General features: G+C 41.6%; 1 protein-coding gene and 1 pseudogene across 2 annotated transcripts in view; one reads left to right on the top strand and one right to left on the bottom strand.

Moving 5' to 3' along the window:
- LOC100430532 (zinc finger protein 705A-like) overlaps nt 1-4,927 on the top strand; it is a 6,337-nt pseudogene extending 1,410 nt beyond the window's left edge. Inside the window, exons 2-5 of the transcript XR_013415783.1 lie at nt 299-425; nt 1,217-1,312; nt 1,843-1,922; nt 2,972-4,927. The product of XR_013415783.1 is annotated as a zinc finger protein 705A-like (transcript). The remainder of the gene's footprint in view (nt 1-298; nt 426-1,216; nt 1,313-1,842; nt 1,923-2,971) is intronic.
- A 39,652-nt stretch (nt 4,928-44,579) lies between these two features.
- LOC144339692 (beta-defensin 109-like) lies at nt 44,580-52,256 on the bottom strand. The gene is made up of 2 exons (XM_077996072.1): nt 52,199-52,256; nt 44,580-44,785 (listed from the first exon to the last, which is right to left on the bottom strand). The coding sequence occupies exons 1-2, from the start codon at nt 52,254-52,256 to the stop codon at nt 44,580-44,582; spliced, it is 264 nt and encodes an 87-aa protein (XP_077852198.1).
- Nucleotides 52,257-72,089: the final 19,833 nt, after the last annotated feature.

The following is a 72,089-nucleotide window of genomic DNA, read 5'->3' as shown; positions in this document are numbered from 1 at the left end:
AAAATTTTATAATCAGTTATGTACAGGTGATTAACACATTACTGAAAAATATCTGGGCTATATTATGCTACATCACATGTGATATTTCTTCATAGTAAAGTTTAATGGATTAAGAGTGGGTATGTTTCTGTGAGTGAATCTGAAAGGCAGATACCAGCTTAGTATTGAGAATGAACTGGCTGGAACCTAAAACACTGAGTGTTCTGCATACCCAGCTCCTACCTATGTCATCTCAGCCTTCTTCCTCTGGACATTATAAGGGATTCTCTGTCTAAACTAAAATGTCTTGATGTTTTAGAACAAAGTGACTTTTGAAGATGTAGCTATTGACTTCACCCAGGAAGAGTGGGCCATGATGGACACATCTAAGAGAAAGCTGTCCAGAGATGTAATGCTGGAAAACGTCAGTCACCTGGTGTCCCTCTGTGAGTCCCTCAACATTCACATACGTATGTAGACACACATTGACTCATTCATTCAGTAAGTGTTGGAACAGCTTCCCCATATCTCACTCTAATCTCTTCTCTGATTCTCTCACAGACCTTAGCTGAAAAAAGTTCGAGCTCTCTAAATCTGTCTGAAAGAAATAACTTTATTTTATTTTATTTTATTTTGTTTTATTTAGTTTGTCACTCAATTAGAATGTAATCTTGACAAGGATTTCATGGTTTCATTGGTACTCAGTCTCTAATACTCAGAACAGACCTGGGAACTTAATGAATATTTTCAATGTATTTAATTAAATATTTTCTAAGTAACTCTTCTGCTTTAGTCGCTATGCTTAGGCTGAGACCAATTAGTGAAAACAATAGCAATATCTTTTCTGTATAGAACACCAATTATTTTTGTAAATCGAATGTTTTTTTTTTTTGTTCTGCACGAGAATAATAATAAACATACTGTGCAGAGATTTAATTAATCTCTTTCTGAAAAGACTGTGTATTATGCATTGTGTCTTGGAACTTAGGCATGGACTCAGCATTGATAGGTCCTGACTGTTTTGAACTTCCTTTTCCTGATGGATCTTTTGTTTGGATTTATTTTCTAGTCTCATGTTGGGTCAGAAAAATCCTGGGGAGTTTTCTGTGTTCTAGGTCTTGTGGCCTGAGCTCATCTTCACTGTTTTTATTCTTCCTTGATAGCCTGCTTTACAGTTGGTGATAATGCACATTTATTGACAGTGAACTCAAAACACATGTACTGTTTCCACTAACAGGGTACTGGATAAGCAAATCCTATATAACTTTGCAGCTGGAGCAAGGAAAAGAGCTCTGGCGGGAAGGAAGAGAATTTCTCTAAGGCCAGAATCTGGGTAAGCAACAGGGTCCTGTGCTCTAATAGGAGGAGGTGCTTTGTCAATGAATAATATCAGTCAAATATTAATTAGCGGTTTTATTAAATGAGTGGTAATTTCTAAAATGTAGGTTAAGTTACTGGAGCAGAATTCCTTAGATGTTATTATCATTTTGTTCATATGTCAGATGCTACTCTTGTGTCCTCTTGCCTTTTCTTTTACTTTCGGGAAAAGGATAATTCATGTACTTGCTGGGGTTAAACTGTCACATGCTGACTCTTTTCCCGATACCCCTGTGAAGACTATCCGTCTATTTACCTGCCTGATATCTCATCTCCATTTTAACTCTTTTCACGTTTTAATTTTAAAACTCTTTTCTAATTGCTGACGCTGTACAATCTGTTTCTTTTATTGAAGAATTTTCTTCATTTGAGACATTTGCCACATCTAAGTGTCAATTTTTGAAAAAAGTAAATGGGCCTTGGGGTTTTTCAAACAATTTTATTACCATAATATCAAAGTAACAATTTATTTTTCAATTATTTCAGACAAGGAAAGTGCCCTTAAGAAAAAACACACAATATCCATGCATCCTATCAGAAAAGACGCATCCACCGGTATGACAATGGTGAGTTTTATAGCTGTGTACACCAGTCATCTAAGTTAAAGATCTGGTAATGAATTAAGTTAGTAAAGACGCACAGTCACCTGAGTGTAATTAGGCTGGCATTAAGTGCTTTCTAAGCAAAAAAAAATTTGATAGTTTGAATTCAGTGAAAAAAGTGACCTGTGTTCTAAACTATAACATGAGATCTTTAAAATAGAACAAGTGCATTTACATTGCTCATGCTCAGACTTTGAAAGATATTGATATCATCACAATTAATGGAATAACTCTGCAGTTGGGATCTTACAAAAGAGAAAGTATCTGTGTCTGCAGATCATGTGTACGCAAGTGTTAATCGAGAAAAATGATGAGACAAGTCTCAATAATTTTAAGAGATTTCTTTGCCAGAGTTAAGGACATGCACCTGGGGGACAGGTGTATACCTTTCTCCAAAGATGATTTTCTCTAAATTTAAAGGGGGAAAGGATGGGATATTGAGAAGTACACAATTTTCATGTAAAAGGTGGGTAGAAAAAAATAGTAATTCATGCATTTTTCTGGCTCAGTGAATCTGGATTTTTTACATAAGATGACATAAACAAATGAGGCAGAGGAATAATGCAGGAGAGCTGCATTTTATATAAGACAATATAGGCAAAATGGGGCAGGGAAACAATCGGATATGCATTTGTGTCTGGTGAACTGGGGATGACTGCGCCTGTAAAGACAAGCTATCAGTTTGCATTGCCATGGTGTAATTTTAACAGCTCATGAGGAATTTCCTTGTGGGCAAAATATGGGGGAGGCGTGTAGCTTTTCATCTTGTAGCCATATTATTTAGGAACCAGAACGGGGAGGCAGGTTTGTGTGACCCTGTTCCCAGCTTGATTTTTCCCTTTGGTTCAATGAGTTTGCGGTGCCAAAATTTAATTTCCTTTCACAAGTAACATTGGAAAGATTTCAACTGGGCTCTACCACTGAATGGTTGGTCTAGGATTCAAAGTTGGTGAAATGAATGTATAGATGTATGTTGGTAAATCATTAAGAGCTTTTAATCTTTGTCCCTAAAGGAGAACTCTCTCATTCTGGAGGATCCCTTTGAATGTAATGATTTGGGAGAAGATTGCACTCACAGTTCCACAATGACTCAGTGTTTGTTAACTCAGAGTGGAAAGAAACCCTATATCAGCAAACAGTGTGGAAAATCCCTCAGTAATCAGTTGTCCCCCAAACCACATAAACAAATTCATACTAAAGGTAAATTATATCAAAGTAATATATGTGAAAAGGCCTATACTAATTTCTTTCACCTTAGACGGCACAAGATGACTCACACTGGAGAGAGGCCATATGCATGTCATCTATGTGGAAAATCCTTCACTCTGTGTTCTCACCTTAGAAGACATGAGAAAACTCACATGGGAGAGAGGCTGTATAAGTGTCATCAGTGTGGGAAAGGCTTTATTCAATCCTTTAACCTTCGAAGACGTGAGAACTCACCTTGGATAAAAGCGTTATGAATGTGATAAAAGTGGGAAAGTCTTTAGTCAAAGCTCTGGCTTTAGAGGACATGCAAGAATTCACACTGAAGAGAAACCACATGCTTGTCTTCTATGTGGGAAAGCCTTTAGTCTATCTTCTGACCTTAGATGATATGACAGAACATGCACTGGAGAAAAGCCCTATGAATGCCATTTATGTGGGAAAGCCTTCAGTCAGTGTACTAATCTTAAATAACATCAGAAAATTCACCCTGGAGAGAAAATTACAAATGTCTTCAGAACATATTCTGACTTTAGACAACATGGTGTTAGGAATGATGAATGTAAGGAATATGGAAGAGACTTCAGCTGTAGTTGTAACATTTAAACATGCCAAAGGACTCACATTTTGAAGAATTACTATAATCAACATGGACGTTACTTCAGTTACCTTTATTCTTCAGTCCACATCAATAAATTCATATGGAAGAGAAATTGTATGACATGTATGTACCAAAGACTTGTTAGTGATCTGATCATAAATGACATGAGAGAGCTGAAACTGTCAACATAATAAACTAAAAGTCTTCAGCAACAGTTTTAATAACTTAAAATATGGGGGACTTTCAGGTAGAGAATCTCTAGCTCTGCGTTCAGTGTGAAAATGTTTTTATGTGCAATTTGTTGTCAAATAACGTAAGAAAACTTTACTTGGATGAACCCTTTATATGTATTTTCTGTGAATAAACATTCAGCCAAGCACTAGGCTTGATGTTCACAAGAAAACACAGTGATAAAATGCTGCTAAAATGGAAAATAAGAGAGGAAATCCTTTATAAGCTAAGTAAGAAGGGAAAGTCTTTCCAAGGGCAATGAATTCTCTTGGAATTCCAAACACTTCTTACTGGAGTAGTTATGCCTTGAAAAATCACGAGAAATCCTTTCTTCACAGAGAAACGCTTGTGGCACATGTGAGATTTCACACTGGTCAAAACACGGTTAGCATCTTGAAAGGAGAAGATTCTTTAGTGGTAATTCATTTCTTAGTTGACGTTAAGTTTCTCACATTGAGGAGCTATCAAACTTGAAAATCACTGTGGAGAAACCTGATAGATTTCTCATCAGAAAAGTGAGTCAAGAAGATGGACCTCTAGAAAAAACTCTTAACACATAGTTTAGCAAAATAATTCAGAAATTTGAGAAAATATCTACTCATAAAAATGCAGCACATAAATGTATAATAGCAAAGTGACCTGGGCATAAATTGAATGCAGAATTATATAAGAAATCTCATTAAACATTTCCAAAAGATCAATACTTACAAATATTCAAAGAATACAATCGGTTGTTGAAAAAACTTAGTGTGTTGGTGAAGTCCTTCTTTCATTTATGCAGCCCTAACAAATCGATTTGTGTCTGCACTCCTTGGCTTATGGGTCGAGATTCTACCCCAACTTCTGAGTCTCCCCAGTCTTCAATGGCTCTTTCCTCACAGCTCACCTCCCTTTACTTCAATGTCCACTGAAACCACTTGTTTCCATCCAACCCTGGAACTGACACATCAGGGATCTTCAGCCCCACTTGCCAGATTTCTCAGTGTGTCATTGCATAGATTTAGCAAGGAAACGGAGGCTGGATCAAAGACACCTAGTATATGCATTTGGGTGTCCCCAGTCCTTGCCTCTGTCTCTGAGTAGTTACCTGGGATCAGAGAATAAGGCAGCCCTGCTCTTCTATTCCTCAGAAATCTCTTGAAATTTTGTCCCTGAAGCCTCTCTAAGTGGAGGTAGCAGTTCATCTCATGACACCCCAGAGTTTACTCAGGTAAGTTCTGAGTTATTACAGAGAGACAGACACAGCTGTGTTCCTGTTACTTCTGTCCAGAAGATAAAACACCAGCACGATAAAACAGCCGAACCTGTCAGCCACCATGCAAGCCTTTCCTATGTTTGATTCAATGTACTTTTCCAAAAGCAAAATGAAAGTTCTCACAGATGGGACCTCCTCTGCCTTGTCCTCAGAATTGGAAAATGTATTGTCCATCATGGAGCCTCAGTACTGAACCTAAAACTCAAGAGAAAACGTTTCCTGAATAATAAGTGGGATGATGACTTGATATTTTGCAAAACAGGCACAATCGTAATACGATAGGCCTTACTAAGGCTAAATAGCCTTATCCATGGTTGAAATTGACAGATCATTACATTAAAAACTCTCCACAAGTGATTGATTTTACTCAGCAGCCAGGGTTTATGTCAAGTGTGAGGATAACGAGCAAGAAATTCGAGCCCTTGGCAAACTGGTTGGAGAGGCAAGGATTGTGTCCAGGTAGAGCTCGCAACATTATTTATTGTTTAATCTATTTAATTAAATACGTAATTTACCCTCAAACTGTGGCTGACATTATATGTAGTCCTGAGCCACATGAAGATGTACTATTCGTGCTGTGAAATTCTACGGGATTTGACAAATGCATGGTAGCAGATCTCCAGCATTAAAGCGTAACACAGAATGCTTCTCTTATTCAAGCTCTTCTTCCCTTCACATAGAGGGAATCAATCGACTTTTGTATACTAACTTTCGAATTTGTTTCTTTATTCCCATCTTCTTTAATTAAAACACAAGATATCGTACTCAATTTCCATTTGATCTTCCAAAAAAAAAGGTACTGAATAATCCATACCTGAATTTCAGTGATTCAGACTCAGGTCCACCGCTAAGCAGTAAAAGCCAAACGTCCTGTGCTGCCACCTCATGGCCGGCAGAGGGCAATGAAACCCATCGTTCCGGCCATGCAAGGCTCATGTGAGGTCTGCTTCCCGCGGCGAGCTGGGTCTCCTGGGACGACCTGAGTTTTCTTTACCCAGGGTGAGGGAGGCGCCGCCGTCCTGGCTTTGGGGCTGGGGCCTCCGGGGAGGTTCCGGGTGGGGGCGTAGAAGAGGCCACTCTTTTTGCAAGGCCCAAGATGGCAGGCCCTGCGCAGACCGCGCTGTTCCGCGCCCTCAGGGCGTCAGTATCCCGTTGGGGCCGGATGCCCCCACTGGGCCCTGAGCTTCCTTGGCCCTGCCCTAGCAGAGCCGCGCTGAGGCTGAGGTGGCGCGGGGGGCACGGGCTCCGCGAGGAACGGCGGCAGCGAGGGCTGGAGGACCCGGGCTCCGGGGCTCCCGGGCTCCCGGGTGTCTGGCCCGGGTGGGACTGACCCCATCCAGGGACTGGGACTCCCGGGTTCTGGTGCGCGTGGATCCTGGGCAGGCTCAGGACCAAGTCCCTCTCCTTCCACCAAGGAGCGCCCAGAGGCCGGCGAGAGCTCCAGGTTCACCTCCTCCTCCTTCAGGTGTTTACTTTTCCTTTATTTCTGTAAGGCCAGAAATTGGCGCCATCCTTCACATCGGTGAATCGGGACCCTAACATCCATTACCTCAGGTTTATTGTTATTGCCATTAACAGTGTTGGTGGCATTATCACTAAGATCATCATTGTTGTTATTGTCATCCATGATTATTAGCAGGTGTGTTCATCATTTCGTCTCACTATGCATTTTTTTTTTTTTTTTTTTTTGGTGATTGGTTTTGTATGACGTTGAATTGAACTTCTCTAATCTTGACTAGTGTTGTCAGATTCCTGAAGAGCATTCCGGAGGACAACTCCTGCCTTTAGTGCAGCCGCAGAATTTCGTGGGCACAGGAGAGCACCTAGAATATTCCCCTTTCATTGCACAGCGGCTTTGGGAAATGGTGGCTGCCTGGCTCTGAGATGAGGTGGAAAAGACCGGACACTGGGGCAAGTGATAACACCTCCACTGGTGTTTTTATGAAGCCAAGTGCACTGTCTCCCACGTAGACTTAGAATAAAATCTGATGGCTCTAAAAGGCCATGTTTGCCCTTCCTGGACTTCCTGGGAGCCTTTAAACCTTGTGTGGTTCCTAGAGTGGCTAAGTTGCCATATCTGTGCCTCGTATGGCAGCACCAGTCTTTTCTGGGCCAACAAGGGCACTTAGAATGTTTCCAGAAGCTCAGGCATGCTGTCTCAGTTCCTCCCTTCTGTTCAATGGCAATTCACTGGGCCCCTGGCTGACATAGAACATCCTGCAAAGGGGTGGGCTTGGGTGACTTCCTGGCCAACCTTTCCAGGCAGTTATCTTTGAAAAACTTGAAGAGACTCACAGAGGCCATTCACTGGTATTTCATGACTGCAAGTGGGGTTTCTGGTTCCTTGAGTTTACTTAGAATATTTGAATGGCGCTGAATGGCCAAGAAACCCTCCCTGGTCTTGGAAGGTGCCAAAAGCTATTACTGGGACTTGGAAGAGTCTTTAAAATTTTTCCAGGTACAGCTGAGAATAGGAAACTTTTCCAGGTCCAGCCCAAGCAGCTCAGGTCGAGTCCTGAAAAACTGGTGGGTATTGGGGGAGCTCATCTTATGAAAGAGCATTTGGTGGCAAAGCTGGGTCTCCAGGACAGCTGTGTGTGTATATGTCTGCAGAGCATGCCTTGTAGTCATCTTTAGTAACTGAACACCATTTGTGAATGGATAAACTATATTCCTTGCTGTACAATAATGAAGAATCCATATTAATGGTAGTAATAAAAATATTGATGAAAATTAACAGGAATGATGATCATCATCATACTAGTACTAGTGGTTATAATACTGATAATAATACTAACCCTATGGGCTTGGGACATACAAGTTTTCCCTAAGTGGATAATAGGCATAAATAGTTGGTGGTGTAGGGTTATTTCAAGTCCCAGAAAGCAAGGATGAACATCTAGAACGAGAAGAAAAGCAATCTGGAGGTTGGCATGTGCACACCTGGGGACTCCTGTGTTAACTTCTGGTGTTTCAGCCTAAGAGGGAATGCTAATATAACCCTGGTCCTGCAACACCATCCTGACCAACACCTACCAGCTTTCAGGAGATAAGATAGCTGGCTGATGGGGCAGGGATCCAGAGAAGGTACGTGTCCAGACCCGTACATGTTGCCCAGTGGCAGAGTTCATGACAAGCAATAAACCCCAGGACAATGTCATTCCCAGCCACCTGGCTGTCATCTGCTCTTTCACGGCCCCTCTCTACTGGTACCTCTAGGCACTGGCATGTCCTCCAGAGGCTGTAGGAGGGCATCATACTCAGTACTCTGCCACCTGCAGGAGGCAAGAAAGATAGAAAGAGCTAAATACCATGGCTTCTGGATTCTTTTTGGTGGGCATGGCATATTTTGCATTTGCTTTAATAATGGTGGAACCCAGTCAGTGGTTTGCAATACAGCTCTGGATGACTCTGAACACCTGTAGAGATTTTGACAATTTCCAGGAGGTCATAAGTTCTTGGAGGACTTTTTCATGAGTTCTTTGACTGAAAAGGTGGTTCAAAGAACTACTGTACTGATTTAGAAAATGTTGCAGAGGCTGGGCGCGGTGGCTCATGCCTGTAATACCAGCACTTTGGGAGGCTGAGGCGGGCAGATCTCGAGGTCAGGAGTTTGAGACCAGCCTGAAACCCCGTCTCTACTAAAAATACAAAAATTAGGTGGGCGTGGTGGCATGCACCTGTAACCCAGCTACTCAGGAGGCTGAGGCGGGAGAATCGCTTGAACCTGGGAGTCGGAGGTTGCAGTGAGCCAAGATTGTGCCACTGGACTCCAGCCTGGGTGACAGTGTGAGACTCTATCGCAAAAAAAAAAAAAAAAAAAAAAAAGAAGAAGAAGAAGAAGAAAAAGAAAATGTTCCAGAGACTCTGGTGAACAGGTGGTCCCTCTCCTGCCACTCCAGGTAAAGGTTTCTTGACCACAAACCTGATTTAGCAGTATCCCTTCATCTTAGGTGGGTAACAGAAAGCCATTCACGACCTATCCAAGCATGGAGGGGGAATTTGACTTAGAAAACTTTTAGGTGGACTAGTTGGTGAAAGAAAGTGCATTCTAGGGCTCACAGGCCTATACATAGAGTTGCTAGCACATAAAGCATATGTATGAATTCTTTCTGAGCCCATGGCAAGACCAGGGTGCACTTCATCCATCTCCTATACTGGTATGAATAGGTACTTGCCCATAGGTACTTGCCCAAAAAATAAAAGAATAACTCAGGAAGCCTATTCTTCTACAGGACACCAGAGTAGGAGTCTTGGGGTTGCTGTGGTATGTATGTTTTAAAGTTGTCTTTTAATCATCTTCAGCAAAAACAGTCTTCAGAACATAAAAAAAAACATTCAACATTGCATAATAACTACCACAAATATATCCATGATAAAGAACTGTACCCACATAATAATAACATTAATAACAATCACAATGGTGATGATATAAATGTCATTTTAATGAAGAGAATAATAAAAAAGCAGATATTTAAGAGCATATTCCTGTAAGCCTGTGACATTGTTCCCATATGAGCCCTCATGTTATTGATTCCAGGGAGAGGCTTGGGGCTGCATCTTGAAATATCTTCTGTGATGGCAAAGAAGAGTGGCAGTAGGGAGAATAATTCTGAGCCACATGAGGGCTTGGGCAAAAGTGAGATGCCTGTGCCACGTGGAAATACATTACAAATGGACTATGGAAAAGGGTCTGGCCAGAGTCCTGCCTGACGCAGGTCATACAAAAGCTTTCAGTAGTTCACCCCAAGAAATGGCTGGTCCAGGCTGTAGATGAGAAGCACTAGGCAGACAGATCCACACCTGCTTCCTGAGTCTCAGAAGTCTGGTGTGCATCGAACATTAAGCCCCCAAGCCTACTGAGACTTCACCTCCTGGCTGGTCTTCTACCATCTGATTCTTGAGCCCCATCACGTAAGTGCCATCTCCATACTGGAATTGCTGACAATGTCTGATGGAGGGTTTCACCCTGGGTACTCAGTACCAGCAATGGATGAAATACCAGAAGGGAGGCTCCAGGGCTTCCATAGAAGACACATTCTAAAGTTGCTTGGGTGATCAAATGGTCATCTCATAGATTTTCAGCAGAACTGCAGCATTTTGTGAATACCTGAGTGAATGCAGAAAGTATCCAGACGCATGGGCATTCTAGGAAGCTCTCTGTGTAAATCAAATACAAGGAATATGTACTTCTGGGCTCAAAAGCTAACTTAGAAAATAAAAAAAGTGAGATGCTGGCAGAAGGCAAATAACCCCACTTCAGTTCCTGAGAGAAAAATGGTTCTGTAACCTCTGAGTTCATTTAGAAAATGTTTGGAGCCTCAGGAAGACCAAATATATCATTCCTGATGTTTCCAGGGCAGATTGGACTCCTTAGGCCTCTGGGATTATTCTAAGTCCTCTCACGTTTCCATGGGAGACTGTAACTCTACTCCTAGAGCTCACACCACCCCCAAGCAAGCTCATTGTTTTCTAAATATTCCAGGGAAGTCCATCCAAGGTATGCCTGTATTGGTGAGTTTCACCTTGGACTGGCAGGAGAACTCTGAGAATGATACATCCTGACTTCACTTGATAAAGGTAGGGGAGCCAAGAAGTCCAGATTTGGAGAGCACTTGAAACACCAGATGGCAGAAGGACAGTAAGGAGGTGAAGTCAGCTATGGAGTTGGAGCTTCATGTTTACTGCATGTAGGATTCTGAGTTCCAGAACTGATGGGCTGGTGGGGATCAGATACATGTCTTTTTTGCAGGGAGCCAAGCCAAACCAGCCATCTGGTTGCACTACTGAAAGCTTTTGTGTGCCCAGTGGTAGGCAAGACACAAGCCAAACTCTCTTCACCTCTGGCTGGTAGTCCTTGACTAGAAAGGTTTGCACACAAGTGGTCCTATTAGCCCATGCTCTCCTGTGGCTTGCTTTCCTTTCACCTCCTGTTTCTCATGTTTGCCGTCATGGAACACATTTCATAGTGAAATTCTTTGACTCTGACTTCAGATTAAACAAGGAGGACCCAATTTGTGAACTTTTCATATATTTAGGAGAATCTCCACATTGATTTTTGTATCCTTATGTTCATATTGTCACCAGTATTAAAATTCTTACTATTTAGGTCATTGCGTTCATTATCATAATTATTAATTATTTTTCATTTATCATTTATTTTTATTGGTTAATTTTTGTGGCAGCTGTTACATAACAATCACTAGAGTTTCTCTATTCATGAAAGATGTCCACGTTAATGGAGGGAACTAGGAGTGTTACTTTACAGGTATGTAAACACAGATAATCTTGGCTGAACTGTGGCTATATTGTCTGGTGTCCCTTTGAAGGTGAAGCCTCTTGTGTTATTCTAAGTGACTTCTGGAGACAGAAACTGTCTCATAATTGCAGGGACGACTTGAGAAGGCATCCTGAGCCTATGCAGAAATGCAGAAACACTTCCATGATCTACGCAACCTATGTGAAGGCCTGAAATCCAAAGCAAAGCTGTCCAACAAAAAGTTTTCCTAGTAACACTAGAGGTCTATCAGTCACTCCTCCTGGTCTGGAAATGCCAGAAATGTCCTCCATGGTCCTTTTGAGAGTCCAGATCTTTTCAAAATCACCTCAGGAGCCACAGAACCACTCCATCTTACCTCAAATTGCAGAATGACTCTTTTTTTGACCAGAGTCTCAAAAATATATTCATTGATAGTTTTGATTCCTGGGAGCCACCATTGCTTGCAAAAGATGTGCCAGAGACTAGACATTTTCTGTCTCCTCACTTGTCTGGGGAAGACTGAAGACTGAAGTTTTTCTGAAACACAGAAATGGGAATCTGACCCTCTGAGCAGCCTCAGGATTTTCTAAGTCTTCCAAGCTGTGTGGAAGTTCTGGTGAGGACCCATTGTACCCCCTGATGGTCTGGAATCACATAGGATGATACGTTTAAACAACTCTAGGTGGAGATACATTTTCTGAGATATTCCAAGGAGGAGGGACACAACTGGACCAGATGTTAAAAGGGCAGCTGAGCATTAAGTGCCTATGTAGTGTTTGCAGCTTAATGTCCCATGCAGAAGGGGACTCTGGGCTCTTGAGTTAGAATTCAGTGTAATTCTGGGGTCCTGCTTTTCTTCCAGGACATCCCACTTCCATCTGGATGTCTGGATGAACTACTGAAAGCCACTGAGTGTCCTGCAGCAGGTGGACTGTGGCCAGAGCCCAAGGATGAAGGGGGCTCCCTCTGTCTGTGACTGTGAAGAGGAAGCCTGAGGTATAGCAGACCCAGGCCCCAGAAGGATGGAAAAAATGAGGTAGGGAGTGAGGGGACCTCAGGAGAAGACTGAGGTCTGCAGAATCCCAGAGTCAAGGAGACAGTGCGGTGTCCTGGTGGTGTCCTTGATGTTCCAAGAGGGGCGATAATCCATCTCCTGAGTAAAAGCTTCATATGGGGTGAGGAGGGGAGAATTAAACAGACAGGAAGCAGGGAAGGCCAAGACAGCGACCAGCCTTAGAGCAATTTTAACCAGAAATGGACACAGACCCTGGACCCCGTCGCGGGGTTGCAGGCCAAGGACTGTCTCTAGGCAATGCATAGCTCCCTTGTCAGGTTAGTGGGAGTAGGGATTGTGACGTCTCAGGTCTGGAGAGTCTGTTCTCCCTCTCCCTATATAATTTTCTTTATTTCACACTTGATATGATTTGTTTTTATTATACTTTGTGTTCTAGGGTACATGTGCACAATGTGTAGGTTTGTTACATATGTATACATGTGCCATGTTGGTGTGCTGCACCCATTAACTCGTCATTTACATTAGGCATATCTCCTAATGCTATCCCTTCCCCCTCCCCCCACCCTACATCAGGCCCCAGTGTGTGATGTTCCCCTTACTGTGTCCAAGTGATCTCATTGTTCAGTTACCACCTATGAGTGAGAACATGCGGTGTTTGGTTTTCTGTTCTTGTGATAGTTTGCTGAGAATGATAGTTTCCAGCTGCATCCATGTCCCTACAAAGGACGCAAACTCATCCTTTTTTATGGCTGCATAGTATTCCATGGTGTATATGTGCCACATTTTCTTAATCCAGTCTGTCACTGATGGACATTTGGGTTGGTTCCAAGTCTTTGCTGTTGTGAATACTGCTGCAGTAAACATACATGTGCATGTGTCTTTATAGCAGCATGATTTATAATCCTTTGGGGATATACCCAGTAATAGGATGGCTGGGTCAAATGGTGTTTCTAGTTCTATATCCTTGAGGAATCGCCACACTGTCTTCCACAGTGGTTGAACTAGTTTACAGTCCCACCAAAAGTGTAAAAGTGTTCCTATTTCTCCACATCCTCTCAAGCACCTGTTGTTTCATGACTTTTTAATGATTGCCATTCTAACTGGTGTGAGATGGTATCTTGTTGTGGTTTTGATTTGCATTTTTCTGATGGCTAGTGATGATGAGCATTTTTTCACATGTCTGTTGGCTGCATAAATGTCTTCTTTTGTGAAGTGTCTGTTCTTATCCTTTGCCCACTTTTGGATGGGGTTGTTTGTTTTTTTCTTGTAAATTTGTTTGAGTTCTTTGTAGGTTCTGGATATTAGCCCTTTGTCAGATGAGTAGATTGCAAAAATTTTCCCCCATTCTGTAGGTTGCCTGTTCACTCTGATGGTAGTTTCTTTTGCTGTGCAGAAGCTCTTTAATTTAATTAGATCCCATTTGTCTATTTTGGCTTTTGTTGCCATTGCTTTTGTTGTTGTAGACATGAAGTCCTTGCCCATGCCTATGTCCTGAATGGTATTGCCTAGGTTTTCTTCTAGGGTTTTTATGGTTTTAGGTTTAACATTTAAGTCTCTAATCCATCTTGAATTAATTTTTGTGTAAGGAGTAAGGAAGGGATCCAGTTTCAGCTTTTTATTTATGGCTAGTCGATTTTCCCAGAAGCATTTATTAAATAGAGAATCCTTTCCCCATTTCTTATTTTTGTCAGGTTTGTCAAAGATCAGATGGTTGTAGATGTGTGGTATTATTTCTGAGGGCTCTGTTCTTTTCCATTGGTCTATAGCTCTGTTTTGGTACCAGTACCATGCTGTTTTGGTTACTGTAGCCTTACTGTATAGTTTGAAGTCAGGTAGCATGATGCCTCCAGCTTTGTTCTTTTGACTTAGGATTGTCTTGACAATGTGGGCTCTTTTTTGGTTCCATATGAACTTTAAAGTAGTTTTTTTTCCAATTCTGTAAAGAAAGTCATTGGTTGCTTAATGCGGATGGCATTGAATCTATAAATTACCTTGTGCAGTATGGCAATTTTCACAATATTGATTCTTCCTGTTCATGAGCATGGAATGTTCTTCCAGTTGTTTGTGTCCTCTTTTATTTCATTGAGCAGTGGTTTGTCGTTCTCTTTGAAGAGGTCCTTCACATCTGTTGTAAGTTGTATTCCTAGGTATTTTATTCTCTTTGAAGCAATTGTGAATGGGAGTTCATTCATGATTTGGCTCTCTGTTTGTCTGTTATTGGTGTATAAGAATGCTTGTGATTTTTGCACATTAATTTTGTATCCTGATACTTTACTAAAGTTGCGTATTAGTTTGAGGAGATTTTGGGCTGAGACAATGGGGTTTTCTAAATAGACAAGCATGTTATCTGCAAAGAGGGACAATTTGACTTCCTCTTTTCCTAATTGAATACCCTTTATTTCTTTCTCTTGCCTGATTGCCATGGCCAGAACCTCCAACACTATGTTGAATAGGAGTGGTGAGAGAGGGCATCCCTGTCTTGTTCCAGTTTTTAAGGGGAATGCTTCCAGTTTTTGCCCTTTCAGTATGATACTGGCTGTGGGTTTGTCATGAATAGCTCTTATTATTTGGAGATATGTTCCATCAATACTGAATTTATTGAGAGTTTTTAGCATGAAGGGTTGTTGAATTTTGTCAAAGGCCTTTTCTGCATCTATTGAGATAATCATGTGGTTTTTGTCTTTGGTTCTGTTTATATACTGGATTACATTTATTGATTTGAGTATGTTGAACCAGCCTTGGATCCCAGGGATGAAGCCCACTTGATCATAGTGTATAAGCTTTTTGATGTGCTTCTGGATTCGGTTAGCCAGTATTTTATTGAGGATTTTTGTGTCAATGTTCATCAGGGATATTGGTCTAAAATTCTCTTGTTTGGTGTGTCTCTGCCAGGCTTTGGTATCAGGATGATGTGGACCTCATAAAATGAGTTAGAGAGGATTCCTTCTTTTTCTATTGATCGGAATAGTTTCAGAAGGAATAGTACCAGCTCCTCTTTGTACCTCTGATAGAATTCAGCTGTGAATCTGTCTGGTCCTGGACTTTTTTTGGTTAGTAGTCTATTAATTATTGCCTCAGTTTCAAACTCTGCTATTGGTCTCTTCAGGGATTCAACTTCTTCCTGGTTTAGTCTTGGGAGAGTGTATGTGTCCAGGAATTTATCCATTTCTTATAAGTTTCCTAGTTTATTTGCAAAGAGGTTTTTATAGTATTCTCTGATGGTAGTTTATATTTCTGTGGGGTCAGTGGTGATATCCCCTTTATCATTTTTTATTGCATCTATTTGATTCTTCTCTCTTTTCTTCTTTATTAGTCTTGCTAGTGGTCTATCAATTTTGTTGATCTTTTCAAAAAACCAGCTTCTGGATTCATTGATTTTTTCGAAGGGTTTTTTGTGTCTCTGTCTCCTTCAGTTCTGTTCTGATCTTAGTTATTTCTTGCCTTCTGCTGGCTTTTGAATGTGTTTGCTCTTGCTTCTCTAGTTCTTTTAATTGTGATGTTAAGGTGTCAATTTTAGATCTTTCCTGCTTTCTCTTGTGAGAACTTAGTGCTATAAATTTCCCTTTACACACTGCTTTAAATGTGTCCCAGATATTCTGGTATGTTGTATCTTTGTTCTCATTGGTTTCAAAGAACATTTTTATTTCTGCCTTCATTTCGTTATGTACCCAGTAGTCATTCAAGAGCAAGTTGTTCAGTTTCCATGTAGTTGAGTGGTTTTGATTGAGTTTCTTAATCCTGAGTTCTTGTTTGATTGCACAGTGGTCTGAGAGACAGTTTGTTATAATTTCTGTTCTTTTACACTTGCTGAGGGGTGCTTTGCTTCGAACTATGTGGTCAATTTTGCAATAAGTACAATGTGGTGCTGAGAAGAATGTGTATTCTGTTGATTAGGATAGTTAACTCTTCTTGTTGATTTGATCCCTTTATCATTATTTAATGACCTTCTTTGTCTCTTTTGATCTTTGTGGTTTAATGTCTGTGTTTTATCAGAGACTAAGATTGCAACCCCTGCCATTTTTTTTTTCCATTTGCTTGGTAGATCTTCCTCCATTCCTTTATTTTGAGCCTATGTGTGTCTCTGCACGTGAGATGGGTCTCCTGAATACAGCAAACTGATGGGTCTTGACTCTTTATCCAATTTGCCAGTCTGTGTCTTTTAATTGGAGCATTTAATCCATTTACATTTAAGGTTAATGTTGTTATGTGTGAACTTGATCCTGTCATTATGATGTTAGCTGGTTATTTTGCTCATTAGTTGATGCAGTTTCTTCCTAGCCTCGATGGTCTTTACATTTTGGCATGTTTTTGCAATGGCTAGTACTGATTGTTTCTTTTCATGTTTAGTACTTCCTTAAGGAACTCTTGTAGGGCAGGCCTGGTGGTGACAGTCTCTCAGCATTTGCTTGTCTGTAAAGGATTTTATTTCTCCTTTACTTATGAAACTTAGTTGGCTGGATATGAAACTCTGGTTTGAAAATTCTTTTAGAATGTTGAATATTGGCCCCCACTCTCTTCTGGCTTGTAGAGTTTCTGCCAAGAGATCTGCTGTTAGTCTGATGGGCTTCCCTTTGTGGGTAACGCAACCTTTCTCTCTGGCTGCCCTTAACATTTTTTCCTTCATTTCAACTTTGGTGAATCTGATAATTATGTGTTTTGGAGTTGCTCTTCTTGAGGAGTATCTTTGTGGAGTCCTCTGTATTTCCCAAATTTAAATGTTGGCCTGCCTTGCTAGATTGGGGAAGTTCTCCTGGATGATATCCTGCAGAGTGTTTTCCAACTTGGTTCCATTCTCCCCATCACTTTCAGGTACACCAATCAGATGTAGATTTGGTCTTTTCACATAATCCCATATTTCTTGGAGGCTTTGTTCATTTCTTTTTACTCTTTCTTCTCTAAATTTCTCTTTTCACTTCATTTGATTCATTTGATCTTCAATCTCTGATACTCTTTCTTCCAATTGATCGAGTCGGTTACTGAAGCTTGTGCATTTGTCATGTAGTTCTTGTGTCATGGTTTTCATCTCTATCAGGTCGTTTATGGACTTCTCTGCATTGGTTATTCTAGTTATCCATTCATCAAATCTTTTTTCAAGGTTTTTAGTTTCTTTGTGCTGGGTTCGTAGTTCCTTCTTTAGTTCTGAGAAGTTTGATCAACTGAAGACTTCCTCTCTCAACTTGTCAAAGTCATTCTCCGTCCAGCTTTGTTCTGTTGCTGGCGAGGAGCTGCGTTCCTTTGGAGGGGGAGAGGTGCTCTAATTTTTTGAATTTTGAGCTTTTCTGCACTGCTTTTTCCCCCTCTTTGTGGTTTTATCTACCTTTGGTCTTTGATGATGGTGATGTATGGATGAGGTTTTGGTGTGGATGTCCTTTCTGTTTGTTAGTTTTCCTTCTAACAGCCAGGACCCTCAGCTTCAGGTCTGTTGGACTTTGCTTGAGGTCCACTCCAGTTAGGCTACTCCCAGTTAGGCTCTCCAGTTAGTCTACTCGGGGGTCAGGGACCCACTTGAGCAGGCAGTCTGTCAGTTCTCAGATCCCAACCTCCATACTGGGAGAATCACTTCTCTCTTCAAAGCTGTCAGACAGGGACATTTACATCTGCACAGGTTTGTGCTGCTTTTTGTTTAGCTATGCCCTGTCCCCAGAGGTGGAGTCTACAGAGGCAGGCAGGCCTCCTTGAGCTGCAGTGGGCTCCACCCAGTTCGTGATTCCTGGCTTCTTTGTTTACCTACTTAAGCCTCAGCAATGGTGGGCGCCCCTCCCCCAGCCTTGCTGCCGCCTTGCAGTTAGATCTCAGACTGCTGTGCTAGCAATGAGAGAGGCTCTGTGGGCTTGGGACCCTCCGAGCCAGGTGTGGGATATAATCTCCTCATGTGCCGTTTGCTAAGACCCTTGGTAAAGCACAGTATTGTGTGGGAGTGACCCAATTTTCCAGGTGTTGTGTGTCACTGTTTCCCTTGGCTAGGAAAAGGAATTCCCTTCCCCCTTGCACTTCCTAGGTGAGGCGATGCCTTGCCCTGCTTTGGCTCTTACTCGTTGGGCTGCACCCACTGTCCTGCACCAACTGTCCAACATGTCTCAGTGAGACGAACCCGATACCTCAGTTGGAAATGCAGAAATCACCCATCTTCTGTGTTGCTCACGCTGGCAGCTGGAGGCTGGAGCTGTTCCTATTTGGCCATCATGGCACCAACCTCACTGGATATGATTTCTAAATTTAAATACTTTTGAGACAAATGTGAATTGTGAAGGGATTTTAAAATGTCAGTGAAATATTGATTTAAAAATGAAAATATATATCAACTTTATTTCTCAGTATAATCTCTACTGAGGTCAAGACACTGCATTAAGGGATGATCCCAACCATTCAGTCCATTGCTAAAGAACTGAGGGTCATGGGAATTTAATCATGTCAATGCAGTCTTCTACTATTAACTAAGGAAAAATGGGTGCCCTTTAGAGTTATTTTAAGATTAGGAAAAATAAGTTCAGAAGAAACCAAATCAGGACTGTAATGTTGAAGCCTAATAATTTCCCATGAAAACTCTTGCAAAATTACTGGTGTTTGACAAGAGGAAGGAACAGAAGTGTTGTTGTGGTGCAGAGGGACTCTCTAGTGAAGCTTTACAGGGCACTTTTCTGCAAAAGTATTTGCTAATTTTCTCTAAGAACTCTCCTACTAAGAAGATATGGTGCTTTGATCCTACAGAATGTCAACAAGCAAAATGCCTTGAACAGCCCCAAAACCTCTATGGCTTTTGCTTTTGAGAAGTTTGCTTTTGCTTTGACTGGACCACTTCTACCTCTTGGTAACCATTGCTTTAATTGTGCTTTGCCTTCAGGATCCTATTGATAAAGTCAGTTTCACTCCCTATTATAATTCTTCAAAATAATACTTCAGGAACTTGATTCTGCTTGTTCAAAATAGTCACTAATAGCTCTGCTTTTGTCCTTAGCTGATCTAGGCACAAGAGTATTCGGGACTCATCAAATGTAAAGTTTCTCAACTTTCACGTTATAGTCAGTATTGTGTAAGCTGAACCAATTGAGATGTCTGTGGTGTTGGCTATAATATCTCTTGTTAATAGTCAGACCTCCTCAATTAGGGCATAGAAACAATTTTTTTTCTCTCAAAAATTGGAATGGATGCCCCTCCTCTGTGGGCTTCATCTTCAACATTGTCTTATCTCTTCTTAGAATCAGGTATCCGTTTGTAAACGACTGATCCTTCAGGTCATTTTTCCCATAGACTTTTCATAAAGAATAATTTATTTCACCGTTTTTTGTACCCCAGCTTCACCATAAATTTGATGTTTGTTCTTGTTTCAGGTTTGGCAGAATTCAATTTGGCAGAATTCATGTGGCTCTTTTCAGACTGATGTTTTAAATCCTGTTCAGATATGTTAAAACAGGGCCGGGCATGGTGGCTCACGCCTGTAATCCCTGCACTTTGGGAGGTTGGACAACATGGCAAAACCCTGCCTCGACACAAAATACAAAAATTAGCCTCTACAAAAAATACAAAAATTAACCAGACAAGGTCCCAGCTACTTGAAAGGCTGAGGCAGGAGAAGCAGAGCATGGGAAGCAGAGGTTACTTTGAGCCAAGATTGCTCCACTGCACTGCAACCTCGGTGAGGGGAGTGAAACCCTGTCTCAAAAAGAGAAAAAAGTTAAAATAAACTAGTATATGTGTGTTTTGATGCAAAAGCTAAAAGTTCATGCATAGTTTTTTCATAATTGTTATTTTGCATGAACTTAGTGAAGCCCCCTATTGTTTGCCATAATTTTCTCATCTTATTAATTTCTATATACATACAGAATTTCCAATTTGTGTAAACCTTTCTTCCCAGTTACTGAACAATTATTTTAAATTCGAAAAGTATGAGCTATTTTAATCTATATTTTTGTTTTCTATTTCTGAATATTTTAGAGAAAATATGGATAATGAGACTTGTAAAATGGAGATGTTTGGAAGTTTCTGTTACCAATGACAAATGAATTTTTAAATAATTTCAGGAAAATTTAGGTGAATGTCTGTACTTTCATATGAACATTCATAGTAAAACAGATTTTTGAATTTCTACCCTTGATAAACTTTAATGTAAAATATGTGAATAAATGTGTACTTCTCCATTTCTCATGAACATGCTCAAGTTTATGCTGTCTGGATTTTCTCAGGAGGAATTCTGTATATGCTGCTGAAGTGTCTCAAAGATTATGTCCCAAAGAGAGTGCCCTACTGTTTTTCCAATATTAATTTCTAAGTTTTACCAAGTTACAAGGTTTTTTTCCATAAAATATAAAACATTTTGCCTCCAGCAGAAATACATTTTGGAAGATAACTTTCCTGTGGGTAAGGGGTATAAAGGAAGCTTGGATTTGTTCTGAGAAAGGGAGAGGGTACTTCTGCCCATTGCCATGCACATCTGATTTTAGGGCTGAATGCCTTTCTGAGCTTGGCTCACTCCTCTCAAACTTGCTGGTAAATGGACACCAATTAAAGAGAAATAATTGTGCACCATTTGGGATCAAGGAATCCAGATATCTGAACCATTGTTTATTATTTGCCCCTCCCACCCTCTCACCCTTCCAGATATCTAGTGTCTGTCATTCCACTTCTATGTCCAGGTGTACAATTATTTAACTCACACTTACAAATGAGAACTTCATGTGTTCATTTGTACAGATTCTCTTCCACCTAGCTACCTCTGAGACTGCAAGAACAATCACTCCTCCCCCTCCTCCTTCTCAGCCTACTCAAACAGAAGACCAGGAGCATTATCTATCTATCTATCTATCTATCTATCTATCTATCTATCTATCTATCTATCTGCACACACACACATGTACACATATATATACACACACATATATACACACAAATATATATATACACATATGTGTACATACATACACACACTCATAAAGAATTTGCATTTTAAAGAATGGCAGAACCATAGTTGTTCAAAAATCAACTATATAATTCTATATATGATAAATGTCTACTAGAAAGTTCACGTTGAAAATTGTAAACAGGACTTAGAAAAAATAAAGTTTTTAAAAATTTTATTTTATTTCATTTTAAGTTCCAGGATACATGTGCAGGACGTGCAGGTTTGTTACATAGGTAAGTGTGTGCATGGTGGTTTGCTGTACCTATCAACCCGTAACCTAGGTATTCAGCCCCACATGCATTAGCTATTTATTCTGATGCACTCCCTCCTCACTCACCCTCAGACAGGCTCCAGTGTATGTTGTTCCCCTCCCTGTGTCTATGTCTTCTCATTGTTCATCTGCCACTTATAAGTGAGAACGTGTGTATTTGGTTTTCTGTTCCTGCGTTAGTTTGCTGAGAATAATGGCTTCCAGCTTCATCCATGTCCTTGCAAAGGACATGATCTCATTCCTTTTTATGGCTGCATAGTATTCCATGGTGTATATGTATCAGATTTTCTGTATCCAGTCTGTCACTGATGGGTATTTGGGTGGATTCCATGTCTTTGCTATTGTGAATAGTGTGGCAATGAACATATGAATGCAAGTATCTTTATAATACAAGAATTTATATTCCTTTTGGTATATACCCAGTAATGGCATTGCTGGGTCAAATGGTATTTCTGATTCTAGGTCTTTGAAAAATCACCACACTGTCTTCCACAGTGATTGAATTTACATTCGCTCCAACAGTGTAAAAATGTTCCTGTTTCCCCAGTCTCACCAGCATCTGTTGTTTCTTGACTTTTTAATAATCACCATTCTGACTGGCATGAGATGGCATCTCACTGTGGTTTTGATTTGTATTTCTCTAATGATCAGTAACGTTGGGCTTTTTTTTTTATATGTTTGTTGGCTGCATAAGTGTCTGTTCATATCCTTTGCCCACTTTTAAAAATATTTTTATTTTCACTTTTTAAGACAGAGTCTTGCTGTGTCACCCAGGGTGGAGTTCAGTGGCACAATCTCGGGTCACTGCAACCTCTACCTCCCAGATTCAGGTGATTCTTCTGTCTCAGCCTCCTGAGTAGTTGGAATTACAGGCACCTGCCACCACATCTGGCTAATTTATTGTATTTTGAGTAGAGACTGAGTTTCACCAGGTTGGCCAGGCTGATCTTGAACTCCTGGCCTCAAGTTATCTGCCCACCTCACCTTCCCAAACTTCTGGGATTACAGGCATGAGCTACTGCACCCAGTTTTTGCCCACTTTTATATGGGGTTGGATTTTTATAGTTTTGAGTTTTACATTTAAATCTTTAATCCATTTTCAGTTCATTTTTGTATAAGATATAAGGAAGGGGTCCAGTTTCAGTTTTCTGCATATGTCTAGCCAGCTTTTCCAGCACCATTCATTATTAAATAGGGAATCCTTTCCCCATTGTTTGTTTTCCTCCAAAATAAAATGGTTGTAGACGTGCAGTCTTATTTCTGATATCTCTATTCCATTCCATTGGTCTATGTGTCTGTTTTGTACCACTACCATGCTGTTTGGGTTACTGTAGCCTTGTAATATGGTTTGAAGTCAGATAGCATGATGCCTCCAGCTTTGTTACTTTTGCTTAGGATTGTCCTGGGTATATGGGCTCTTTTTTCATTTCATATGAATTCTGAAGTAGTTTTTTCTAATTTTGTAAAGAATGTCCATGGTAGTTTATGGGAATAGCATGGAATCTATGAATTACTTTGGGAAGTATGGCAATTTTCATGATATTGATTCTTCTTACCCATGAGCATGGAATGTTTTTCCATTTGTTTGTGTCCTCTCTTACTTCCTTGAGTAGTGGTTTGTAGTTCTCCTTGAAGAGGTCCTTCACTTGCCTTGTTAGCTGTATTCCTAGGTAGGTATTTTATACTCTTTGTAGCAATTGTAAATGTGAATTCATTTGTGATTTGGCTCTCTTCTTGTCTATTGTTGGTGTATAAGAATGCTTGAGATTTTTGCACACTGATTTTGTATCTTGAGACTTTGCTGAAGTTGCTTGTAGCTTAAGAATCTTTTGGGCTGAGGTGATGGGATTTTATAGATATAGGATCATGTCATCTGCAAAAAAAGAAAGTCCGACTTCCTCTTTTCCTGTTTGCATAAACTTTATTCTTTCTCTTGCCTGATTGCCTTGGCCAGAACTTCCAACACTATATTGAATAGGAGTGGTGAGAGGGCATCCTTGCCTTGTGCCAAATTTCAAATGGAATACCTCCAGCTTTTGCCTATTCAATATGATAATGACTGTGGGTTTGTCATAAATGGCTCTTATTATTTTGAGACATGCTCCATCAATACCTAGTTTCATGAGAGTTTTTAGCATAAAGGAATGTTGAATTTTATCAAAGACCTTTTCTGAGTCAACTGAAATAATTATGGGGTTTTTGTCTTTAGTTCTGTTTATGTGGTGAATTACATTTATTGATTTGCATATGTTGAACCAGCCTTGCACCCAAGGGATGAGGCCGACTTGATCTTGGTGGATAAGCTTTTTGATGTATTGCTGGATTTGGTTTGCCATTATTATATTGAGAATTTTGCAACAAAGTTTATCAGAAATATTAAGCTGAAGTGTAGTAAATACATTGAAAATAATAACAGACTGATTAAAAGACTAAATAATATGAATCCTAAGTGTTTTCACAACTGATTTATAGAGTAAAAGCATTGCCAAACTACATGAGCTTGGCCAAAAACTGTACAGGGTCTGAGATGTTGTCTCACCTTCCATTACTCGTTGTGAGGTGGACCTGCAGTAACTATATTTGAAGCAAAATTTCATGTTGATGGAAGCTGAGATGTCCTGCAGTCTCAGAGGGACAGAACTCTGGTGTATCTCCCTTTGCCCTGTCAGGAAAAAAGATCTAGACTCTACAGGTTTTGTCAAAATTTACAAGATGTAGGAAATGGGGCAGGATTTAGGTTGTGAGGCAAATCCTAGAGATATAAAGAAACAGCTTCTGACCCAGGGCTCATGGAGTCAGGATAGTTTCAGAGGGGATGGTGGAGTGAGCATAGTACAGTCTTTGGAACCATTCCTTCCCCTTATTTGTTCATAGGCCAGATGTGCTCAACCAGGGGGCATCTTGGGTCTGATGAACAGAGTCCTGGAGAGACAAAAGGGCAATCCTGAGGAAGAGGCTCAACAGGGAGGAAGGAGCCACCATTTTCTCTCCTGAGAAAAATCCTTCTCCCTAGGAAACCATAGGATTTTCCTTGGTCCCAGTGAGACTTTTCCTGAGTGAAGAGAGCAGAGAGAGCAAGGGACTGATGTGTTATCTGTTTCCACCTCCTGCAATGATTCTGAAACCATGGGGGACAGAATTATCTTCAGAATCATGAGCAATCCAGATGCCGTGGTTTCACACAAGACACTGGAAGTTCTTATCTCTGGGGGGTAGGCACTGGTCATTGATACTCTTTAAAGCTCATTCACTGATTACAAAGTGATCAAATTAATAATCTACTGCAAGTTGTACTAAGCTCACTTTACTTCACACACAATTCACACAGACACATTGTTAATATACACATTTTGATGCTTGGACAGGGTTGGACCCAAGATTCTGTACTTCTATGGAGCCCTGTGTTCTGCCCAGGTGTCATTTACTCTCAGGTAAGTAAACCGATCACCATAACTAACAAGAGATTGATCTGTGATGAATAGAAATGAGAAGAGCTGTTGGTTATGTTTTATTGGGATGGATTCTATTAACATTTAAATACAGTTTAAAAACACAGATTTACAATGAAAAGTAACAAGCAAATATAAAAAGTGAAGGGGCTATTCCCCAAACTAGTTTCCACTGAAATACCACCAGAGAAAAACAACTCTCAGAACAGGGATACTGCTTCAAAGATATAGATTTCACAGCTGGATGGTTGATCTAGAATTTTAGAAAATTCCATCCTTTACTCATGAAATGCACTTTATTTAAGAACTTTCTAATTTGACTGTAGTTTCATACTCACACACTTCAGGGTGTTGTGTATTATTCCATTTATGATAAGTATAAGTTATTTGAAAATGAATTACATACTGGTGAGAAAAATTTCCCTTTAAATTAAACTTAAACTGACACCATAAAATTAACAGCATCTGTTTGTCTGTTCCAAGAATTACCTAGGTTCTACCCAGGGAACCTGATGTCGGTTGAAAACAAATGCAAAAAAAGTTGGGATAAAAAATAAGAACACCCTTCCAATGTCACAAATGCATCCCAGTTTCAATTATTCATATTCATGAGAATGATTCACATATATCCCACGTTAGCAAAATTTCACCTACTTTCACCTACCAATTGACTAATCAAAAGAAACCAAGACAGAATAATAAACTCAAATCCATCCAGTAACCTGAGGGGGAAACCTACACCTCAAAATGTAGTATACAGATATTCACATAGGATGTCATCCACTGTGAAATCACATGAACAGAGACAGTCCCTTCAAATGATCAGAATACTCACAACTCCACAACAACATATTAGATATGGGATCATGTTGAAATGCAATAATCACTAACCAGTTGTCTCTTCTGCATAGACAAAAACCTGAAGACCACATTATGTTATGTAGGAATGACTGTACACCTGTGTGTGTGTGTTTGTGTAGGGATCCGGGTAATCCATTAGATATTCCAGAGATTACATTTCTATGTTCAGCCTCTTGATGCTATATCCGAGTGAAATGACTTGCCAGTGGGGAACAAGATAAGTCTTTGCAGGAAGCGCTCTGGTGGGAGCTAGATACCCAAATCATAAAGCATCGAGTGTTGGAAACATGCACTGAAGTTAGACGAAATACTCAGTGCACAATTTAGATGGTGAAAGATTTTCGGATAATCATGCAATCACCGAGAGGCTGATTGATGACATTCCCCGAATTTATGATTGCAAGAAGAGAGAAATACTCATGACATTCTATTTCCGGTGGTTGGGGACGTTCGAGGGCAATTGAAGAAATCATGAAATCAAGAAACTTGGGTAATCGGAAGCTATGCCAACTAAAACCTTCGGTTCATTTAACAAAGGATGAAAATAAAAACCACATATCACACAGCATGGGAGATGACATTTTCATATGTATGTGATAATGGATCAACATTTGAGAGAGATGCAATAAAAAGTTGTAAATTTGACAAAAGCAAACAACCAGATTAAACACTGGAAAAGCCTGGGTGATGGGAGTGGGGCGCCCTGTCTCAAGAAGAAAGAAACAGAGAGATTTAAAAGCAGGGAGTGAAACAGAGGTTTGTACACCATTGTTACTACTGGCCTTTGTTTCAGGAGGAAAAGGCGAAAAGAATTTATCTCATGGATTCTTGCATGGATTGTTCAGGATCTGCGATGTTGCCTCCGTTTCCAGTTAGGCATTGTGTGGTGGACTGGCAGTTCCCACATTTGGTGCAAAATTTAAAGCTGATGAACGTAGACATGCACCCCAAACTAGGAGGGACAGAATTTGGTTGTGTCTTCAGGTCCTTTGACTTACCAGGAATGAAGATCCTGGCTCCAGGGATTTTGTCCAAATGTCTTAGAGAGTGAGAAACGGGACAGATTTTAGGCCCGGCCCCAAGGCCTCGGCGAGGTGTAAAGAAACACGCTGGCCTCAGGGCCCATGAAATCAGGAAGATTTTAGGGAGGATGGTGGAATGAGAGGACTGTGACCTTTGGCCCCGTTTCTTTCCATTGACTTTTCATGGGGCAGGTGTGTTGAATCAGAAGGCGTCCCGGGCCCGATGAAAAGAGTCCTGGGGGAGGAAAGAAGCGCTGCGTAGAGCTTTGCTCCACAGGGAGAATGGAGCCACCGTTTTCAGGAGAATGATCCCCAGAAGCATGAGCAGTCCTGATGCCGTGGCTTCACACAAGACGCTGGAGGGTGTTATGTCTGAAGTGGGGACCTGGGCGTCGGTGTTCTTTCATGCTCATAACAGATTTTCAGGTGAGCCCAATGGATCACCTGTCTGCCAGTCATGCTCATCACACTGTACTTTGCACACACGTCATACAGAGACACTGTTAATACGCACATTTGTGTGCTTGAGCAAGGTTGCACCCAAGATTCTGTGGTTGTACGGAGCCCTGGTTATGCCCTGGACACGTTTCCTCTCGGATTGGTCAACTTGGATCACTGTACCGAACGAGAAACGGAGCCTGAAATCCAATCAGCGAATACACAAAAGGAAGGGGCCGTTTCCCACAATCATTTCCACTGCAACACCACCTCGGATGAACAAGTCTCATTGCAGGTCAGGGACTGTGCTTCAGAGATGCACCTTTCGCAGCTGGACGATTGACCCGGAATCTCCCAAATGCCATTTTTATACACACCAAATGAGATTTATTTCAGTGCTTGCTGATTTTATTTTAGTTGAATACACACGCGCTTGTGTGTTTGATTTCCTTTATTATCAATACGACTTAATTCCAAATGACTCACGTACCAGTGGGATGATTTTCTGCTTCAATTCATTGGAAATGGACACCATTCAATAGGCAAGTGTGTCTGTCTGTCTGTCTCCAGCATTCTGTGGGTTCCACCAAGGGCACAAGTCCTAGGGCGCCTGACATCCATTCAACAAGCAATGTAAAAACGGCGAGGCAGGTTCAAAAGAAGAACACCCTTCCTCTCTTCAAATGCATTCCGGTTTCCACTACTCAAGGTAGCGAGAAGGATCCACAGAAGTCCCACGTTCGCAAAATTTCAACTTCTGGTGCTCACCAACAACTGACGAATGAAACACACCCCAAGAGAAAATAGTCAACCCCGTCCCCTGCAATAACCTCACGTGCAACCCTACACCACAATATGTCATATTCAGAAATTCACACTGAATGTCATCTACCATGAACACAAACACACAGACAATCCCTCCACAGATTCAGAAGACTCACGACTGCAAAACTCGATGTTTCCCATGTCTGGGCTCATCCTGAAACGCAGCCATCACTATCCAATTGTCCCTCTTGTGTAGACAGAAACCTGGGCTCCTCATTACTTTATGTCGGATTGACTGTGTATGTGATGGGGTGTGTGTGTGTGTGTGTGAGTGAACCCCTGGTGGGTGTGTGTGTGTGTACGTGTATGTGTGTGTGTGTCAGTGTATGTGTGTATGCACTCCTGCGTTTGGGTGGAGACTTTTCCTGAGATCACTGGCACACAAACAGAGCCCTCTTGCTGTGTTTGTTCCTCCCTTTGGATCTCCTGGTCCTCCCTTGCAGAGAAGTGAGTGTGCCAGTGTTCATGGACTCCTGAGGTGTCAGGTTCCTTGAAGAGAGGTTCAGCAGGGAGCTTTGCTGTTCAGGATGATGGTTGTTCATCCCACTCTTGTATTTTGATGGATGAATCACAAGCACGTTGGGAGGCAGGGTACATTCGACTTTTCTGACGTTGAAGTCAGGCTTGGTTTTGTTTTGCTCTTGGAGGAGCTTCCAGTGGTCTAAGGTGCTTTCCTGAGTGGCTCTTTCTACCAAGTGCTCCTCCAAGTCGGGTACCTGGAGGCAGGGTTCTCTCTGGAGCTCTCCTTGCGTTGCTCGCCTGTCTTTGTGTTCAGTGCCAAGGGCTCCTGGTTCCCTGCCTATTGACACACTCTCACTGCATCTTTCCAGTTGACTCTTCTGGATGTAAAAGAGGACATAGGCCTGTTGGCTCAGGACAGAAGCGGTACTACAGGCAGTGACCTCGGCGTCATCCATTTTATACCACTGGCCTCCTGGAGCTTTGACATAAGAGAGGTAATGTCCGTTGTGACAACTCCACCCAGCATGGACCAGCACAGCATAGAGGACATAGACAAGAGGTCCTGTGTTCTGCTGAGACATGTATGGCTGCATGTCAAGGCACTCAGGGTATTGCACATTCTTGGCAAGTTTGTTGCCTGTGACATCGGAGAATCTCTTCAATACAAGGATGAGGACCTTGGCAGAAGTGTGTAGAGTGAACGTCTTGGAGGCAGGCGCCTTCTGGAGACAAAGACCACAATGATAGACGTTCTCTCCATTGAGTTCTTCGGGCTTCACCACCTGTTCCAAAGCTTGCTTCACACTCTGAGCTGCCTGGATATCCAGGGCGATGTCCAGGTAAGGGTCAAAGGTGTCCGAAACGCCCTGGCAGTGGAGACACTTGATTTGAGATCTCCAGCAGCCTCCAAATATCTGGTGGATGAGGGTGGTGTCCTCAGAGTCATGATCTACCTGCGTGTGCCCGGGAAGGCATGCCTTTTTCATGGCATCCACAATGAACATCAGAAATTCATGGGCGTCTTCCTGCTTGCCTCGATGGAAGCCAGCAGCCAATGCCTGTGAAGGCTGGATGACGTGGCCAGGACAGTGGAGGGCCCGTGTGATGTGAGCTTCCATCGTACACAGCATGCAGGACTTGTGACGATGACAAAGTTGAGAGTGCTCCCGGGACAGCATGTAGTTGGCAAGGGGTGGTGTGTATGTCAGGCACTGCAGGGAAGCATTCACGTAGCAAGTATTTCCCATATTCTGGAGCCCAGCCCCCACCGCAGCAGGTCTCCTGCTATTGAGAGGAAGCTTCTCCCCAGGGACAGGCTGTCTTGCCACAGGAGCCAAACCATCACAGAGGTCGACATGGGTCTCAGATGACAGTGGTGACTTCTCAGGTAGAGAAGTCCGCTGGATTTCAGCAAAAGCTGCATCTGGCCGAGAAGATGTGAGTTTTGAAAAGTGGTTGAACTGCCACTCACCTCCCAAGTGGAGTGAATCGGCCTCCATGTCGCCAGGAGCAAGGATCACAAGCTTTCTCTGCTGGGACCGCACGTTGCAGAAAGACGCTATCTCTTCTGAGAGAGTCTTCAAATGATGTGCCATCTGGCCGCATCAGCCCTTATATAACTCACCCCCGCCTACTGCGAACACCCCACCCACCCATCAGGTACGCGGTCCACCAATCAAATCTCAGCACCCAATTAAGGAATGAGTCATAGGGTATGTCCCCTTGTATTCCCCAGGGAGTTCACTTAAAACTCCTGGGGAATGCGTTAGTTTCCTTAAAACAGTGGTAGGGAATAATTCTCTCCTTACGAAACAATGTGTGTGCTTGTGTGTGTGTGTTTTGCTTGCGTGAGCTTGTGGGCACGCAGAATCATGCCCATGTGAGTGTTTCTTTGTGTTTGTTTATATGTCTGGGTGTGTGTGTGTTTGAGCTGCGATGTGCTTCTAACTATGTGCTTTTGGCAGATACGATCATCCTTTCAGGCATTGAATGACAGGAAGTCAGACCTGTACTTTCTGATGTGAGAATCATCAATGAAGTACAGTTAATAACACAGTGTATTTGTTTCCTTAATATCAAAGAATAGATCCGTGCAGTCTAATAAGTATTCTAGCAAAAACCTTTCCATGTTCAGCCTATTGATTCTGTGTTCGAGTGAAATGACTTACCAGTGGGGACCAAGACATGTCTTTGCAGGAAATGCTCTTGCGGAAGCTATATACCCAAATCATAAAGCATCAAGTGTTGGAAACATGCACTGAACTTAGAGAAATACTCAGTGCCCAAATTAGACTGTGAAAGACTTTCAGGAAATCATGCAATCACCGACATACCAATTGATGACATTCCCTGAATTTATGATTGCAAGTAAAGAGAAATACTCATGACATTCTATTTCCAGTGATTGAGGTCATATGACTGCAATTTAAGAAATCATGAAATTAGAAAACTTGACTAATCACAATCTAATCCAACTAAAACCTTTGGTTCATTTAAGGAAGGATGAATATAAAAATAACATATCACGCAGCATGGGAGATAATATTTTAATACGTATGTGATAATGGATCAACATTTGAGAGAGCTGAAATAAATAGTTGTAAATTTGAGAATAGCATATAACCAGAATTAAACACTGTAAATGCCTGGGTGATGGGAGTGAGTCCCTGTCTCAGGAAGAAACATAGAGATTTAAAAGCAGGGCGTCTAAAAGAGATTTGCATACCATTGTTAATACTGGCAGTTGTTTTAGTAAGAAAGGGAAAAATAAACCATTTGTCTTAGGGATTCTTGCATGTATTTGTCATCGTCTGAGATGTTGCTTCCAATTCCAGTTAAGCATTGTGTGGTGGACTTGCAGTTACCACATTTGGTGGAAAATGTCATGCTGATGAAGGTAGACTTGTTTCCCAAACTAAGAGGGACAGAATTTGGGTGTTTCTTTGGGACTTTCGGCTTACTAGGAATAAAGATCCTGGCTCTAGGGATTTTCTTAAAATTTTTCAGATAATGAGAAAGAGAATAGAATTTGGGCCAGGCGCCAAGACCTCGAGGTGTACAGAAGCATCCCCGGTCTCAGGGCCCATGAAATCAGGATGATTTTAGGGAGGATGGTGGAATGAGGAGAGTGTGACCTTTGGCCTCCTTTCTTTCCCTTTTCTTTTCATGGGTCAGGTGTGCTCTATCAGAAGGCTTCCCCTTTCTGTTGGACAGAGTCCTGGAAGAAGAAATGGGCGCTGCTGAGAAAGATGCTCCACAAGGAGGAAGGAGTCACCGTTTTCAGGAGCATGATCCCCAGAAGCATGAGAAATCCAGATGCCGTGGCTTTACACAGGATGCTGGAGTTTCTTTCCTCTGGATCTGGGAACTTGGCATCAGTGTTCTGTAATGTCCATAACTGATTTTGAGGTGAGTCCACTTGATAACCTGTCTGCGTGTCATGCTCATTACACTGCAATTCACACACATGTCACACCAAAACACTCTGAATGAGCATATTTATGTGCTTGAACAGTGTTGCACCCAAGATTCTGTGATTCTACAGAGTCCTGAGTTCTGTCCTGGACATCTCTACTCTTGGGTAGGTCAACTTTGATCACTATACCTAATGATAAATGTACCATTAAATCTAATCAGCAAATACACTAAAGGAAGGGGCCATTCTAAACAATTGTCTCACTCTGGTAGGTCAACTTTAATAACTGTACCTAAGAAGAAATTGATCCGTGATGATTCCACATCAAAGAACCTGTTGATTTTTTGCCATTTGAATGAATTATGTTAACATTTAAATAGAGTTTAAAACCCCGGACTTCCCATGAAATCTAATCAGCCATGAAATCTAATCAGCAGATACACAAAAGGAAGGGGCCATTCTCCAAAATCGTTTCCACTGAAACACCACCACCAATAAACAAGTCTCATTGCAGGAAAGGGATCCTGCTTCCAAGATCCAGTTTGCACAGTTGGACGATTGACCCAGAATCTCCCCTAATGCCACTTTTTTACACCCCAAGTGAGATTTATTTCTGGGTTTTCTAATTTTATTTCAGCTGAATATACACACTCCTGTGTTTCAATTTCTTTCAAACACCTTTTAATAATGAAGTATCTTGCTGCTTCACCCCTTATATAACTAATGCCCACCCACCGGTTCCACTACATTTACCCATCAATTACCCAATTTACCAATGAAATATCAGCAGTCAATTAAGTTTTGTGTCTTAGGTTGTATCCTTTTGCATTCCTCAGGGAATTTAATGAACACAGCTTAAATTCTGATTATAGAACAGTTGAATCAGATTTACTAATCAGTGTTATGGGCAAATATGATAGGAGTGGAAGTGGGTTAGGACAGTGGCTACACATTTGCCTTATTTCATGTAAAACAATGCCAGTTAACAATTGTGTACATATTAAACAGTTTGTGTCTGTGTGTGTATTTGTATCTTTGTGTCTGGATGTGAGTGTGTGTGTGTGTGTGTTGAGAAGTACTTCCAAGCATGTGCATCTGGGAGATAAGATCATTCTTTCCGCGATTGAATGACAAGAAGTTGGAACTACACTTTCTGATTTGAGAATGTGCAACAATGTTATGTAATTAACACAGCATATTCTGTCTTAATTAAAATGGAGAGATCAATGGAGTCAAATAGACATTCCAGAGATAACCTTCCCATTTTTGACCAATTGATTCTATATCATGTTGCAATGATCTGGCTGTGGGGTCAAAACAAGTCTTTGCATGAAATGGTCTTGTGGAAGCAATATATGCAAATAATAAAGCATCAAAAGGGACTATGCCTTCAATTTGTAGAAATATTCACTTAAGTTTGATGAAATTCTCAATGCCCAAAATGGACTGCAGAACACTTTCAAGAAAACATGCTATAACCCAGAGATTAATTGATGACATCCACCGAAGTTATGACTACGAGAAAAGATAAATATTCATGGAATTTTATATCCAAGGGTTTCTTGTATATGACAGCATATTTTAAAAAGTCAAAATCAGAAAAACTTGACAAACAGGAAGATATCTAAGCTAAAACCTTTTGTTCATTAAAGGACCGATGAGAGGCAGTTCCAAGATGGCCGAATAGGAACAGATCCAGCCTCCAGCTCCCAGCGTGAGCAACACAGGAGACGGGTGATTTCTGCATTTCCAACTGAGGTACCGGGTTCATCTTACTGGGGCTTGTTGGACAGTGGGGGCAGGACAGTGAATGCAGCACACAGAGCAACAACCGAAGCAGGGCGAGCCATCACCTCACCCAGGAAGTGCAAGGGGGAAGGGAATTCCCTTTCCTAGCCAAGGGAAACCGTGATAAACAGCACCTGGAAAATTGGGTTACTCCCACCCTAACACTGTCCTTTATCAAGGGTCACAGCAAACGTCACACCAGGAGATTATATCCCGCATCTGGCTTGGAGAGTCCCACGCCCACAGAGCCTCCCTCATTGCTAGCACAGTAGTCCAAGACCTAACTGCAAGGAGGCTGCCAGGCTGGGGGAGGGGCACTCACCATTGCTGAGGCTTGAGTAGGTAAACAAAGTGGTGGGGAAGCTCGAACTGGGTGGAGCCCAGTTCAAAGAGGCCTGCCTGCCTCTGTAGACTCCACCTCTGGGGAGAGGGCATAGCCAAACAAAAGGCAGCAGAAACCTCTGCAGATTTAAATGTCCCTGTTTGACAGCTTTGAAGAGAGTAGTGGTTCTCCCAGCATGGAGTTTGAGATCTGAGAACAGACAGACTGCCTGCTCAAGTGGGTCCCTGACCCCGGAGTAGCCTAACTGGGAGACACCCCCACTAGGGTCCTATTGACACCTCACACCTCACACAACAGGGTACCCCTCTGAGATGAAGCTTCCAGAGGAATAATCAGGCAGAAACATTTGCTGTTCAGCAATATTCACTCTTCTGCAGCCTCCACTGCTGCCACCCAGGCAAATAGGGTCTGGAGTGGACCTTGAGCAAACTCCAACAGACCTGCAGCTGAGGGTCATGACTATTAGAAAGAAAGCTAACAAACAAACAGAAAGGACATCCACACCAAAACCCCATCTGTACATCAACATCATCAAAGACCAAAGGTAGATAAAACCACAAAGATCGGGAAAAAGAAGTGCAGAAAAACTGAAAATTCTAAAAATCTGAGCACCTCTCCCCCTCCAAAGGAATGCAGCTCCTCTCCAGCAATGGAACAAAACTGAACAGAGAATGACTTTGACGAGTTGAGAGAAGAAGGCTTCAGACGATCAAACTTCTCCGAGCTAAAGGAGGAAGTTCGAACCCATAGCAAAGAAGCTAAAAACCTTGAAAAAATATTTCCTGAATGGCTAACTAGAATAACCAATGTAAAGAAGTCCTTAAATGACCTGAGAGAGCTGAAAACCATGACAAGAGAACTACATGACAAATGCGCAAGCTTCAGTAACCGACTCAGTCAACTGGAAGAAAGTGCGTCAGTGATTGAAGATCAAATAAATAAAATGAAGTGAGAAGAGAACTTTAGAGAAAAAAGAGTAAAAAGAAATGAACAAAGCCTCCAAGAAATATGGGACTATGGGAAAAGGCAAAATCTACGTCTGTTTTGTGTACCTGAAAGTGAGGGGGAGAATGGAACCAAGTTGGAAAATATCTGCAGGATATTATCCAGGAGAACGCCCCCAACCTAGCAAGGCAGGCTGACATTCAAATTCAGGAAATACAGAGAACGCCACAAAGATACTCCTCTAGAAGAGCAACTCCAAGATACATAATTGTCAGATTCACCAAAGTTGAAATGAAGGAAAAAATGTTAAGGGCAGCCAGAAAGAAAGGTCGGCTTACCCACAAAGGGAAGCCCATGAGAATAACAGTGGATCTCTCGGCAGAAACTCTACAAGCCAGAAGAGAGGGGTGGGGCAATATTCAACATTCTTAAAGAAAAGAATTTTCAACCCAGAATTTCATATCGAGCCAAATTAAGTTTCATAAGTGAGGGAGAAATAAAATCCTTACAGACAAGCAAACGCTGAGAGATTTTGTCACCACCAGGCCTGCCCTACAAGAGCTCCTGAAGGAAGCACTAAACATGGAAATGAACAACTGGTACCGGCCACTGCAAAAACATGCCAAAATGTAAAGACCATCGATGCTAGGAAGAAACGGCATCAACTAATGAGCAAAATAACCAGCTAACATCATAATGACAGGATCAAGTTCACATGTAACAATATTAACCTAAATGTAAATGGGCTAAGTGTTCCAATTAAAAGACACAGACTGGCAAGTTGGATAAAGAGTCAGGAGCTCTTGTAGGGCAGGCCTGGTGGTGGCAAGACCCATCAGTTTACTGTATTCAGGAGACACATCTCATATGCAGACACACATAGGCTCAAAATAAAGGGATGGAGGAAGATCTACCAAGCAAATGGAAAACAAAAAATGGCAGGGGTTGCAATCCTAGTCGCTGATAAAACAGAGTTTAAACCAACAAAGATCAAAAGAGACAAAGAAGGCCATTACATAATCGTAAAGGGATCAATTCAACAAGAAGAGCTAACTATCCAAAATATATATGCACCCAATTCAGGAGCACCCAGATGCATAAAGCAAGTCCTTAGAGACTTACAAAGAGACTTAGACTCCCACACAATGATAATGGGAGACTTTAATACCCCACTGTCAACATTAGACAGATCAACGAGACAGAAAGTTAAGAATATACAGGAATTGAACCCAACTCTGCACCAAGCAGACCTAATAGACATCTACAGAACTCTCCACCCCAAACCAACAGAATATACATTCTTCTCAGCACCACATCACACTTATTCCAAAATTGACCACATAGTTGGAAGTAAAGCACTCCTCAGGAAATATAAAAGAACAGAAATTATAACAAACTGTCTCTCAGACCACAGTGCAATCAAACAAGAACTCAGGATTAAGAAACTCAATCAAAACTTCTCAACTAAATGGAAACTAAACAACCTGCTCCTGAATGACTACGGGGTACATAACGAAATGAAGGCAGAAATAAAGATGTTCTTTGAAACCAATGAGAACAAAGATACGTCATACCAGAATCTCTGGACACATTTAAAGCAGTGTGTAGAGGGAAATTTATAGCAATAAATGCCCACAAGAGAAAGCAGGAAAGATCTAAAATTGACATCCTAATATCACAACTAAAAGAACTAGAGAAGCAAGAGCAAACACATTCAAAAGCTAGCAGGAGACAAGAAATAACTAAGATCAGAGCGGAACTCAAGGAGACAGAGACACAAAAAACCCTCCAAAAAATCAATGAATCCAGAAGCTGGTTTTTTGAAAAGATTAACAAAATTGATAGACAGCTAGCAAGACTAATAAAGAAGAAAAAAGAAAAGAATCCAATAGATGCAATAAAAAATGATAAAGGGGATATCACCACTGACCCCACAGAAATACAAACTACCATCAGAGAATACTAAAAACACCTCTACATAAATAAGCTAGAAAACCTAGAATAAATGGATAAATTGCTGGACACATACATTCTCCCAAGACTAAACCAGGAAGAAGTTGAATCCCTGAATAGACCAATAACAGGCTCTGAAATGGAGGCAATAATTAATAGCCTACCAACCAAAAAAGTCCGGGACCAGAAAGATTCATAGCCGAATTCTACCAGAGGTACAAGGAGGAGCTGGTACCATTCCTTCTGAAACTATTCCAATCAATAGAAAAAGAGGGACTCCTCCTTAACTCATTTTATAAGGCCAACATCATCCTGATACCAAAGCCTGGCAGAGACACAACAAAAAAAAGAATTTTAGACCAATATCCCTGATGAACATCCATGCAAAAATCCTCAATAAAATACTGGTAAACCAAATCCACAGCACTTCAAAAAGCTTATCCACCATGATCAAGTGGGCTTCATCCCTGGGATGCAAGACTGGTTCAACATACACAAATCAATAAACGTAATCCAGCATATAAACAGAACCAAAGACAAAAACCACATGATTATCTCAATAGATGCAGAAAAGGCCTTTGACAAAATTCAACAGCTCTTCATGCTAAAAACTTAATAAATTCGTAATTGATGGAACATATCTCCAAATAATAAGAGCTATTTATGACAAACCCACAGCCAATATCATATTGAATAGGCAAAAACTGGAAGCATTCCCCTTGAAAGCTAGCACAAGACAGGGATGCCCTCTTTCACCACTCCTATTCAACATAGTGTTGAACTTCTGGCCAGGGCAACCAGGCAAGAGAAAGAAATAAAGGGTATTCAATTAGGAAAAGAGGAAGTCGAATTGTCCCTGTTTGCAGATGACATGATTGTATATTTAGAAAACCTCATCATCTCAGCCCAAAATCTCCTTAAGCTGATAAGCAACTTCAGCAAAGTCTCAGGATACAAAATCAATTTGCAAAAATCACAAGCATTCTTATACACCAATGACAGACAAACAGAGAACCAAATCATAAGTGAACTCCCATTCACAATTGCTTCAAAGAGAATAAAATATCTAGGAATCCAACTTACAAGGGATGTGAAGGACCTCTTCAAGGAGAACTACAAACCACTGCTCAATGAAATAAAAGAGGACAGAAACAAATGGGAGAACATTCCATACATTCCATGCTCATGGATAGGAAGAATCAATATAGTGAAAATGGCCATACTGTGCAAGGTAATTTATAGATTCAATGCCATCCCCATTAAGCTACCAGTGACTTTCTTCACAGAATTGGAAAAAACTACTTTAAAGTTCATATGGAACCAAAAAAGAGCCCGCATTGCCAAGACAATACTAAGTCAAAAGAACAAAGCTGGAGTCATCACGCTACCTGACTTCAAATTATACTACAAGGCTACAGTAACCAAAACAGCATGGTACTGGTACCAAAACAGAGCTATAGACCAATGGAACAGAACAGAGCCCTCAGAAATAATACCACACTTCTACAACTATCTGATCTTTGACAAACCTGACAAAAACAAGAAATGGAGAATGGATTCCCTATTTAATAAATGCTGCTGGGAAAAGTGGCTAGCCATAAGTAGAAAGCTGAAACTGTATCCTTTCCTTATATCTTATACAAAAATTAATTCAAGATGGATTAGAGACTTAAATGTTAGACCTAAAACCATAAAAACCCTAGAAGAAAACCTAGGCAATACCATTCAGGACACAAGCTTGGGCAAGGACTTCATGTCTGAAACAACAAAAGCAATGGCAACAAAAGCCAAAATTGACAAATCGGATCTAATTAGACTAAAGAGCTTCTGCACAGCAGAAGAAACTACCATCAGAATAAACAGGCAACCTACAGAAAGGGAGAAAATTTTTGCAATCTACTCATCTGACAAAGGGCTAATATCCAGAACCTACAAAGAACTCAAAGAAATTTACAAGAAAAAAAAAAAAAAACAATGCCGTCAAAAAGTGGGCAAAGGATATGAACAGACACTTCTCAAAAGAAGACATTTATGCAGTCAACAGACACATGAAAAAATGCTCACCATCACTAGCCATCAAAGAAATGCAAATCAAGACCACAATGAGATACTGTCTCACACCAGTTAGAAAGGTGATCATTAAAACGTCAGGAAACAACAGGTGCTGGAGAGGATGTGGAGAAATAGGAACACTTTTACACTGTTGGTGGAACTGTCAACTAGTTCAACCATAGTGGAAAACAGCATGGTGATTCCTTAAGGATCTAGAACTAGAAATACCATTAGAACCAGACATCCCATTACTGGCTATATCCCCAAAGGATTATAAATCATGCTGCTATAAAGACACATGCACACATATGTTTATTGCATCACTATTCACAACAGTACAGACTTGGAGCCAACCCAAATGTTCATCAACGATAGACTGGATTAAGAAAATGTGGCACATATACACCATGGAATACTATGCAGCCATAAAAGAGGATGAGTTCATGTCCTTTGTAGGGACATGGATGCAGCTGGAAACCATCATTCTCAGCAAACTACTGCAAGAACAGAAAACCAAACACCACATGTTCTCACTCATGGATGGGAACTGAACAATGAGAACACCTGGACACAGGAACGGGAATATCACACACCAGGGCCTGTTGTGGGGTTGGGGGAGGAGGGAAGGATAGCATTAGGAGATACACCTAATGTATATGACGAGTTAATGGGTGCAGCACACCAACATGGCACATGTATACATATGTAACAAACCTGCACTTTGTGCATGTATTCCCTAGAATATAAAGTATAATAAAATAAAATAATAAAATAAAAAATGTACGATGAAAATAAATGAAACATAACACACAGCATGTGAGATAATGTTTTAATACATATCTAAAAATGCCTTAAAATTCAATAGAAATTAAAAAAAAATCTTCTAAAACTTGACAAAAGGAAACAACAAAAATTACAGACTGGAAAAGCCTGGCTGACTGGAGTGATGTCCTGTCTCAAGAAAGAACAAACAAACACACAAACAAACAAAGGATTCTGAAAGCAGAGAATCAAACAGATATTTGTACACCATTCTTCCTTCTTCCTACTAGCACTCTTCATAGTAGGAAAAGGCAAAAACAACCCAAATGTGTCACGAATTGCTTCATCAGTTTTTTAGGATCTGAAATACTGCCTCAATTTTCAGTTACTCATTGTGGGGTGGACCTGCAGTTACCACATTTGGTCCAAAATTTTATGCTGATGAAGGTAGACCTGTCCTGCATTTTCAGAGGGACAGAATTCTGGTGTTTCTCCAGGTTCCTTGGCTTACCAGGAATGAAGATCTGGGAAGAATGTATGTGTGTATGTATGTATGTATGTATGTACATAATTATTTCCTGTTTTTAAATTTAAAAAATATGGGATACATGTGCAGAATGTACAGGTTTGTTATATAGGTATCCTTTGCCATGGTGGTTTGTTGCACCTATTGACTCATCCTCTAAGTTCTCTTCCCTCACCCCCAGACCCCAGCGGGCCGTGTTGTGTGTTGTTCCCCTCACTGTGTCCTTGTTTTCTCAATGTTCCACTTTCACTTATTAGTGAAAACATGCGGTGTTTGATTTTTTTGTTACTGTGTTAGTTTGCTCAGTATGATGGCTTCATCCATGTGTCTGCAAAAGACATGATCTCATTCCTTTTTATGACTGCATAGTATTTTATGGTGTAAATGTACCACATATTCTTTATCCAGTCTAGCACTGAAGGGCATCTGGGTTGGTTTAATGTCTTTGCTATTGTATATAGTGCTGCAATAAACATACATGTGCATGTGTCTTTATAGTGGAATGATTTATATTCCTTTGGGTATATAGCCAGTAATGGGATTACTGGGTCAAATGGTGTTTCTGGTTCTAGATCCTTGAGGAATCACCATACTGTCTTCCACAATGGTTGAACTAATTTACAGTTTCCCCAACAGTGTAAAAGCGTTCCTCTTTCTTCTCAGCCTCACCAGCATCTATTGTTTCTTAACTTTTTAATAATCACCATTCTGATGGGTGTGAGATGGTATCTCATGGTAGTTTTGATTTTCACTTCTCGGATGATCAGTATTGTTGAGCTTATAAAAAATACATTTGTTGGTTAGGTAAATGTCTTCTTTTGATAAGTTTCTGTTCATATCCTTTGCTCACTTTTGATGGGGTTGTTTGTTTTTTTGCTTGTAAATATGTTTAAGTTCCTTGTCAATTTTTGTTATTAGACCTTTGTCAGATGGGTAGGTTGCAATAATTTTCTCCCATCCTGTAGGTTGATTGCTCATGCTGATGATAGTTTCTTTGCTGTGCAGAAGGTCTTTAGTTCAATTAGATCCGATTTGTCAATTTTGGCTTTGGTTGCAATTGCTTTTGACATTTTTGTCATGAAGTCTTTGTCCTTGCCTGTGTCCTGAATGGTATTGCCTAGGTTTTCTTCTAGGGTTTTTATGGTTTTGGATTTTACATTTAAGTCTTTAATCCATCTTGAGTTAATTATTGTATAAGGTGTAAGGAAGGGGTCAAGTTTTGGTTTTCTGTATATGGCAAGCCAGTTTTCCCAGCATCATATACTGAATAGGAGATCCTTTCTCCCTTGCTTGTTTTTGTCAGGTTTGTCAAAGATCAGGTGGACATAGATGTGTGGTGTTATTTCTGAAGTCTTTGTTCTACTCCATTGGTCTATATGTCTGTTTTGGCAGCAGTAGCCTGCTGTTTTGGTACCGTAGCCTTCTAGTACAGTTTGAAGTTAGTGTAATGCCTCCAGCTTTGTTATTTTTGTTTATGATTGTCTTGGCTATATGGGGTATTCTTTGATTCCATATGACATTTAAAATAGTTCTTTCTAATTCTGTGAAAAATGTCAACGGTATTTTGATGGGTATAGCATTGAATCTATAATGTTTGGGCAGTATGGCCATTTTCACAATATTGATTCTTCCTATTCATGAGGATGGAATGTTTTTCCATTCACCTGTGTCCTCTCTTATTACCTTGAGCAGTGGTTTGCAGTTGTCCTTGAAGAGGTCCTTCACATCCGTTGTACTCCTAGTTGTATTCCTAGGTATTTTACTCTCTTTGTAGCAATTGTGAATGGGAGTTCATTCTTGATTTGGCTCTCTGCTTGAGTATTGTTGGTGTAATGGAATGCTTGTGATTTTTGCACAATGATTTTGTATCTTGAGACCTTGGTGAAGTTGCTTATCAGTTCAAGAAGTTTTTCAGTTGAGATGATGGGGTTTTCTAAATATGAAGTCATGTCATCTGCAAACAGAGACAAGTTGACTTTCTCTCTTCCTATTTGAATACCCTTTATTTCTTTCTATTGCCTGATTGCCCTGGCGAGAACTTCCAATACTATGTTGAATAGAAGTGGTTACAGAGGGCTTCCTTGTCTTGTACCAGTTTTCAAATGGAATGCTTCCAGCTTGTGCCTATTCTTTATGATATTGGCTGTATGAAATAGCTCTTATTATTTTAAGGTATGTTCCATCAATACCTAGTTTATTGAGAGTTTTTAACAGGAAGGGATGTTGAATTTTATCAGAGACATTTTTGCGTGTATCAAAATAATTGTCTGGTGTTTGCCTTTGGTTCTGTTTATGTGATCAATTACATTTATTGATTTGTGTATGTTGAATCAGCCTTTCATCCCAAAGATGCAGCCCACTTGATCGTGGTGGATAAGCTTTTTGATGTGCTGCTGGATTCGGTTTGCCAGTATTTTATTGAGAATTTTTGCATCGATGTTCATCAGGGATAATGGCCTGAATTGAGCAGGGGTGTGTTTGTGTGTGTGTGTGTGTGTGTGTGTGTGTGTTTACCTCGGTTTGCCAGTAGGTTGATGTGTGTGTGTGACGTGTGTGTGTGTGTGTGTGAATGTGTGATAGAGGGCCAAAGTAGGGCAGAGGAGGCTCCCCGGCCTGCCATGACATTGAATGTTCTGAATTCAAGATGCTCTAATGGACTGTGTCAGTTGGCCTTCAGCCAGGAGGTGATGCTTGAAAAAGACTGGCAGCTGCGGTGGTAGTGGTGAGATTTGGACTTGCCTTATGTTACCCATGGTAGATACTCTGGTGTCTCAGGGAATGGGTAGAGCCAAAGGGCTTCTAAAAGTTTCTTCTGTTATTTGTGTTAATCTACCAGGGTAGGTGGTTGAGCAAAACCAGGTGGGAACTAGGTCAGGTAAAGTGATGCTCTGGCTCTCTACATGTGGGACAAGCAGTGGCTCCAGTGGGAATTGGAAGGCAGTTCTTGGGCCACTGGGGTAATTTTCCAGAGAGAAGTGAAGCTGCCTCTGCCTCTGTACAAGGAGAGTCCATATGAAGAATGGGGAGTAGCAGCTTGGCAGTAAGCCCCATCCAGCTCCCACACCCTTGGCAAGGCAGGTCTCACACCCACAGTGTTCCACTGGGAGTAGCTAGCTAAGTTTCAAGAAGTCTGAACTCAGAGCTCAAAGCTGACCCATACCATAAGCCTCTCGTATTGAGACAGCAACTGCAGCTTTCAGGCCACACCCCTCCTGATCCACCTGCTGAGCAGGGGCATCCAGCTCCTGTGCTTGTTGCTGCATCACACGTCCCACTCACCTCTCAGTTCTGGCCTGGGGAGTTTGTCCCCTCACAAGATTATATCAAACATTTCAGTTGGAAGGTTCTCTCAACCTGTGACCACCATTTGAGTTAGCTGGCAGACTTCTGGGAGGTCCTCCCTGAGGTAGAATCAGAAATGGCTTCCCTCCATCCTGCCAGAAACTGGGAACGTGCTGGAGACTCAAAGCACATCCCAATACCACTCCTCATATACTCGTCACTCTTCACTAAATCAACTCCAGCCCTGAGTAGGATTAAGGCCTTCCCCTATGGCCTAGATTGATAGGTTTCCCAATGGAAGTGTATATCTTACAGTCAGTTTATCCCCCTCTCACACCCTCGAAACCCAAAATTTTCTGCCTAGCTTATAGTGTAACCTGCATCCTGCTGCTTCTTTCAAATGGTCTGTGGCTTATTTCAGTTTTCCTGTTAAGTTCCTCTGTTGCTTCTTGAAAGAAAGTTCAGTGTGAATCTCTACACACCACTTTGTCTTTCCAAGTGCATGAGGCAGGCTAACAATGCCTTCAATCCACCATCTTGCAAAACAAAAATAACAGTTTTCTCATTTTTAAAGGTTTTGTTAAGATCTGTTAATGACTCACAAAGAAAACATATTGGGTATATTTGAAATTAGTATTTATTCATTCATGTTGATAAGTGAAAATACAAGATGGTTATCAAGATGGAAGTACTTAATATGTATATTTCAATATTCTTAGATGCAAAGAACTTCACTTTTGATGTATTTTTATTTTACGTCAGTTTCATTTCAACTTAGGTTTAAGGGGTTCTTGATAATCTGACATGATAAGTGGTGTTGGAATTGGCATTAAAATCCACCATGCTCTACAGCACTTCATCCTTCTTCGGCAGGCACCAATTTGATCTTCTACTACTTTGCAGACATCTCTTCTGCAAACACCAGACAAATTGAGACAATGACCTTCAGCAGCACCCAAACCACCTCTCCCTGCAGGAAAGAAGATCCAGTGAGATCTACATAGTCCACAAATGGAATGTAAATCCATAAACACTCTTAAGTAAGAGAATAAATTTAGTATGAGCATTTTTACGTGGGAGCTTTTGAAATGGTTGCTGCTCACATGTCAGAGACACATGCAGATTAAGAAAGGTAGTAGTTCCGATCCTGGTTTGGCACAACAGTCACGGTCTTTTTGGTGGGGGAAAAGGGATGTGGGAGGGGATGGTACATCTTCATCTTTTCCTCTAAGTTTTCTCTCAGAAATGGCTGTTGCTTACCGCAGGGCAAAAATGCCAGTGTCTTCTGCCAGAGTGGGTTACTGAGGGCCATGGTGGTTCCACCTTGTGGCTGATACTGATAGTCCCTTTCTGCTTTTTTTCGTTCCTAGCCAAAAAAGATGTTTCTGCAGTCTCAGGTATGCTGATTTCAGCAGTTGTTTTTTCTATATGGCTATTCAGTTTTTTTTTTTTTTCTTTCACTGTCTCTCTCTCTTTTTCTTTTCTTTTTTCTTTTTTTTTTTTTTTGGCTTCACTGTGTTGCCATAGTTTCTTAAGTGGTCCCTTGAACCCTCCCAGTGCTATTTTGGTTTGCACATAGCTATCTATATATTTTTTCTTGGGGGAAGTATAGAGTTAAAGGCTGGTGTATCCTGCTCTTGCTCCCCCAAGTGATTTCATTCCCCCAAGCTAATATTTCAGGCATTCAATTTATCCGTGCTTTCATCTGTCCAAACGTAAGTGGAAATTACTTTTTCTCTCCACATTTAGATTTGCTCTGTCTACTTTAATTGCTAATAGTGTCTTAGTCATAGGATAGATTAGTTAGAAAAAAAGTATATTTTTGACATTATAAATGATCCTTTCAATTTGTGTCTAAAAGTGGAAAATATTAGAAAGCTTAACATTTATTATTGTGTCCAGACCAGTATTTCCTCCAGATGACCTTTATTACAACAAAGATAATTTAATGAAGATCTCTCTAATGGTAAAGCTGATGGCTTTGTGCTATTATAATATCCTTAAAATAAAGTGACAGTCTAGTGGAAAGACCAACTAAAGCAAGGGTTAGGAAAAAATCAGTTATTACCTTCATTTTGGTCTCACTCTGCATTAATAGTTTTCATTGTGTCAAAGATTTATTATTCATTAAGTAACCAAATGTTCATTTAATAGTAAATGGATCCTATTAAAGATGATTTTTAAAATTATAATCACATTACTTTTATTCACATCTGTCTACTGATGCCATTCACAGATGAGAATGGTATAACGTTATTTTATTTTTTTCATTTTGCCACATCTTTATTTACTTAGGTTTATGCTGTATCAAACAATGTATGTGTGGGAGTAATGGGTGATTCAGGAATGCATGAGGGGGAGGTTTAAGCTCTTTAACTTCGAACAATTAAAATTAGCAACATAATATTGAAATACATGCATAACACTCAAGTGGTACTTTCAAAATAGTGTATATTTCCTCTGTTTATTTGTAGCTTTTAAACCCAGCTAGAAGTATTCTATTTCTTTTAGGCACCATAAGTCTGAAAGTCTGTAGTGAAAGCTACAAGTAGTAAATGATGCTAATTCATGTGCTCCCACCTGTGGAAGAATTGAATGTCTTAGATAAAAAAAGATGGTGCAATTGGTGTACCAAGTATCTTAGAATATAATTTGGTGGTGGCTTTTCTGTTTCTGTAGCAGAGTAACATATATAATATATCCAAGTCATCAAGTTATTTAAATATGCCTTTAAACAGGGAGAACTGAAAATAATACTGTGAATCCTGGTAAGCATTTAAAAATAATGAGGAGAATATTGCCTTTACAAAGTCAAAATTTGTCTGAATACAACCCATATAGCAATTTCATAGCAAAACATTTCCTTCAATCCTATTAAAGTCAGAAGGAAAAGAAGAATGTCCACTGTCAATGCTGTATTAATATTGTTCTAAAAGTTTTGAACAATGAAACATATTGTAAGAAGAGAAGTCAGAGGAGACTTGAGCCCATTGTTTTTCCTCTCCTTCTATACCTCCCAAAATACCATTGGAATGTTGTAACATTTTGAAGAATCTGTAGTAGTGTCCCAAATCATAGAATACTATGAATGCATCTGAATCTGAGATATCCCCAAAAGGTACAAAATAGGTGTGACTAGAATGAAAGAAAGATTTAGGCTTTTGGCCATGACTGCAAGTTAGCTGCTCTCAAGTGACTGCTGCTATAGAACAAATATATAGTAGAGGATTTCTTTGAAACACTTCTATCCCTGAAAAGGGTTAGGCAAGTTCCTAAAATATCTCCTCTTGCAAACACAAAAATAGTCTGTGAACTGGAGCTTGAGCAGTGGGCACTTTGTACTGGATAGCTGATGGAGGGGGGTGAGGGTTTCCCAGATCTTCTGGGAAGATCTGCTATGATCAGTAATGCTAATGATGGTACTACTGACTCTTGGGCCATCAGAAATTCCAGTTTGTTAATGCTGAAACTTCTATATTGAGTTAAAGCATTGTGTCAGCTTCACAGAGGAAGTCTGGATAATAGCATTCTCATTTCAGACCATAAAATGATGTCAGGTTAAGGATGAACAATGAGTTCAGTATTAAAAATGATCAGGTAAGCAAGAAACCATGAATAAAAGTTAATGAAATGAATAGCATATCTAGACCCTTTAAAACTAAATATATTGAAATCATCAATGTGGAGAAATAATTAAGCAGGTGTGTATCAATTGTTTAAAGAAACAATCTACTATTACAAAGATGTAAAAACAATAGTAAAACAATATAGATGACAGAAAAAATGGGCAGGTCTGGCTGGGCATGGTGGCTCATGCCTGTAATCCCAGCACTTTGGGAGGCCAAGATGGGTGGATCACGAGGTCAGGAGTTCAAGACCAGCATGCCCAAGATGGTGAAACCTTGTCTCTACTAAAAAATATATATATATAAATTAGCCGAGCATGGTGGCGGGTGCCTGTAGTCCCAGCTACTCAGGAGGCTGAGATAGAAGAATCGCTTGAACCCAGGAGGTGGAGGTTGCAGTGAGCCAAGATCGCACCACTGCACTCCAGCCTGGGCAACAGAGTGAGACTCCATCTCCAAAAAAAAAAAAAAAAAAAAGGCAGGTCTGAAACAAAAAATAATTTAAAAATAATGCAGGTTATTAATGATATATTAGACACAGGTAAGAGGATAACCAGTGAAGAAAAAACTGTTTAAATGATATACCCAGAATGTAACATGGAAACACAAGGTCTAACATTTATTTAATTCAAATATGGGGGGAGAGAAGTGTAAAAGGATTCACCATTTCAAGAGATTCTCAGAAAGAAATTAAGAAAAGGTATAAATCCATTGATTCAAAGAATATATTTCTAACAGATGATATAAAAATCAACTCACTTTAGTTAAATTATAAAACATTAAAACCAAACACCAGACCATACAAACATTGAAAAAAGGATAATTTATAATGAAATAATATTTATCTGATTATTAAAGAAAGAAAGAAAGAGAAAGAAAGAAAGAAAAAAAGAAAGAAAGAAAGAAAGCAAGAAAGAAAGAAAGAAAGAAAGAAAGAAAGAAAGAAAGAAAGAAAGAAAGAAAGAAAGAAAGAAAGAAAGAAAGAAAGAAAAAAGCATTAGTGAGGGAGAGTGAGTGAGAGTGAGTGTGTTTGGGCCCCTACTGATGATGCTAAACTATCACAAGCCCACACTCAGCCTTTCAACATTTGCTGGAGATTCACTTGTTCACTCATTCACTAAAAATGAGTAAACTAGTATCAACAAATGTCGAGAGAAAATAACTGTTAATACAGAATTGGGTACTCAGTAATGCTGTCTTTCAAGATCAAAAATAACAATATGAAATTGACAGATAAAAATTAAAATTGTTCACTACCAAGAGATCTGCAGCAAATAAAATTTCAAAGGCTACATATCAGAAAGAAAGAATTTAACCCAAAAGCTGATACTAGAGTCAACTTGGAATTCCATAAATATCACTAAACTGATGATAATAGTAACACTTTCTGACACGTGGGGATTCTGAAAAGAAGTGAACTTTTACTTTTGTTTAGAATTTAGAAAGTTGTAGAAAAATGCTCTTGCCCTGACAAAGAGAATAAGCTGGATAATCTATAGATCATAGATTTCATTTTGAAACATAGAACTGAGGTCTCAAACAAAGCTAATTAACTTAAATTCAGAGTGATGAAGCCCTGCTGAAAAAAGAACGGATCCACAGATGCTTTGTGCCTAGCTGAGTTGCAGCAGCAGAAGCAGGAGGAAGCTGCCCTTGATGGAGATAACAAGGAAACAAGTGAATCTCCAGCAAATGTTGAAAGGCTGAGTGTGGGCTTGTGATAGTTTAGCATCATCAGTAGGGGCCCAAACACACGCACTCTCACTCACTCTCCCTCACTAATACTTTCTTTCTTTCTTTCTTTCTTTCTTTCTTTCTTTCTTTCTTTCTTTCTTTCTTTCTTTCTTTCTTTCTTTCTTTCTTTCTCTTTCTTTCTTTCCTTCTTTCTTTCTTTCTTTCTTTCTTTCTTTCCTTCTTTCCTTCTTTCTTTCTTTCTTTCTTTCTTTCTTTCTTTCTTTCTTTCTTTCCTTCCTTCCTTCCTTCCTTCCTTCCTTCCTTCCTTCCTTCTTTCTTTCTTTCTTTCTTTCTTTCTTTCTTTCTTTCTTTCTTTCTTTCTTTCTTTCTTTCTTTCTTTCTTTCTTTCTTTCTTTCTTTCTCTCTCCTTCTCCTTCCTTCCTTCCTTCCTTCCTCCCTCCTTCCCTCCCTCCCTCCCTCTCTTCCTTTCTCTCTCTCTCTCTCTCTCTCTCTCTCTCTCTTTCTTTCTTTGGAGTCTCACTCTGTCGCCCAGGCTGGAGTGCAATGGCGCGGTCTTGTCTCACTGCATTCTCCGCCTCCAGGGTTCAAGCGATTCTCCTGACTCAGCCTCCCAAGTAGCTGGGACTACAGGCGCATGCCACCATGCCCGGCTAATTTTTTGTATTTAGTAGAGACGGGGTTTGACCGTGTTAGCCACTGACCTCGTGATCTGCCCACCTCGGCCTCCCAAAGTGCTGGGATTACAAGCGTGAGCCACAGCGCCCGGCCCCACTAATGGTTTTTTCATGACCTATCTTGTGTGCTCCTGGGTAAGATCGGATGGAGAGCAGAACTACCAGATGCACTTTTGAGGGACAGCCATGTAGGAACTGCTGCAATTTGAGGTGAGAGCAAGGTAAAGGTCTTACTGTGAGAATCAGGTAAAATCCTCTGTTACTGGGGAGTGTGTGAAGGAGCTGAGACAATCCCCCTTCACTCTCTTTTCTCACAGGTGCATAAGCAGAGGGGCCTGATGAGGTCTGAAGGCAGGGCAGGGCAGGTAGATGAGAGAAGCAGATTCTCTGGTCTTTCTTTGAGTGTGAGGCAGCTACTGCCCAAGGCTGGGCAAGGGATGGGAGCCCTGAGAGATTCTTGAGGTGCAGAGATAGAGGCTTGCTGAGGATGAAAGTGTACAGGAGAGCTAAGAGAGGCTCCAGTGCTGACCATGGCATTCTGCAAGAAGAGAAAATCTGTATGTAGTGGTTTATGAGGGAAAATCATGAGTTCAATTTTGGATATCTATGACTTTTGAAATTCAGTGTCCAAGTAGATATACCAGTTATGCAGTTGGATAATTTATTATAAGCCTGCAGTTCAAAAGGAGGTCCAAAAGGAGAATTGAAAAGGATGAGACTTGCTGAGCCCCTCCAGAGTGTGTGGTGAGGGAGAAGAGAAAAGAATCAGGCACTGAGCTCCGAGCTCTCCAATAGGAAGTATGATGGGAAAAGATGAGGAAGAAACAAAGGAAGCCGAAGTGGTAGCTCCAGTGAGATAGGCTGAGAATCAAGTGAATGTGCTGTCCTGGAAACCAAGTGAAGAAAGTATACTATGAAGAAGGAAGTGATTATTTGTGTCAAATGCTGCTAATAGGCCAATTAAAGTTGTAGTGAAAAATGATCATTGGACCTAGCAATATGGAGATTATTGGTCACTTTGACAAAAGTGGTGTCAATAACATGATTGAAAAAAGGGGAGAGAGCCCGACTGGGATATATTTAAGAGACAATGAGAGGAGAGGAATTGAAGACAGAGAGTATGGACAACTCTTTTAAGATTTTTACTGAAAACTAGAGCAAAAAAATAGGATGACAGCTGGCATCAGAAGAAAAGTAAGGACATACTTAACAGCATATTTGTATGCTGATGGTAATAATTTACTAGCATAAAAATTGATGACACAGTCACAACTGATGACACATGATATAGTGAACTGCAACAGGAAAATCCCCAAGGTACACAGCAAAGAGGGAATATAATACACAAATACATTTTTTTAAAAATGATGTGAATCTCTGAAACATCTGTTTTGACATTAACTTTTCATTCCTGCAATAGTTATTTTAAGCATGTTCTCATTTGTCCAGTGTTGCCAGGTTATTATAAAGTATATTAGACTTTATGAAAAACATTTTTTAAATTACTAGTTTTTTCTCATTCGTTTCATTAATTTATATTTTGTATTTATAACTTTCCCTTTATCTTGTTTAGGTTTATTATGCTTTTTTTTTCCAAAAGCCCTCAAAATGCATGCTTAGACCATTAAATTTTAGCCGGTTTAGTATTGAAAGTGATGTTACCCATTTCTGTGTGGTTACCTGTAATATACCACGAGCGGCACTTCTTGGTGTCTTTACTTATTATTAATTCACTTGTCTGAAGTTCCTTTAACTCTCCTTTCTAGTCCTAAGTTTCACTTTGCAAATCATTTTTTATTCATAGCCACGTAAAATAGAATTTATTTTGAAAAGTCTCTCATATAATTTTCACTTATTCTAGGATTATAAGTTTTCTGTTTGTCTCTTTGAATAAAACTTTCAGATTTGTCAACACTTATTTAGCAGTAGCTCCTATTGATAGAATTCCATCCATCTCTTTTGACCTAGTGAGCAAATATAATAATAAATGCTGCTGAAATTCAATCCTGTCAGATCTAACTGCCTGCATATAAATTTCCAGGTCCCACAAAGGCATCTCATTGAGGTCACGTTCTGTTGTATCCTTACTTCGTATCTTGAGATGCCTTAGTGGGGCATGGAAATTGATATGTAGGCAGTTTGATCTGACAGGATTGAATTTCAGCAGCATCTATTATTATATCCACTCACTAGATCAAAAAACATGGATTGAATTATCAACAGGAGCTACTGCTAAATGAGTCTCTTTTCTATTTTTCCCTATTATAATCCTAGTGAAGCTGTAAATATTAGGTTCTTGAACCCACAGGACTGATTCTAGGATCTTGTCTAGCCAGGGATATAGCCTTCTAATCTGCAGAACCTTATAGTAATCAGCTACCAACTTACCTGGGGATAAAAGAATTGAAAAAAGAAGGAGAATAAGAAGAAGTAAATGGTGTCTCATGGCTGAAGGGCCAGCATCAATGTGGGTTGAGCCTGGAGTCTCTGGACATCGTGGGTCTGGGCCTTTTTGTGATGCTGTCTGAGTCTGTGATTTGTTCTTGGTTAGTAGAGACTAACGAAAAAAGAATAACTAAATCTCCCACAAGAAACTTCCAGGGACACACAAGTATATAAATGTGGTGATATCTCAATGGATGAGAAAGCAGGTGAATGCTATTTATTTCCAAAAGACTCAGGATGTCTTATTGTCACCTGCTTTCTTTATTATTTTCAACATGCACATGCAATAATCATTGCTCTTACTTTAAGTATAAAGTATTGTTTGCCAGGCAATATAGTAGGAACTGAAGTAAAATTGTTATACAAAAACTGTACGTAATTAATGGATATAGTTTGGCAAATTTGCACATATATATTACTCTTGTTACCACAACCAATATCCAGGTAATAATATACCCATCACCTCCAAATGTTTCCTACGTCCCTTTATTGTTGTTGTTGTTGTTGTCAGAACCCCTAAGATCGACCCTCTTAACAAATTGTTAAATACAAAATACCTCAGTAATAACTATAGGTACTATGTTTTAGAGCCTATCTCTGTAATTGACTCATTTTGCATAGCTTCAACCCTTGAACAATAACTCCCCGTATTGCTCTTTCCCACTCAATAAAATACCAAACTCTTTCAAAGCACATTCTATATAATCCACTTTATGAAGCTTTTCCTAACTTTCTTTTGTCTGCCCCCCTTCAGTAAAGGGAACTACTAACATAACAATTACCTATTTTGGATTTTTGTGTCTCTTACATATATTCCTGCATGAACCCATTTAACACTTTATCTCCCATTATCTTAATATGAAGTAAAATAAAACTTGAAATGATTTTAAAAATGAAATCACAGAAGGGCTTTGTAAAAGTATGATGTACCATTGCTTATTTGTAAGAATTCAAGTGACATTAGGGGTTTTAAAACATCTTTTGTTTTGATTGGTTCTTTGCTTGTAATCCTTGTGTCTTGCATATTGTGGGCACAGGGTCTTTCCCAGCTATTTGCTTGGGGAAGATTAGTTAGAGTTACAATGAACACCAAAGGCTATCTTGTCTAGTAACTTACCTTCCAGATGAGGAAATGAGCTGAGGGAAAGGAAGAAACTTGCCCAAGATCACCCAGTGATCAAGTGAGGAAGGTGATAGGGACAGCACTAACGCCTGGTATTCTGAGCCTCATTCTATTTTCCACTCTTGCCCCTTCTCTGTTTCCTCCTCTCTTCCCCAGCCTTCTAAAGAAAACTTTGCAGTTCTGCTGCAATGTCTACCTAAGGACATCCTGAGGAGAACCCACTTTTCCTTAGACTGCTTTTTTAAGCACTGTCCTGCATTTTCTTCTTCAGTCTTGTTGCATCCCATTTTTGGCTATAAGTAATGCTTCTGCTGTGCTGTTCTATCCAATTAGTTTTTTTCTATTTTCATTGAGTGAAAATTAAAACAACAAAAAACATGAGTTTATCTAAATTTGGAAGTTTTAAAACTTGATTAAAATTTCCTGGGGATATGGATGTAAGACATAGATTTTAAAATATTTTTCATTTTCAAAATTAAAAATCAAACCCATATGTTTAGCCAGGGTGAATACTCGATAACTACTAATCAGATGGGTCTTCAGTAATGCCACAAGGTTATTACTCTTATAAATCAATTCCCTGGTGTTTCGTGCTACTGAGTTAATACAATTTGATACGGTATCACCCTTAACCAGGCTTTGAGGAGTCACACAAAGGAACAGCACAACAGAACCATAGGGGGGGATGTGTGGGGAAACCGAGATGTAAAACACAGCCTCGACTCTGACATTTACTCCACTGTTGGGAAAAGTACTTCAATTCCCAGGGCCTTAATATTTTCCTGTATAAAACAGGAAAAATAGAGCCATCTTTAAGGTTTTGTCAAATCTTGTTGCTGAGTGATTTTATAGTGTCTGCAGCTATCCTCTCTGCTAATCACAACAAGGTTAACTAACTGTTCTTTTGTTTAAAGATATTTTTGCATTTGTTTACAAATACTTATTCTTCCTTTCACAAAAAAGGAAACATTTTAAAGATAATATACAAGATGTTCAGAGTCCCTTACATATCAACTCTTCACAATGTGGTAGAGTAGCTTAACCCCATTCCTAAGAGTATAGATTCAGATCAGCCTGTATGTAATTAACCCCCAAACCTATGTGGAGTGTGGGATAGATAATATATTTCAAACACATGAAAAGGCACACGCACATACACACACACAGACACGCACACACACACAGTATTACCAAGGCAGAGGTGCACATGAAAATATTGGATAGACAGCTCAAAACTCTTAGTATTAAAATAATCCTAATAATAACTTTCCTTCCAAAGTCACCACCGACAATCAGATCTCTTAAAGGTTGGTGCCTTAGGTTTGTGAACTTTGTGTAACTTTTGACTTTCTTATTTGGTTGTATGCTATTTATCTCATAGAAAGAAACTTCTTCTTCATCCTATGCCAGTGCTGTATTGTAGGGGCTTGTGGACGTTTTTCTGGTCTATACCAATCCAGGTTACTGGCCTCTGGCTTCTTAGGAGCAAGCCCATCACATGCTTTTGTTCTTTGCTTGCTTCCTTGTAAGGGCCCGACATACAGTGGGTGCTAAACAAATGTTTGGTCAACTGAACTCATTTTCCACCTCCGTTCTCTTCCACTTCAATCTCTCCCTTTTACTTCTTCCAGATTAGTTTTCCTACAGCAAAATGGGAATTGTCCAAAAACTGTCCTTCATCTTTACAACTTGAAGGATTCATTACCCTAAGCAGTCCTTCGATATTGACTATCACAGACTAGATAAAAAGTCTGGGTTCACCAAGAATAGGCATGTGTGCCATTATATTTTCTGTTGAAAGCTTTGGAAAGTGTCTTTTAGCAAACAACATAAAGCATAGAGTTTGACCGTTCCTGACAATGTAAAAGGATCATCCACATTCTCACATGTCCATGGCTACTTTCCCACTCCTTCCCCAACCTTGAAATCCTGAATTCAAAAGAAAACATAAGAAGATAGTATGTCTCATGTAAGGCAACAGGTTGCTTAATCTTTCTTGCCTATACACATTCAAGAGCTCCAGAAAAATTTCTGAGCTACTTAGGATGCCTGATCCTCTTCTTGGGTAAAAGGAATAAGTCCTACATGTAGTCACCAAAACCATGTCTGTTCAAGGGGCCTTATACCTGTGATTCATGATTGCATGCTAAATGTAGAAGGATATGCTGTGTTGCAGGGCCATGTCTGGTCATTGTTTAAGTTCTACTTTGGAGGACTAGTTATTGAGAAGGAAGAGGGAATGATAATGTTAGAAATTGGAATAAAACTTAAGGGGAAAAATCAAGTACAAGGGACCAACAGTACTGAGGGGCAATAGGTTGAAGATTTCTTCGATGATTGTAATATTTTCAAGGAGACCTCCATGAATCCTTCCTGGCTGACCCCAACATAGCTTTGGCATAGCCCTTATGCCAAATGTCTTAGGCTAACTAACTTTTCCTAAAGAAAATAGAGGAGTTATGGAGACCAATATTTAGTAGAATAATGCCTGATTATCTTGCTTTTGAGGTCTAGTAACTGCTAGTAAACTTGCCTAATTAATTCACATTAATTAATTTATTTATTTATTTATTTATTTATTTATTTATTTTTTGAGACGGAGTCTCGCTCTGTCGCCCAGGCTGGAGTGCAGTGGACGGATCTCAGCTCACTGCAAGCTCCGCCTCCCCGGTTTACGCCATTCTCCTCCTCAGCCTCCCGAGTAGCTGGGACTACAGGTGCCTGCCACCTCGGCCGGCTAGTTTTTTGTATTTTTTAGTAGAGACGAGGTTTCACCGTGTTAGCCAGGATAGTCTCGATCTCCTGACCTCGTGATCCACCCGTCTCGGCCTACCAAAGTGCTGGGATTACAGGCTTGGGCCACCGCGCCCGGCCAATTCACATTTAGAGGAAGAGTAACGAGGGTTTCAAGCACTTGAAACACCACTGACTTCATTTCACGTGAGAGTTCTTATGGAGAGCTAATGAACTAGGAGGCTGCAGGTCTCTTGGCCAATAAGTCTTCTAGATTTCCTGGGACTCCCTTTTCTGGTCATAGGTGATTTTACTTTTGCTTTGAGTATTATAGCACCATAAGGTGTCAGACACTCTCCTCTTACCAAGGCTTACCGAAAGTTTATCTTGTTATTTGGTAGAGTTTGGCCCGTTAAAAAGAGAGAGAGAGAGAGAATGATAAAGAGGAGGACAGCAATCCTCACTGCTGAAGGAAGAAGAAAGCTTGGCTTTATTTCCAGTAGGCAGAAAAAACTTCCCTCTGTAGCTCTCTCGCACCAGTGGAATGTCTTTGTTTGGATAATAAGTGTCCTTTCATACCTCATTAGGCATATTCACAGACAGAGATGTACTATGCACGCAAAATCACCTTCATGGGATGACTGAGAAAGTCCATGTTTTATTGGACACTAAGTTCGTTAGAACGATTTGGGTGCAGTTTTGATCAGAAAACCTTGTTAAATGGGAAAATAAGTTACAAATATTTTGGCAAAAGATTAAGGTTTATGAACAACCAACCATTTATATTAAGTTACAATTAATTAGGCCATGTTGAGAAACCATTTGGTTTAGTTAACGATTAAACATTTTGTTAGTGAACACTTCCCAGACTTTACTAGCCCTGCTAATCCCTGCTTTGCTCCTGGTCTGAACCCCCACAGTGCCTTGTTTATGGTACAGTGCCTACTGCTTGTATGCTAGATTAGTGAATGTATATTTGCCTCCTCTACTACTGTGTGAGCTTCTTGTTTGCCAGGACAGGGCTATATTCCTCAGAGCTGAGGAGAGAGTTGAATCATGTGGTCCTTTATTCTCAAATCCTCTTCAACAAGTGAAGCGAAACAGGACAGTGAAAGGCCACTGCACATGGAAGCAGGAGGTCTGGATTTGGGTTCTGAATCTCTAGATCTATTACTAACTGGAGGTATGGATAGAGTCAGGAAAATTTTCTTCCTTAAGTCTTGATAGCACCTATGTAGGTCCAGATCTGTTGGGATTCTCAATAATTACTGTGCATGGAATCAACTGAAAGTTATTTTGCAGTGCAGAATCTTAGCCCCATTCTATGAAATGTTTACTGTTTTATAAATTGATAAATAATTTTTATTAGACAATGTAAATTTCCTTACTTGCACCAACATACAAAAATATTGAATAATATTAGCAGCAGAATCTTTTAACAAAATAACTATGTATAGCTATTAAACCACTTTGTTTCACTGCTTTTTATTTTCTTTTATTTATCACCATTGTTTTATTTATAAACATTGTTTCTGCTCATAAGGAGTGTGTATTCTCTACATGTTTATAAAATTAATGCCTGAATGAAGTTGCTTAAACAAGGCAGAAGTTGATTTCTTTGTCACTTAAAATTAACCTGTAGTTACGCCATTCAGGGCTAGTACAGATACTTTCTAATGTCATTAGGGATGCAGGTCCCTTCCAGGTATCTGCTCTGCTATACTTTAGAAAATACCCTAGTTTGGCTGCTAAATTCCCACCTATTATTTCTGAATTCTAGACAGCAGAGAGAAAAAAAGGCGTGGGAGAAGGGCAAAGGAACATCTACCCTTCCTTTTTAAATTATTTAACCAACCCCCCCTTAAAAACACCTTGTTGAGATACGAGTACATTAAAAAAGCTGTACCAATTTAATATGTACATCTCAGTGAGTTTGAGGATAAGGATACATTCTGAAAGCATCACTCCTATCAAGATTGTAAACATAATCATCACCTCCTGAAGTTCTCCCTCCCATCCGAATTATTATTTCTATTAGTAAGAACAATTAACATAAAATTCACACTCCTATTATATTTTAAGTATGCAATACAGCATTCATAGCTATAAGCACTATGCTGTAGATTAAACCTCCTGAACTTATTTATGTTTGTATATCTAAAACTTTGTACTATAATCACACCTACTCATTTACCTGCACCACAGCTCCTGGCAACCTCCAGTCTACTCTCTGCTTCTGAGTTTATTTGAGATTTCAAATACAAGTGTAATCTACAATATTTGTCATTCAGTGTTTGGTTTATTTCACATGACTTCATGCCCTTCAGATTCATGGATGCTGTCACAAATGACAGGGTTTCATTATTATATAATACTGAATAATATTCCATTGTGCATACATATATATATATATAAAACGTTAATTCATCCATCCGTGAATGAATAACATGTGTGTCTTCTTCATATATCTTGACTATTGTGAACAGTGCTAAAAAGAACATATGAGTACAGATATCCCTTTTACATACTGATTTCAATGACTTCATATATATATATATATATATATATATATATATATATATATAAAATAAGTGGGATTGCTGGAACAAAATGATATTTTTATTGTTAATTTTTTGAGAAACCTCCATACTATTTTCCAAGCTGGCCATACTAATTTACATTCCCACCACCAGTATACAAAGGTTCCCTTTTCTCCACATCCTTACCAACACTTGTTATCATCCATCTTTTTGATAATAGCTATTCTAACAGGTGTGAGGTGATATTTCATGGTAGTTTTCATTTGCATTCCTGTGATGACTAGAGAGGGTAAGAATTGTTTATATATATGTCGTCCATTTGTATCTCCTCTTTTGAGAAATTCCTACTCATATCTGTTTGTTCATTTTAGTTTTTTAATTCTAATTTTATACACAGAGGATACATGTGCAGGTTTGTTCCATGGATGTATTGTGTGACGCTGAGGTTTAGAGTATGAATGATCTCATCACACACATAGTGAACATAATACCCAATAGACAGCTTTTAAGGCCTTGTACTCAACCCTCCCTCCTCCCTCTAAGAATCTCCAGTGTCTATTGTTTCCATATAAGTGAGAGCTAAACAATGTATAACCCAATGTTTAGCTCCCACTTATAATGGAGAATATGTAGTATTTGGTTTTCTGTTCCTGCGCACAATACCACACTAGGCTAATTTTTGTATTTTTGGTAAAGACGGAGTAGCTTCAGCATGTTGGCCAGGCTGGTCTCAAAATCCTGAGCTCATGCGATCCACCCACCTCACAAAGTGCTGGCATAACAGGCATGAGCCACTGAACCTGGCTTTTCTAATTTTTTTTTAGCTTATCTTAGGCTTGTCTGTTCTAGAATTTTGTACACATTTGTTTATATTATAGGACACTTTTTAGCTTAGCTTTCTCCACTCAGGGTGAGAAAGATTATATTGATCCAAGATGTTGATTAATAGAGTGGATTATCCCCCGTTATTGCCCAATATTGCTCTATAATATGCATATAATTTGTTTATCAATTTCCTCTCGATAGACATTAGAGTTGTTCCCAGGTTTTAGCTATTGTTAATAGAACTCAAGGACATATTCTTAAAATAAAAAATTTCAATCCAAAATGTCCTTTCCTTTTGACTCTCCAATATTGTGTCAGGGTTACATTTTTGTTGTCATGAAAATCCAATTACATTGAACAAGATGTGTTTCCAGAATCAAGGTTCAGTATATGTGTGGTCTAGCTGTGTCCCTAGAATGTAGCCCTTATTAGTTTTATTAAGCATTTTCCTATATAAATTGAAATCAAGTAGAAGATGCATTTTTCCACAGTAGGAGAAATAGAACAGTTTAAGACTTTGGAGAGATAGCAACTTGCTCCTTGCCTGTGCAACCCACCTCAAAAGATACAACTCTTCCAACTTTTGGTTTCTGGTGACTTGTCCAAACAATTAGATGTGAATTGACCTTATTCCCCCATAATACTACAAGTCGATCTTCTGCACCTGGCCAAATACAGTATAAAATTGATGGGCATACATTTCTTTTGTTTTCATGCTTTCTATTTAAAGCTATTCTCTTTGGCTGGGCACTATGGCTCATGCTTATAATCCCAGCACTTTGAAAGGTCGAGGTGCATGGATCACTTGAGGCCAGGGGTTTGAGACCAGCCTGGCCAACATAATGAAAGCCGTCTTTCTGAAAAATACAAAAATTTTCTGGGCATGTTGGCACATGCTTGTAATCCCAGCTACTCAGGAGGCTGAGGCAGGAGAATCGCTTGAACCCAGGAGGCAGAGGTTGCAGTGAGCTGAGATCGCGCCTCTGCGTTCCATCCTGGGTGACAGAATTAACCTTCATCTCAGAAAAATAAAAAGCTAATCTATACTTTTCTTTTGTTCCATTATTAGAATGTAGGAGATAATAAGGCAAAACTATTGTGGGTGTGTGAATGTGTATCTGTAGCACCTAGAATAGTGCCTAGCCCATCACTTGTGTTGAAAATTGAGAGAACCTTCTTAATATAACTTTTCCACACTCTAGTTCTGAATTTAAAGACAGAAAAAGATAGGTTAGCAAATATAGGTATCAGTTATTTCTATTGACAGATCATTTGGAGAACATGTTTTTGGATGTGGGAGAATAAAGGTCCCTAGCTCTCCACCCCAGAAATAATTTTGCTGATACAAAAATCAGTCAGACATGGTGGCACATGCTTATAATCCCAGCTACTTAGGAGGGTGAGGTGGGAAAATCACTTGAACCCAGGAGGCAGAGATTGCAGTGAGCCAAGAGTGCCCCACTGCACTCCAGCCTAGGCAACAGAGAAAGACTCTGTCCAAAAAAAAAAAAAAGGTTGTTACTATATAGCAGATAATTTTATTGTCATCTCATTTAAAATTGAATAATACATTTGAGTCGAATTCTTATGCCTGCAGAGACATTTGCCTCTGGCTTAAAATCACTGGCTCCAGGAGGAAACTCCACCAGAGGGCGTCGAAAGGATTTCATAGTCTCTAAGTTATCTTGGTAATTCTTCAAATAATTCCTGGCAATTCTGTTAGGTCTTGAACTTCACTTACTTCTTACATGTTTAATAAAAAGAAGTTCAAAACATTGCCATGGCTGTTGAATTCCCACAGGCTTGTCTTCCTTTTAAAATTCATTACATGGTTTGTACTCTTTTGCAAATATAATACATAAGTTTGGAGGTGGATGCTTTCAGCCATTAAGTTCAAAAGTACTGCTACATGGGCCGGGCATAGTGGCTCATACCTCTAATCCCAACCCTTTGGGAGGGCAAGTTGGACAGATCACAAGATCAGGAGATCGAGACCATCCTAGCCAACATGGTGAAACCCCATGTCTACTAAAAATACAAAAATTAGCTGAGTGTGGCGGTGCGCACCTGTAGTCCCAGCTACTTGGGAGGCTGAGGCAGGAGGATTTCTTGAACCAAGGAGGTGGAGGTTGCAGTTAGCTGAGATCACACTATTGCACCCCAGCCTGGTTACAGATCAAGATTCTGTCTCAAAAAAAAAAAAAAAAGTATTGCTACATGGACATCCATCACTCTGGCATCTCTGCCATAACAACTGAGTATCGAGAATGTCTGTTAGTTTCTTTAACTCCAAATTTGTGTTGTGTCCCTTGGTCTCCTGTCATACCATAAAGTGTATTATTTACAAAAAAGATAATTTATCTATAGTTATTTCCTCTCCGTATGCTACATCCTTTTAGAATTTAAACATAGTGTCTCCCAACCTGAAATTTGATTTTTGAAAAACCAGAAAAATGTTTTTGGACACCTTTTATTTCCAGCTGTTTTCATCTTCATCTCCTCTCCTGAACTCAAGTTGAGGGTGAAGTTCATTCGTCAAAATTTCTCCTCAACTCACAACAACCTCATCCCACTCCAATATGATTTTTGTCCCCATGAATTGTTGCACATAATTCTTGCTGGCAGTGGTAATGTCCTAATAAAAAAAATCATGAGATGGCATCAGACTTTACCTTATTTTCTAGCTCAGCAGAATTTGATTCCTGTCTGATAAGGAAACCATATTTTCCCTAGAAACTTTTCACTTTTGTCACAGGTTTGATTCCCAGGGAGCTGGATATAGATGAAGTTTAGTGTGCAGGATGTTTATTAGGAAGTAATGTCAGGATCCACATCTGTGGAAAGGATTGGAGGGAAGCCTTATGTGCAAAGGGACAAGTCTAATGACAATGCAGCCTGACTTTGTCAACTTCTTCTGTTCAGCTAAGAAGACCTCCCCTATTTGTCCCATTTGAATCAAATGGCAAAGCCTATGCATCCCTTGCCTCCATTAATAATTGTGTGCTTGCCACTTGTGGAGGGTGAGACTTTGAAGCAGGTGGCTTTCTGTGGCTGAAGTAAACCTTAAATGTGCTGGCAACGTTTTCCAAAGAGACAGAGAATGGCATCTGCCATGTATGTTGCCCCTTTCCAAAGAGGAAGCAACAAGGGTAACGTCCTCCAATGGCTCTGTATGCAGATGGGTGGACAGTAATGTCTGTCCCTCCTGTGACCTAAGAAGAACAGAGGACAGACATGCAGCCAGGCAGTTAGAGGTGACACAGTGTTAGGAGAGAAACATCTGTCATAAGCAGTGCTTCTTTGAATCAGGTGTGACACAAGTCTTGCATCCCTTTCATGGACTCCATCCCCATTATCCTGCTATCCTACCTCATGAAGGTGAGTGGGGGCTGGATGGTGGTCAGTCCCAGGACGAGATACACTTTGCCTGCAGTGTTCCCACATGAGTTCCAAGGTAGCCCAGGTGGTCATCCATGAACTTTGTATTTTCCTTATGCTTCTTGTCTTTGCCTTTGAGGAACACGTTTCATTGGACTCTGAGTCCAAACAACTCATGTATCCCTATATCTTCCCATTGTCCTTCACTTAAGGGAATCTCTAATCTCTAATGCCTTTGTTTTATTTTTACTATCAATATTATAATAATTAACATTGTCGTTATTATCTTCGTTGTTGATTTTCAGTTATTTTTATTAATGGAGTTAATATGAATTATTCTTTTGTGGCTACTTACACCAAGATGAAGATAATTTATTAGTTCAGGAAGAATCTGCATTCTGAAGGTAAATAGAAGTTCACACTACAGATGGGCAGACACATGTCCTCCCAATTCCTGATGGACCTCCTAGTGCCTCCTAGACCTAAGGGGTCTCCTGCAATGCTCCAAGATGCCACCAAGGCAGGAATCCCCTTGTGCATGCCTGAGAGCATCCAGGATGAAGTGAAGCTCTGGAAAAATGCACGAGTTTCCACATAATCCCCAAAAACCTTACAGGTGAACTGGATGCCACAGAAACAGGAGTGGTCATTGACACAACAAAGTCACCAAAATTGTTTTGAAGTCAATTAGGAAACCCAGGAATCACTCTTATTGCCATTAAGTGGAAGAACAGGAGCGTGTGAATGGCATCCCTGTCCTGCCTGAGACTCCACAGATATTTCTATGTGGCTTCAGGTACCAGGAATCTCCGTGATTTTCAGAAAGGCAGGGACAGCTTATGCCAGCCCATCCCTCTGCAGAATGTGCCCCAGCAGATCAGAGGCATGGAACCATCATGGACTGCACGAAGTCTCAAGGGCAGCTTTCCAGACTTGCCTGTGACTCTAGGTAAGTTCTGAGTCCACGTGGGTGCCGAGGAAATGTTAATGATGACCTGGAAAGATGGGACAAGCAGACACCACCCCTAAACAATCTGCAGGATTCCAACTTCAACAGGAAGCCAAAGACCAGCTCATGCCACACTAGTGCACCTTGAGAACCCCTGGATGCAATGCCGCTCTACAGAGAGTTCAACAAAGAAGTGGCTGGGAATTTTGCATTCTAGGCTGCATTTTACAGTGCTTCTGGACACGTGATCAGAAATTTAACACTGGCATATCTAACTCTGATATTTTTCACAAAATGGTTTTCTAAAATGAGGTAATATAGACAAAATATAATATAACCATATGTATTATATGCCAAAATATGCTTCACTGGCATCAAGTAGATTCACCTTGAAATACAATCTAGGACAACCTCCATCTTCAGAATATTTGCTTTTCCAGAGTGAAACTCTCCCACCAAAAACCAACAACATCACAGGTTTTTGCCGCCAACAAACCGACAGAAAGCCAATACATTTATTCTACCACTGTGAAATGGACTGCGGTGCAACACATACGTGTGAAGCCCCACACGAGGCATCGCGGTAAACCAGATGGGGACTCGTGGTGCAAGCAACGCTCCCCATGTGTTAATGTGTGTGAGATTCACTTGGAGGAATTTGACTAGGTGCGTGTTGGTAGAGTGGGGTTGAGGTTCTCTTGCCCCTGTGGATGTTTAAGAAGTCACAGGTCCTGTGAAGACCTGCGGTCACCTCAATCAACTCTGTTTCAGAGACATAATGACTTGGATTGCTGACAAGTCAAGAGATTTTCAAGCCCTTGGAAAATCAGTTACACACAAATACGGAATGAAAGTCAAAATAGAGTACGTCATCTTTTTGAGAATTTTATTCACTTCAAAACAAATTAAACACACCTATTTCCAATGGCATTCCAGAGCCCAATTTTCCAGGCTGAGGAAACACCTGAAGAACGCTTTGCGCAGAACGCTTCACAGCGTCCAAAACACTGCTGTCAGGGCGGGGCACAGCTGAAGGCCTGCATCTCTCAGCGTTCTCTAACTGTTCCCTGAATCAGTCATCTGGAGAGCAAACACACAGTCATTCCCCAGTTTCCTACTGACATCACAGCTGAAGTCTGACTCCCGCGCGTCGCCGTCACCCAGTTTCTGAGGCAACGAATCATTGGCACAGAAGCTTCTGGTGGCGGGTTTCCGGAGAGCCCTGCAAACTACGATGTCCCTCACCAGAATTTGATGAAGCAGAGTCTCTGCATCTGGTCCCTGCCTGGCCTGGGCTCCAACATCCACAGAAGCACCACAGCTGGGGAGCTTGGGAGTCACCACACACAGTCTGCTCTCTGCTCTGTGCTCCTCAGTCCCACAGACCCCTCCAAGTCAAGGGAGCTGGATGCAATGGAGCCCCGGCCACCTGTAGCCTCACTCCAGGTCAGAATCGCTGTCCTCTGAGGAGGAGGAAACCTGAAGGTCCTCATAGAGGACACTCAGCGGGACAGGAACACAGGGAGCCTCAGACTTCTCTGAGACATGAGGGCTGTGAGCGAGGAAGGGTCCCGGCTTCTCAGGAGAGGGAAACGAGGGAGCTGTCAGGAGGCTGGATCTCCACCATCCGTTTTCCAGTCTCCGGAAGAGCACTCTGAGAGGCTGGGCCCCATCGTGGCTGGCCGCTGGGTGATGGGACATGGTGCAGGCCTGGGCAGTAGGCAGGCAAGGTCTGCTGTGCGGAGGCTGCCGGTCGCTGCTGGGCACCTGGGCGGTTGTCCCCCTGCTCATCTGGGGCGACGGACTTGGTCTGAGTTCGGTTGCAGCTGGCGGAGGTTGGAGAGTCTCCGGGGCCCCCAGCTCACCTCCCTGGATGGCATTTTCGGGCACCTGGAAGGGACCCATTCTCGGTTTCTTGGGGAAGTTCAGGCAAGCCTGAGTCGGAGCCTGGGCAGGTCTCTTGGCTCCTGGCCTGAAACTGAGATTGGAGCCGAGGCCCAGGCTGTGTGTGTCGGCTGGTGGACAGGGCTGTGAGGTCACCGCAGGACGTTTATCTTGTGCCTGGGGGCTGATGACCCGGATCAGGCCGTGGGGCTTGGAGGCAGCCTGGGGAACCTCTCGGCGGCCACCCTGAGGTCTGCTGTGTGTCGGCTTCACCACGACGAGAGGCTCCGGGCCCTGCTGCCTGACTCCAGGCTGAGAGATGTCGGCCATGGCCCCTGTCTGTCGTGCCTTTGGTCGGAGACTTGACGAGGAGCTCAGACTGGCTTTTCTGAGGGGAGACAGTGAAGCCAAGACGCATACCGTGTCAGACATTTTAGTAGCTGAGCCATCAGTGAGGGCAGGGGCCACGCGTGGCCTCTTATTGGTTGTGTGGAATGGCATTGGCCTGCTTGCAACCTGAAAGAAAGGAGACCACCCATGTTAGAAGTTCCTCAGCATGGAGCCAACATGGAAATCAACCACATCCAAAGACAAGGTGCACACAGCAGGAAATTCTTAATACGGTATGGACAGGTGGTCCTTGGAAGTAGGGACAGATCCTCAACGTGAGTGCTGATCGGGACAAGACCCATGAAAAATGCACTCTCCAGCTGTGATCTAAGAATACCATTTTTCTAAAGACTGTGTCTTGGGCATTCACTGGATCAAAGCGCCTCCACTCAGCCTTCCATGAAGTGGGACGGACTAACGCCCTTCTGAAGGCAGGTTGGTGGCTCAAGGGTTCCCAGGACGTCTTTTCTGAAAACATGCATGTTCCTGGGGTGAGCCTCCTCCATGTTTGGGGCCCCTGAGGGACTAATTTCCTCAGGCCGCTAGGAAGATGTTGTTGGCAGGCTTGCCGTCATTGCACAGAAAGAAAGCAACAGCAAATACGGCACCTTCAGATGCCTTCACCTGGAATCAAATGGACCTGGAAGGATCGTGGAGTCCCTGACCCCAAGAAGGCAGGGAAGAGGGGTTCCCCGATCCCCTCACACACACGGGAACCTGAAAGTAAATCAACCAGGGTGACCTAGAGGAGAAAAAGACCAGGGACCCAGGTTGACACTCACCCTCAGATAATCACAAGATTCCATGGATTCTTTTCGATTTGGCGGCTGCTTCTCCGGAGATGTCCCGGAAAAGATCTGGAGGAGAGCCTTCCTCTGCGGGTCTTGTTGCCTGCAGAAGAGAAAAAGTTCAGGCCCTGCTCCCCGCTTCTCCCCATGAGACAGGGAGAACCCTGTCTGGGGCCCAGTCCCGTTCTGTGTTTTGTTAGACATAAATGGAACTTTTGTGCCCTTTCCGCCTCTGCACCTTCCCTCATGTGCCAACCTTCCCATCCTGCCGGTGGCCCTCTAGGCTTCCCAAGTAAGGATTGTCGTTTGGTTTCCGTTGCTTTTCCCCCTGTCATGGGGAACCTGCACAAAGCGCCCCCACCTGGCCCCCGTCCCTGAATCTCCCAGAGCCAAAGGAGCTCCTGGGTGGGGAACCCGGGAGGACACGGAGCTCTGGTCTCTTTCTCTGCAGCGTTCCTTCCCTGTCCTGGAGACGGAAAGGCACACGGTGTGCAGGTGCAGAGACACCGTGTCCTTAGGTGGCAGTACCCTAAGGATGGTGAAAACCCCTCCCACTGCTCACCTCGGTCTCTCTTCCTTCTCTCCCTTTTCCTTGTTCCAGGGCTCAGGGTTCCCTCGAACCTGAGGCTTCCATGGTTTCCGGTTTTCCTTCCCTTCCTTTCTCCCAAAGGTCTGGGGAACCAGGGCTCCGTTCCAGCACTTCATGGGGCACCTGGTACTTCTGGCCGTGTGCCCAAAGGCCCCGCAGTTTTTGCACTTGACCTGTGGGTGGAAAGGAAGTGATATCAGTGAATGAGCTGAAGCCACAGGCAGTGATCCAATGTCAACATTGAGACGGACTGTGAATTCAGAACTGAGTGAGGATTCCAAAGAGGGGACACCGGCATGGGGGCCCTTAAGTGGAGGGAGGGTTTGGTTACGATGTTCCCTCCCAAAGCCCATGTGATGGAGGAACTCTCAAAGGAAGGACTCAGGATTCTAGCAGGGACGATTGTGAACTCGATGTCCGCAACACAGCCCAACCTGGCTACACAGGATTCTGAGTGGATAGGGAGGTTGTTCCCAAGAGTGTCTCAAGGGACCTGTCGGACCGGGGAGGAGGTCCCAAGCCAGGTCCACCTTGGATGGGAAAAGCAACCCGGGTGGTGCTGGCAGAATTCTTTGGAATCCAACCCAGTCTCTGAGGACCGTGTGACACTCGCCCCCTTCTCCCCCCTCAATACCCAAAAGATTCCAGGGCTACACGTACCCTGGGATCTTCTTCATCGGGTGGGGGAGCCCTTGGCCCAACTGGGGCCCTCTGCTGCTTCTGGAGGGTCTGGGCTCTCACGAGTCTGTTTACCCCACTTTTGGGGTCACGACGTGCCATCATCTGCATCTCCTGGATGTTTTATGGCCGCCTTTTTCAGGGATTGATGGTTGGGTCACCTGAATCACACACAAACACACGCAAAGCGATGGTTAGGCACATTGGATATTCACACTCCCACAAGAAACCCCCAGCTAATTCCATGACGGTGTGGTCATGAGGACACCTCACCACCCGTCGGTCAAATCTGTGGATCACAATGTGGTGTGTGCATCCTCAGATATTGTGTGTTCCTCTGCCGTGACCACCTGGTCCAAGAGTAAACCTGGCCTGCCACACGGCCCACGGCCTAGGTATGTGGAGTTGGAGTTGAGATTTCAATCCCACCCAAACAACTGATTCTGGAGACTGGACTTAGGTCTCTCACCATTCACTCCAGTAGAAGACACAGTGATTCTCTCTCCCCTGAGGGACAAAAGAATCGAAGCTACAGGGCATGGCCGATGTCACCCCTTGGCAAGTCTGCTTGAAGTCAGGGATAAGGGATGCTTCCTATCATAACTCGAATCGCAACCCTTGCCGTTTCATTTGGCAACTTCCAAACACAAATTCATCGAGAGAAGTTAACTCCCTCTCTACCACACTAGCACGTGATGGTCTTTCCCGCTCTGTCTTTTTGGCTTTAGCTCCAGCCCCTTTTTATTTATTTTTCTGGTATTTTACACACGCCATACGAATTCATCTAAACAAATGCTGAACAAGTGGCATATGAATTTCTTACAAGGCTAAAGGGCAAACCAACCCTTTTCCAAAGTTCTTTTTCCATTTACCCGCCAATTCAGCGTGCTGGAGTAAATTTCTTTTTGCATTTCCATCTGGCTCTTATCCCAGGCACGAAGATGGAAATGTTTTCTCGCTTTCTGTTCCAAGAATTACGGATAAGGAGAACACATCCTACCCCACCAGCGAGCCCCAGTGTGATCTGTTTCTTTCACTCTCCTTTGTCTCTTTTCCCCCAACCCCTCAGGGCTTACGTGAAACAAACAGTCGTTCAGGGAAACTAACCTGAAATTACAGGTCTACTTTCTTTCCTCGGCTGGTGCTCAGATGGACAGGTGCGCTGGCGCTCAGATGGGCAGGTGCTGGAGCAGCCCTGCTGGAAGCGGTGCAGCCTTCAGGAAGCCGGAGGAAGGGGCGGAGAGGGACCTTTGCTTTCCAGGCTGCCTTTTATACTGCCTCTGGACCCCTGACGCGAAACGGACCCTAACCTAATCAACTTAATCCAATTACATGACCTGGAAAGGTCTATTTGCCCAGCCCATTCTAAGACGATGTTCACTAGGGACAGACATTCTAAAACCTACCTGTACAGCCGCAAGCTTTGAAGAATAGATGTTTCGCGTCAGGTATGTAGCACTGGTGCATGTACCCCTGTCTTGTTTTACATCTTTTTTTTTTTTTTAAACAAGGTGCTAAAATAGGCACAGTGTAATTGGACCATTTTTACTCTATTTCAACGTAGGCCTCAGTGTCATCAAGGAGGTGCACCTTGACATGCAATCTCGGCCGTTATCCATCTTCAGAGCTTCTCCTTCTTCCCCACAGTAAGTGTGTCAGCAGAAAATCCTGACCACACCCTCACGTGCTTTCTCCTCCAGGAGGCCCTTGGAAACCACCGTGAATTGGACTGCACTGGGAAACCCACATGAAGAACGTCAACACCGCTTTGTCCTTCGCTGCCTGGCTCCTTTTTCAGCTCGTCCTGCGGCTCCAGGCATTATGCCTGAAGAGTCTCCAGGACACTGGTGGGGCTCTATTTCCTTGGGTCCCGTTGCCATTTCTCTGGATTTGCGAAGATCCAGCGGACTTTCTGCGGAACTCTCTTGTCGGGGAACTTGGGTGCCTCGTCCCCTCATTCTGCCCTTCGTCATCTGCACCTGCACAAGTTAGGGTCCAAGTTCCCTGGGCGGGAAGAGACAGGCAGGAGTCAGAATGCTGAACCAGCATACTGGGGGCATTTTCTCACGTGGTCCAAGTGACCCCATGGGCTTCTAGAGCTTTGGAACCAGTCGCGTCCCACTTGATACTACACCCGACTCTCAGTTGCTGAATCTTGTTGGCCCTCCGGCGATCTCCCGTTGGATGAGTTGCACCTGCTGAAACTCGATTCCCCCTGGATTTGCGCTTCATTAATTATTCATGATCAGGTGGGAACGCCTGCTTACATCCCCCTGTGTCTGTTCTCTGAGCTTTCCGGTCATATCGTTTGCTGCCACGCTCTTTGGTTCCTTTTGGTCATGCTCCTTCTTCTGTCAGAGGAGCAGAGAGTTGATCTTGTTGATTCTGGATACTGATACTTTCTAGGTGATCTGGATAATCAAGGTAACGACCCTCAACGGCGCCGGAAAGGGAGCAGCCATTTGCTGTCGCTCAGAAAATCCCACTCAGTTCCGAGGCCTCCTAGATGTGGAATCCTGGTCAGAGTTGTTCCCAGGTCAGAGAACGGAGATAGCCTGTGCATGGTGGGATATCTTTACCTAGAGCTTTCAGTGAATCTCGACCTCAGCTACACTTAGGATCGGGGGAGAAGCATGGAAAGGCCTGGTGCTCAGGCATCCAGAAAGAAGACGGGATGAATATTCTACCTCTGAAGTACATCCCAAATCTGGGAGTTTACTTCAGCTTTACTGGGTTCTACTTGGCGAATGAAAGTGTGCCTCGTTCATACGCACATCCGGAAACCACTTAATGGGGGCCGTAACAGTTTGAACCCCACACGTGGCATCGCGGTGGGCCAAATGGGGACTCGTGGTGCAAGCAACGCTCCCCACGTGTTAGCGTGCGTGAGATTCACCTGGCGGAATTTGTCTAGGTGCGTGTTGGTAGAGTGGGGCTGAGGTTCTCTTGCCCCTGTGGATGTTTAAGAAGTCACAGGTCCTGCGAAGACCTGCGGTCCCCTCAATCAACTCTGTTGCAGAGACATAATGACTTGGATTACTGACAAGTCAAGACATTTTCAAGCCCTTGGAAAATCAGTTACACACAAACACGGAATGAAAGTCAAAAGGGAATACGTCATCTTTTTGAGAATTTTATTCACTTCAAAACAAATTAAACACACCTATTTCCAACGGCATTCCAGAGCCCAATTTTCCAGGCTGAGGAAACACCTGAAGAACGCTTTGCGCAGAACGCTTCACAGCGTCCAAAACACTGCTGTCGGGGCGGGGCACAGCTGAAGGCCTGCATCTCTCAGGGTTCCCTAACTGTTCCCTGATTCAGTCATCTGGAGAGCAAACACACAGTCATTCCCCAGTTTCCTACTGACATCACAGCTGAAGTCTGACTCCCGCGCGTCGCCGTCACCCAGTTTCTGAGGCAACGAATCATTGGCACAGAAGCTTCTGGTGGCGGGTTTCCGGAGAGCCCTGCAAACTACGATGTCCCTCACCAGAATTCGATGAGGCAGAGTCTCTGCATCTGGTCCCTGCCTGGCCTGGGCTCCAACATCCACAGAAGCACCACAGCTGGGGAGCTTGGGAGTCACCACACACAGTCTGCTCTCTGCTCTGTGCTCCTCAGTCCCACATACTCCTCCAAGTCACGGGAGCTGGATGCAATGGAGCCCCGGCCTCCTGTAGCCTCACTCCAGGACAGAATCGCTGTCCTCTGAGGAGGAGGAAACCTGAAGGTCCTCATAGAGGACACTCAGTGGGACGGGAACACAGGGAGCCTCAGACTTCTCTGAGACATGAGGGCTGTGAGCGAGGAAGGCTCCCGGCTTCTCAGAAGAGGGAAACGAGGGAGCTGTCAGGCGGCTGGAGCTCCACCATCCGTTTTCTAGTCTCCGGAAGAGCATTCTGAGAGGCTGGGCCCCATCGTGGCTGGCCGCTGGGTGATGGGACATGGTGCAGG

This window comes from Macaca mulatta, chromosome 3 (genome assembly GCF_049350105.2).
Source record: "Macaca mulatta isolate MMU2019108-1 chromosome 3, T2T-MMU8v2.0, whole genome shotgun sequence".
NCBI classification, from domain to species: Eukaryota; Metazoa; Chordata; class Mammalia; order Primates; family Cercopithecidae; genus Macaca; species Macaca mulatta.
Note: the sequence above shows the minus strand (reverse complement) of the source record. Positions and strands in the feature narration are given on the sequence as shown.

Coding starts and splice junctions, on each gene's coding strand:
- LOC144339692 (XM_077996072.1), bottom strand. CDS start 52,256: ATGAGACACCATTTACTTCTTCTTATTCTCCTTCTTTTTTCAATTCTT. Junction 44,786..52,198: donor TTCAATTCTTTTATCCCCAG/GTAAGTTGGTAG, acceptor TCTTTCCTGCAG/GGAGAGGTGGTTTGGGTGCT.